Below are 72,089 nucleotides of genomic sequence, written 5' to 3' on the forward strand. Positions count from 1 at the left end.
ACAAAGTTCTTTAGGTAGAATCTCAAACTGATTTGCAACATGAGTTACAAAAGATAAACTTTCTCTTGGGTCAAACAAAGCACAAACATAAAAAGTAAAGACTTTGATCATACGCGTAACAACAGCTGGAGAGTTCTCTTGATCTTAGCGGCTAGTGATTGCATAGAGACACTTTTCCGTTCCGTCATTCAGAAGTGGCTCCTCTAGGTGCACCCCTTTCTAGTGGGACAACTGATGAAGATTGGCTCTATTGCGAGATTTCCACCTGCCTGCTTATTCTTGGGACAATCTTTCATGTAGTACCCCTCTTGGCCACGTTTGAAACAATCCGACTGTCCATCACAACACTTGTCTGCGTGGTTTCTACCACACCTACCACATACAAGAGCGCAACTACCTCCTTGGTCAACCCTACCTAAGATTACCATCAAAGCCTCCTTGACCTTGTCTAGAAGGACAATCCCTCAAACTGTGACAAGACTGACCGCACCCAAAACATCCCTCTTTTCCTGCAAGACACTCGCCGTGATGGTTGTTACCACACTTCGGGAAACTGGGGTAAATCTTGGTTCTTGAAACACTTCCCAGAGATTTCGAGTCTGGTGCTCTACCCTTTTGGTAATACCTATTCTTGGAGGATGGAACACTAGCTGACAAAGAGGCGGGAGCTGAAAACTTCTGTTGACTCTACGAGAGATTTCCACCACCCGATTTCTACTGAGAATAGTCATAGTTCCCTATCCTAGCCTTCTTATTCTCCTTACTCTATTCCCTAAGCTTATCACACTCAACCTGTTGAGCATGATTCATAAGCCTAGAGATGTTCATATCTCCAAGTAAGATAATGTCTCCGAATGAGCAGAAGACGGACGGTCACAGGCACCAGGTCTAAAAGTTCTACTTCAAATCTTTCCTATCACTTTGCCCCTTTCATAATCTCACACTTGCACTCTAGTTGTTTTATTTCTTGCACTCAATAGTCTGTTAAAGGTCTAATTGTGCTCGGATTTTTATTTCATTGTTGCCTAGAACACGATTACAATTTAATTCAGCACCAAAGGGTTGTAATCAAACCATGCAGTTATTTTATCAAAAGTTGTTCTCATTTAGATAATAATCAATAATGCTAAATCATTGTTAATTTTCTAAGTTGATGGGATAGAATTTAGTGTCGATTATTACTAAATATTTCATGTTTAGTTGGTAAAATTCCATTCAAGTGTATTTTGAGTTAAACTGACATGTGTTTGGATTGTGAAAATTGTATGGGTCTTTGTTTAAAGTTTATTTTGAAGATGCTTGAGTCGCATTATCGGGGGTTGCAAGGTCAGATTGTAAAGAACGGAATCAAAATAGGCACGTTGGACGTTTGGCGAGCTTATGCAACTCACTTAACTGCTCGGCGGTTCTCCTAATGTAAGAATTTCACCTTTGACAATATTCATTATGTGTTGGATGATTTGAAAATTTCGACCGTTAAATCAAATAGCAAATTGCACTCAGCAATTCGACGAAAGATTTCTTTTTCGCCATTTTGTCAGAACCATTTCATCATCTGTACATCTCTTTAGTGAATATCCTAACATAATCAACTCGTTACAAATTAGTTTGGTGATGTGACTATACAGCTAGAACCTCTCTATCCTCTTTTCTAAAGTATTGCCTATCTTGTCAATTGTAGTAGTTGCAGAAATGGCTAGGCCAAAAGTCAAAGGGATAAGATCCACCTAAGAACATAAGAACACGTGAATTTTGAGACGAGAAATGCTTTTATGTGAACTTTATGATGTCATGCGTATATGTTTTGAGTAGGGGAAGGTAGTTCCTCCTTGAACAAAACTAAGCATGGTAATGTCATATATAACCTCGATGGTATTATGTCTAGACTATAATATTATAAGTTAATCTACCTTATTCATGATTCTTGTGCAACTATATAAAGTGTTTAAATTTTCTTATGAGTTGAAGTGTGGATTATGCCTAAATGTGCAATTGGAATCTATAGTATGGTTAACCTTGTGATGAAATAATGAACATGCTTAAAAATTGGAGAAGGTAGTTCCTCCAAATGGCAATGAATATGAAGAAGTAAGTATGCGTAAAATGAATTATATAAGTAGTCCTTGTTTGATTATGTTGCCTTGAATGCATGCTAGAATGAAGTTTGTGTTCCTTGTAATTTGGTGCATTGACTTTTATGTGATAACATGTATAAGTGTTGTGAGTTTCTATGGAATTCATTGAGTCTTTGCAAGTGTTTAAATGTTTGAAGTGTCATTCGAGGACGAATGTTTCCAATGTGGGGGATATTGTAACAACCCTCAAAATATAATAAGGTAGATAGAGACTCAAATGTGCCTAAAAAGGTTACCAACATGTTAATAAAGTGTTTTATAGCTTGTATAATGGATTTGAAGTTATTTGGAGGTTAAACGTCCAAGAATGTCAAAGACGTTCGATGGTCTTTAGACATGCTAGTGAGTCCTTAAATGTTTCCCTTATTTTTATGTGTTTTTTGAGCTGAGAAGCAGTGTAGATGTCCCTAGTACCTTAATATACATGTTAAGGGTAAAACCATCTAGGTACGACTCCCCTGGGACCACCCAGGTCCCCTATGGAGGACCCAAACATTGGACAAGAGGCTGCCCAAGGCCGCGATTTTGCCAAGATTTGGATATGCCCTGTGTGATGCGCGCCTAGAATGAACCTCACTGTCCCCAAGTTTATTTGGGGAAGAATTGGGAGGCTTCCCCGCGACGCGCATCCCACTCCCTTATCCGGTTGCATCATTTTTAAATCAATTTTGGCATGTCTAAAAGTCCCAATTAGTGTGGGGGTGTTTTGGTAACTTAGGGGACATTTTAGTAACTTATATAAGGACCTTTTTAAACCCTTTCCCAATAAAAAACCCCAACACGCATTAAGAAATTATATTCCCAAAGTTCTCTTCTCTTCCGAAAACCTCAAAACCTCCATTGAAGACCAAGATCAAGAGCAAGCTATGGAGTTGGATTCTTGGAGATTTCTTCTCATATTTTCATGGAACTTTTAATCTATAAGGTATGGTTATCCTTCATCCATAGATAACCTTTCATCTATGGAGTCCTTTCGACGGTTTTCAAAATATGATTCTAAGTCAAAATCATATCTTCCAATCTACCCATGGGTTCATTCTCAAATTGATTTCAAAAGCATTCTAATGATGAATATATGTTAATTTACTGATTTTATGACAAATTTCTACCAAATTTTATGAAGAACCCATGATCCTCCAAATTTCTCAAATTAGCATATAATGTGGGTCTTGTGATCTTGACTTGATATTTATAGAATTGTAATTAGATTGTATTGAATTGCTTTTTTCTATTATATACTATATCAATTGAATATGAATTTTGGAGGAATAATCAAAGATGATCATTAGCTTAGAGATTTGTAAGTTGACCTATTTCTTATAACTAGCCTAGAATGTACATTGAATTGTGTTGATTGGTAAGGTCCACTTATGGTGGCGGTGTTTACATTCTTGTATATGTTTATGTGTTATAATCATGGCCTTGAAGGGATTAGATGCAATATTAATTGATATGATGATTTCTATGTTAGGAAGTTGAAGGATTTATCCTTGATTATAATATCATGTCAAAGTGAACTGATGTTATCTGATGTTATGTTTATAGTCTTCTACATTACTTGTTTAATCTATGTGCGGAGATGATGTTATATGTATATGTATGATGATCATGTTAGGGTTAGGTGGTCTATCTGATCAGTGGTGAAGAATATCCTTATAGCATGACCCATACCCATATGAATCCTATATGAATGTGTGATAAAAGTATGATAGGAATCTTCTATTCTAATGTTGAATATATTAGAGTCTCGTATAAATGTAATGTGAGTGTGTGTAGTCTATAGTCCTTAATACTCTTTATGAATGTATGACTTGAGACTTAAGTAAAGGTTGTACATGTTTTGTGATCTTTAAAGGGTCGCTTCCTCAATGTTCAGTATTAAGCCATTATGTGATAATGTTGACCAATGTACACACAGACACACTTCATGCATATCTATGAGTAGGATAGATTTATGATGACTAAGAAAAGGATAGTTCTCTTATGCATCATCACCTATTTATATGCATGTAAAGTGTATGATTAACGAAGTTATGAACATGTGTGCCTAAAGGTGATGATGTGAAGGCAGATGTCACATATATGTACACGCACACATGCATGTACGAATGAAGTATGTTAATGGTAGTCTAATGAATAAGTGAATCTAATGAAAGGTATTACTCAATTGTACTCTAAACAAGACTATGATATGAATTTGATATGATTATGTTAAAGGACATTCTCACATAATGTAGGTTTTATGATGAATGTAGGATTCTCATCCTAGATACCTTTAAGCTATATATGTATGAGGGAGTAAGTCCCTAAGGCCTAATCTATATGAATTAATGTACTAAAGGCTTTAATATATTAAAAAGGGAGTTCGAGTCTAGCACTGAGTGAACATGCAAAATGAGAGTGGGAGCTTCACGTTAGTAAGTTCGGCTTCCCACAAAAAGAACCTTCACATTGAGCAAGTCCGGGTTCCCAACATAGATATTGTCTCATGAGATGGAAAACACCACGTTAGAAAGTCAAGGTTTCTAGAAGCAATCTCCATATTCCATAACTACGTGCCCTCGTAGGTTATATCTTGTGGTTTCCACCTAGAATAGATATGTATGAATGGTTGCACCTTCGGCGAATGTTAAACCTCTTTTTTCGGTGTGGGAGTAGAACACCGGATTCCATATAACTCACCTGGTCTATGTCGCTTATGGCTATATCTCTCGAAGGTTAATAAATTCACTAAGATAAGAATATGAATTCTAATGTAAACTCCTTGAGAAGTGTACTTAGTATAGGGAGGACTATGGACCCTACCTATGCATTTCACTAGATGACATCAAGAAAGGATAGAATTGGAGCCTCTTATGAAGTAAAGATTTATGTTGTATGGCTTGTATGAATGCATGTTTATGTGACTTTGCTATGCTAAGATATAAATTATGATTATGCATGTGAGTTACACTTATGGCTTCTAAATGGGTTTACTTCGTATATGTGGGGATATGGGACTCCATGTGTACATTGCACAAGTAAGTTTATGAAGGGTTATGAGGGTAGTTTACCTATGATATGAAATAAGTGATTTATGACTAAGATAGTAGTAAATGAAAGTGTCCTTATGTGATGCTATGAAGTATGTGGCCTTATGTCTAGTTATGAATGAAATTTTTATGACTTGTTAAGTTTGATTATATATAGTCAAGGGTGAATTCTTAGGTACACATGGTGGAAATAGTATTATGGATACTACCAACACATTGCACTAGTGTGACTAAGCGGTTTTCTTAGGTGATGGTTCTTATGTGAATTTTATTTCTATGAGATGTTTATGACTTGTGAATATATGTGCTTGTGTTATGAATCATATTATGGGAGATTATAGTAAGGTGACCTCAAAGTGATACATTGTACTAAATACACTTGAGGGTTACTTTAGGAAAGAAGTAAGATAAAAGAGAGGTAATGTATGGTATGTTTTGAATATGCTTCAAAGTATGATAAATTGCTTTATGTTCTATTATGAGTAGTATCCATGTCTAGATTATGTATGTGAACTATATTGAGCTTATATGTGCCTATATTCATGAAGTTTACTAAAATGTCATGTTGCATGATTTCAAATGAAATGTCCTCTTTAAATGCATGTTTTGGCATGGTTATCATAAATAGTGCATTCTTGTACTAATATCATTCTTCTTCATATATTTACAAAAAGTGTAGGTGGTGATGTCTAGAGGATGTCTCCTAAAGAAAGAGCTTGGATAGATCTCCAAAGTTCAAGTAAAGGGACCCTTTTGATTCAAGGGTTGCCTATGTCAAATGTTTCATTAAGTTGATGTAATAACTTAGATTTATATTTTATGTTGTCAGGGTCGTTTCCCTATTCTATTCTATTGAGATGTGTCTTAAGATGGCAAAGAGACTTAGAGTCTACTTATGTACTTATGCTATTTTATACATATATATATATGAAGTGACGATTCTAGCATATGATATGCTATGAAAAGTTTTGAATTTTCCACTATTTTTATTAGGATTATGCAATGAAAGATGTCTAAGGGCTTGTCTTAGACCTCCGAGAGGTCGACGACACCGTGTGGCGATCTAAGAGTACTCTAACTACTAAGGGGTACTTTGGGTCGTTACAAACTTGGTATCAGAGCATAAGGTTTTTAGGATTTTTATTTAGGTTTCAAAGTCTCGTATTGCAATGTTTAGTAGTCTCGTTCATCAGTGTTGAGTCGTGACACATCTATGAGCGAGAGGATATAGGACGATAGAGTTTCCCTTCTTCACTACTCTCATATCGTGCCATAGAACTTAACCTTTTATGATCTCTCTCTTATGTTTCATTGTCCAGTTGTCTTTTAGATGTGATTGCTTGGAATGGATAATTTCTAAATTCTTGAGGGAGAAAAGGTAAGTTTTGATACTTACCTTGGTTTTATGGTTTGATGGGTATATGTGAAGGTGAATTTAGTATATGTGGATGTGGTGCCATTTATGTCTATAGGTGGCTTATGGCGAATGAAAGATTATGTTGAGCAGTTATAAGGTATGATTATAGCTTGTTAATAGTTGTTATGGTTAAATGGAGTTCCCCATGGAATAATGCCTTATGATTATGTAGGATGGTAGCATTATGATATGGTGTAGTCTTGAACAGTCTTGGAGAATGTGGTAAATAGTGAGAAAGATAAATGTTGTCTTTGTATATGTGAAAAGCTTCATAGTTATCCTTGTGTGGATTTCAAACCCTTTGTCTAGGCTTGCTCCTACGGAGGGTAGATAGTGTGTTGAGTCTTACAAGGTGATTGTGAAGTATGCCAGTTAATGGTAGAAACCTTATGACTAGTATATGATTCCCTCTATGAACCTATTTTTATAGTGGGAAAAAAGGTTTTATTCCATAAGTGGGAAATATGATTACCCTAAGGTGACATAGGGGGATGTATGATATGTAACCCCTTAGATCTTCAAGAGAAAGAGAGAATTGAGGTTGACCTATTTTGAAGTGGTTAGTTGTCTTTTAAGCTTGAATTTGAGTATGGTCAATTGAGGAAGTGCTTAGATTATACCAAGGCATGGTTGGTTGTAAAGTTCCACCCAAAAGTGATGACCCTTGTAGGTTGGTCTTGACTTGCCTTGACCTTGGTGTTTAAGGGAATGATGTGCTTATGCTTATCCCAAGTGAGGGATAATGTGCATAGATGGTAACATTTTTAGGGCCCTTATGTTGTGTTCCCTTGAACATCTCTAGATTTAAAATCACTTGATGTGTTGGTGAGAAGTATGTTCATAAGCTTCGATCCCAAGAGAGGGATGATATGCTTAGTTAATAGGTTGCTAAGATATGATTCCCCTAGAATTGAGAGGAGTTTTTCTTAAATCAGTTTATCCTAAGTGGGGGAGGATGATTTGAGTAGTAAGGTTTTATATATCCCTATATTTTCCTTCTATTCTTACTCAAGCTATAAACCAAAGAGTTCCTAAGTAGCTTGTTCATGATAGGACTCTTGCATTAAAGGATAAGTTTCATGTTCTCTATATGTTATGCATGCTTTAAATGACACTATATTATGTATATTATGAAAGGTCATTATTGCATGAAACTTTTTTTTTATAAATTTGCATGTCTCTCATGTTGTTGTGCCTCCTTATATGGTAAAAGTTCAATATGATTCCATGAGATAGCTTAATGAGAATGCTTGATATCACTTATGATGCGTGGTGTATGGCCCCACAATGAGAAATTGAGTCTCCTTTAAGTGAGATAAGATGATTCTCTTTGAAAAATGGGTTACTTTTGAGATTTAGCAAGTGTTAATATAGACTCACTCTTGAGAAGTGATGGTTGGTCTACCCTATGTTTATTGGTGTGCCTATAAATTGTGATAAATTTTCCTTAATGATTCATGTTTATGATATATAGTGATGTGCTAGAAATAGAAAGTTGTAAACTTACTTCCTAATGTTGTAATGTTCGTGGTCTGACCTACCATGTTGATTTCATTAGGAAGGAACTATAAGCATAATGTTGTTTGGAGAAAATAAATCCTCCATAATATAAAGCATAATGTGGTATGGAGAAAACAAATCCTCCATAATATGAATTTGTCTATGCATTGCTTTTATTTGAACTCTATGATGCCATGTGTATATGTTGTGGCTAGGAGAAGGTAGTTCCTCCTTGAGCAAAGCTAATCATGGTAATGTCATATATGACCTCGATGGTATTGCGTCTAGACTATAAGATTATAAGTTAATCTACCTTATTCATGATTTTTGTGCAACTATATAAAGTGTTTAAATTTTCTCATGAGTTGAAGTGCGGATTTGGCCTAAGTGTGTAATTGGAATCCATAGTATGTTTAACCTCGTCATGAAATGATGAACATGCCAAAAATTGGGGAAGGTAGTTCCTCCAAATGGCAATGAATATGAAGAAGTATGTATGCATTAAACAAATTCTATAAGTAGTACATGTTTGATTATGTTGCCTTGAATGCATGCTAGAATGACGTTTGTGTTCCTTGTAATTTGGTGCATTGACTTTTATGTGATAACATGTATAAGTGTTGTGAGTCTCTATGGAATTCATTGAGTCTTCGAAAGTGTTTAAATGTTTCAAGTGTCATTCGAGGATGAATGTTTCCCAAGTGGGGGAAATTATACAACCCTCAAAATATACTAAGGTAGCTAGAGCCTCACATGTGCCTAAAAAGGTTAATAACATGTTAATAAAGTGTTTTATAGCTCGTAGAATTGATTTGAAGTCATTTTGAGGTCAAACGTTCAAGAACGTCCCGGATGTTCGAAAGTTGGTCTTTAGACGTGCTAGCAAGTCCTTGTATGTTTGCCTTGTTTTATGTGTTGTTTAGAGGTGAGAAGCACTGTGGTTGACCCTATTACCTTAATAAACATGTTAAGGTTCAAAACGTCCGGGTACGACTACTCGGGGACCACCTGAAGGGCCCCCAAGGAGGACCCAAACCTTGGACAAGCGGCTTCCACAGGCCGCGAGCAGGCCATGATTTGGACTGTCCTTGTGCAACGAGGTCCTAGAACGAACCTCATTACTCCAAAAATTATTTGGGGCAGAATTGGGAGGACGCCCCGCGACGCGCAGCACATTCCTAGATCCGGTTGTGTCGTTTTTAAGTTAATTTTAACATGTCTAAAAGTCCCAATTCGTTTGGGGGTGTTTTATTAACTTAGGGGACGTTTTATTAAATGATTTTAGGACCTTTTTAAACCTTCTCCCAAGCCAAAACCCCAACGCTCATAACAAATCAAATTCCCAAAGTTCTCTTCTCTTCCGAAAAAAACCCCAAAACCTCCATTGAAGACTAAGCTGAAGAACAACTTATGGAGTTGGATTGTTAAATCTTTCTTCTCAGTTTTTTTATGGTCTTTGTATGGTGATCCTTAATCTATATATAACTGTTCATCTGTGGAGTCCTTTCAAAGGTTTTGAAAACATGATTCTAACTCAAAAATCCTATCTTTCCATCTAGCCATGGGTTCATTCTCAAGTTGATTTCAAAATCATTCTAATGATGAATGTAAGTTTTTTTAATGATTTTATGATGAATTTCTATCTAATTTTATGAAGAACCCATGATCCTCCTAATTTCTAAAATTAGACTATAATGTGGGTCTTGTGATCTTGACTTGATGTTTATAGAACTGTGATTAGATTGTATTGAATTGCTTATGGCTATTACTTTCTATATCAATTGAATATGAATTGTGGATGAATGATCAAATATGATCATTATCTTAGAGATTTGGTAAGTTGACCTATTTCTTCTAATTAGCCTAGAATGTACATTCAATTGTGTTGATTGGTATGGTCCACATATGGTAGTGGTGTTTACATTCTTTTAAATGTTTATGTGTTATGATCATGTACTTGAAGGCATTAGATGGAATATGAGTTGATATAATGATTTCTATTTTAGGAAGTTGAAGGATTTAGCCTTGATTCTAATATCATGTCTGATTGAATTGATGTTATGTGATGTTATGTGCATAGTATTCTACACTACTTGTTAAATCTAGGTATGGAGATGATATTATATGTATATGTGTGATGATCATGTTAGGGTTAGGTGGTCTATATAGTTAGTGGTGAAGAATATACTTGTAGCATGACCCATACCTATATGAATCCTATATGAATGTGTTATAAAAGTATGATAGGAATCTTCTATTCTAATGTTGAATATGTTAGCATCTTCTATGATGTAATGTGAGTGTGTGTAGTCTATAGTCCTTAATACTCTATATGTGTGTATGACTTGAGACTTGAGTAAAGGTTGTACATGTGTTGTGATCTTTAGAGGGTGGCTTCCTCAATGTTAGGTGTTAAGCCATTATGTGATTATGTTGACCAATGTACAACACACACTTCATTCATATCTATGAGTAGGATATATTTATGATGACTAAGGAATGGATAGTTCTCGTATACATCATTGCCTATTTCTATGCATGTAAAGTATATGATTAATGAAGTTATGAACATGTGTGCCTAAAGGTGTTTATGTGAAGGTAGATCTCACGTATATGTGCACACGCACATGCATTTATGAATAATGTATGTTAATGGTAGTCTAATGAATAAGTGAGTCTCTTGAAAGGTATTACTCAATTGTACTCTAAACAAGACTATGGTATGAATATGATATGATTAAGTGAAAGGAAATTCTCACATAATGTAGGTTCTATGATGAATGTAGAATTCTCATCCTAGATACCTTTGAGCTATATGATACATGAGGGAGTAATTCCCTAAGGCCTAATCTATATGAATCAATGTAATAAAGGCTTTAGCATATTTAAAATGGGAGTTAGAGCCTAGCACCAAGTTAACATGACAAATGAAAGTGGGAGCGTCACGTTAGTAATCCCGGCTTTCCACATAGAGAACCTTCACATTTAGCAAGTCTGGGTTCCCAACATAGATGTTATCTCATGAGATGGAAACCTCCACATTATAAAGTCAAGGTTTCTAGAAGTAATATCAATGTTCCAAAAATACATGCTCACATAGGTTATAGCTTGTGGTTTCCACCTAGAATAGCTATGTTCAAATGGTTTCACCTTCGGAAAGTTTTAACCCTCTCTTTTCAGTGTGGGAGTAGAACACCGGATTCCATGTCGCTCACATGGTCTATGTCTCCCGAATTTTTATAAATTAACTAAGATAAGAATATGAATTCTAATCTAAATTCCTTGAGAAGTGTACTTAGTATAGGGAGGATTATGGACCCTACCTATGCATTGCACTAGATGACTTCAAGAAAGGATAGGATTGGAGCCACTTATGAAGTAAAGACTTATGTTATATGACTTTTATGAATGTATGTTTAAGTGACATTGCTATGTCAATATATGAATTATGATTATGGATGTGAGATACACTAATGATTTTTAAATGGTTTTACTTAGTATATGTGGGGGTATGGGACTCCATGTTTACATTGCACAAGTAAGCTTGTGAAGGGGTTATGAGGGTTGTTTACCTATGATATGAACTAAGTGATTTAGGACTAACGTTGTAGTAAATCAAAGAGTCCTTATGTGATTCTACGAAGTTCATGGTCTTGTGCCTAGTTATGAATGAAAGTGTTTGACTTGTTAAATATTATAATGCCTAGTATAGGATGACTTCTTAGGTACACTTGGTGGCAGTAGCATTATGGGTTGCTACCAACAGATTGCACTAGTGTGACTTAGGGGTTGTCTTAGATAATGGTTCTTATGTGAATTTGATGTCTATGAGATGTTTATGACTTATGACTATATGTTCTTGTGTTATGAATCATATTATGAAAGAGTTGAGGGTGACCTTTAAGTGATACATTGTACTAAGTACACTTGGGGGTTACTTAAGGAAAGAAGTAAGATAAAAGAGAGTTAATGTATCGTATGTATTGAATATGTTTCAAAGTATGATAAATGGTTGTATGTGCTATAATGAGTAGTATCCATGTCTATATTATGTATGTAAACAATATTTAGCTTATATGTTCCTATGTTCATGAAGTTTACTAAAAAGGCATATTGCATGATTTCAAATAAAATGCCCTCTTTAAATGTATGTTTTTGCATGGTTGTCATACTTAGTGCATTCTTGAACTAATACCATTCTTCTTCATATCTTTACACAAATTCTAGGTGGTGATGGATAAAGGATGTATTCTTAAAGAAGAGCTTGGATACATCTCACAAATTCAAGTAAAGGGACCCTTTCTAAATTATTGTCTAACTTTTCATTGAAGTAGTTGTAGAAATGGCTAGGCCAAAAGTCGCAAGGAGAAGATCCACCTAGTAACATCAAAGCACAAAAGTTTTGAGACGAGGAAAAGAGAGAAGAATTAGCAGGAAAGTGAAATTATTCAAAAGCAAGTGAGGGTCAAATGACGAATTCCCGTTGACCCTAATGTTCCCTCATGGGCACAAGGGTTCCTTAATGGCATACATGCATTCAGTGCAGGTCATGAGATAGACCGAACGATTGCAGCTAATATCGCGTTTGAAGCCAAGGCAGTTGAAAATATTGATGAAACTTAGAGTAGTAGCAGTGCAGACACAATTGTCTTATTTCGGGAAAACACTTCAAGTGCTCATACCCTAGTAAATGAAGAAGCTGCATAAAAAGTATCTCCTTTTCACTTATTCCTTTTTGTTTATCTTGCTTAAAATCATGAAATTTTCATTATTTTCATTTGAGGACAAATAGTTTTAATTGTGGCAGGGTGAGGTTCACCTGGTTTTGGTTTTGTTGTGGTGAATGTTTATGTGTTTTGATATATGTTTGGGTTGACTGTTTAAATTGTGTTTTCTAAACTTGCTTTCGCAAATGTTTATGGCTATCTTTTGGGTCCTAATTTTATAATAATTTTGACCCTTCCGAAAACTTTAACTTTTGAAAATATCGCCACCTCTTGTGTAGAAGGTGGTTGTTCTTGTACAAATTTATGTCTCAGTTTCAATCAATAGGGATGACTTAAAAGTTGTTGTTAATGGAACAAAAATGAATGTGCGTCTACAATAATGAGAATGAATGAAGTTCCATAGGTAACATGTGAACTCTTTGCATCTCAATGTGATTAGCAAATTATCGAATTGATTTTTTTGCAACTACCATGGCATTCTAGCGAAAGTGTACTGTCTTGTTTGATTTAAGTGTCACTTCCTTGTGTTGTCAGTTTACGTTGAACCTTGAATGAATAAACTAGAATTTGCCTGGTTAGTCTAATTTATTTTGAAATGTATTCTCTTGACATGATCTTAGGCAATTCTTAAGATTGTGACCCAACCTTAACATAGAACTTTTTTGTGGCCTACTGGTGAGTGTGTGAAACTCTTTTGAACAATCTTTGATCCTTAACTCTTTCTTGAAAAAAACTTGATGAAACCTAAACCTATCGTTATCCACTACCTATAACTATTTTTGAGATGTGATAAAAGTAATAGCCAACATAGGCCAAAAGCCTAAGTTGGGGGTGTGGTGAGAAGGAAAAAAAGAGGTCAAAAAGTGTAAAAGAAGTCACGCAAACCCATGATATTGCAGAGGAATGGAAGCCCTCCATAATAAAAAGAATGAAGATAAAGAAAGAGAAAAGAAACAAAAAGGAAAAGAAAAGAAAAAGTAGTGGAATAAAAGCTCGAAATGTAGAGAAATTGGGTTTAAATGAAATCCACGAAGGGAAATAAATGATGACATACAAGAACTTGATTAAGGATTCAAAAAGGAAGATAGGGATAACTTAAGGAAATCAAATCTCATTGGAGAAAAGTCACTGAGCCCAAATGACCAGACCTTTACACTCAGCCCCATTACAAGCCTTAGGAATCCCTTTTTGGTCTTGAGTGAACCGGACCGAAGGTCAATTAAAAAATAAGGGCAAACCTATGAGTGAAAAATTGCTTTGTGTTCCTCTTTGTGAGTGTGAGCGTTGCATGAGATTCATGATTCTAAGTTGATAAATCTACGTGTGCGAAAATTGAATCATTCTTTGTGTGAGGGCATGTAGATACTTTTGTTGAGATTGAACTTGCATTGGTAGCAAGTATTGTGAGCACAAGAATCTTTCGTAATGGTGTGTCACAACTTGAATCATTGAGTATACAATTGACCTAAGCATGAGTAATTTGAGTCTTGTTGTGTACATTCATGATTTATTCTTGTGTAGAACTATTTAAGACATCCTCTTTGAACGACTAACTTACATTTTAATTGAGGAAAAGAAAAAGTTTAATTTTGGGGTGTTGATGAGTCCTCAAAATTTGACCCATCTATTGCCTTATTTTAATGAATAGTGTCCTGAATTGTGTATTTTATCGGATATCTGATAAACACTTCTAAGTTTCAATTTGAGGATTTGGTAAGGGCATAGATACTTCGGCACAAAATGGAAGCAAGATGGAAGAAAAGAGGTGAAGATGCAAAGTGTGCATTGCCAACAACACTTGGTGATGCGCCATATAGCAGAATTCCACATTTTATTACAACAAATATGCCCTGAATGAAGTGGATCAAAAGGCAACGAAAAGAAGCAGTCGATGCTTCGCCGAATTATTATGTGAAGAGTTATTAAACCCAATATTACATCATGCATGGATATAAAGGCAAGGCACAAACGGCTACGAATCAGAGAAAGGGTGAATCACCGAATCACTCGATGACTCACGACTAAAGACGCCGAATGGATCAACCAACACTCAAAGTGAATCCTATAAATACTAAAATATTTTATTATTAAGAGAGAGATTTTTTAGAGAGAGAAATTTTAGAGTGTGAAACATTAGACACTTAATATTTTATTATTAGAAACTCTTTTCTTAAGTTTTCTCTCTAGTTTTGAGATAGTTTTGAGGAAACTTGAAAAAACAAGTTCTTCTTTCAATCATGGAAATGGGTCTTCTCTATTTACCTTCCTTTTCCATTTTTAAGGTATCCTCTCTTATACCTATTTGATTATTTTGTCATTTTAAGTATATTTGAGTATTCCTTGATATGTAGCTAAAAACCCCATTCTAGAGGTGTGATTTAGCAAATATACATTGATATTATTGTTAGGTCTTGCTTGTTGATAGGCTTATATGCATTTTAATGGTGATTTAAACTAGTAAGTTGTAATTTTATTTATTGGGTTTGTAGTTGCAAATAAAAACAACACATGTGTTTTTTGCTTGCCGGAGAAGGAGGTCGTGAAACCAAGACCACTAGACTGATGGCCTAAGGAATGGGTCAACATGAGGTTCAGCCAAAGAGGGTGATCCCTGGTCCCATATCCAAGTACCCTTTATCGAAAGGTCAGATTGTGGGTAAAGCGTAGGCTGGTTAGTTTAGACGAGTGGGTATCCGAGAGGAGTCCATTTTATATGGGGCAAGTTCTCCGAGAGGGAACTTAATTTAACCTAAATCTTAGCCTAGTCACCATTATCTTGCGAACTTTCTTAACAAAACCATGTACCTAATAGTTTGTGTCAACAAATATAGCGGTCACACCCCCAGAACTCTAGCCCATACTTGTTTTCTCCTTTATTTTTGTTATCATTTTACTACTTATGACAAAACCCCTTCTTGATATTTGACACTTTAGTGTCACAAATTGAATTTTAATTTTGTTTTGTGACTCAAAAATGTCTTGAGCTATCACTATTTAGAATGGAATTCTAAGTTGCTACTACTTTCACTACCACTCCCTAGGGACACGACCCCAACTCTTGGTTTGGTTACTTTACTAGCTTCGATTTGTAGCCACTCAAACTATAGTTTGGTGTCATTGATCAGGAAATATAAAAGATACACATATTGAAACATCAGGGATACACCTATACCGGGTGAAATATCTTCAAGGACAGTATCTTTCGATATGCCTCAAGTTATGAGATGTTCCTAGAAGATTTATTAGTGAAGTACAAGCTTTGGTGAATTTGGTACAGTGTTCTTCAAGAAGTTAATTTTCGCATGATTTACAACAATGATAAGGATAGTTCAGACTTCATTCTTACAAAAAATCAATTACAATAACTTAAGCGTCTTTCGAGAATATTTTCCTTTAACAAAAGATAGAGGTATGTCTTCTTGTTTTTATATTGTTCATCACGACGATTTACATTCTCTTTATATAATTGATAAATAAATAAATGATAATTAATCAAATTGGTTCTTTTTTAAAGTAGTGTATTACTATTAATTTGAGGCATATCCACTTTTTAGTTCATAAAGAAAAGATAAAAAGATTATCCTAACGTCTAGATTGGAACCATATTTTTTGAGTTTTACAACATTGAGATTTTGTGATAAACAATTGGTGTTGGATTACTATAGATACTTTTCAAAGATATAATTAGAAAGAAAAAGAAAATATTGTACTATACTTGAGGCATGATAGCATCTTATTTCATTGAATATATTTATTGGTTCTTTTAATTCATTGGATGACTTCACTTGATTTTTTCATTACCAATAGTAATGTAGAACATTACCAATGATTTTATATAAGTTAATGATTCTTGAATTACTTATGTTCTAAGAATAAAAAAGCTCTTATTATTATAATAACATTTGACAATATTGACGGGATTTGAAATGGTTTGCAATTTTAATATTTGTGCTAGATTTATACTTATGAATTTATGAGAAAAAACATGAATAAAGGTTTTATTTGAGTTTGATAATGTGTTTACAAATGTTGATAGGACAATGAGTATTTAATTGATTGTGATAATTCTTGATGTGGTAGACTTTAATTTAATTTTGTTATGGCGGTGTATAGATTTGTATGTTACATACTCATATGAAAACTTTATGGATATTTGAAAAAGTTAATCCTCTATTGTGAAATGTTATGAAATATTGACGGAATTTTTCACCTAGTCTTCATAGTTCAGTCCGTTTTAGCCTTTCTAAAGTGTTTTAACACTTTCAAATGATTCTGACTACTCTAAATGACTTCTAAACATACAAAAGTCATCCAGAAACGTGAATTTGAATCTTGAATCCATAACTTCAAATTCAAGGATAAATAAGAGCCAAGTCTAGAATGTTCATAGAGTTGTTTCAAGACGTCTTTTGCAAATGTTTTTAACTTAGTTTTAAGACAGGAATATGAAGTTGAGTGAAGAGTACATATAAGAAGAAGAAGTTCATTTCAAGTTTCGTAAGTCTTTTACAAAAATTTTAACTTCGTTTTAAGACTTAAGTTTGAGATCAATTTAAAGTAAAGTTAAGTCATTTTTTCAAAAAAGTATATGGGGACTAAGTATTCCCAAAGAATTATAAAATTATATTCATATTTAAACAGGAAAGGAAACTTAGATTTCCAGAAGAAACATTGAACTATTTTTCACTAAAGAGGAATTTATGATTTCCAAGAGAGCTTTTTAAACTAAGAAGTTGTTTTAAAAAAGCATATGACCTAAGTATATTTTGGGAGTAGTATTGAGAACCGATAAGGGGATGTAAGTTCATATTAACTTAAGCCCCCATAAACCATGTAGTAATCATGGGTTGAGAAAGAATCATACTTTCTAGATGATTCCTTAGTGTTTTTTAGCATAGACTAGTGGATCCACTTAGTGAGTTTAGGTTCTATACCAATTGCAGGGTATATAATGGTCCTTGGCAACGTGAGATAAAGGGTAAAACCATCACTTAGGCTTATAGTGATGGTTGTCCATTAGAGAATCTCCCGCATAAGATCATATATTTTGTATACATCAGTTATTGTATTGTACATACGTTCAAAGTTTGTTATATTCTTTTTTATAGCTAGAGTTTACATCATGTATTTAAACAAAATTTTATTTATGTTTCATCTACATACTTTTTAATGAGTTGAATTTAGTCAGTTTTTATGAGATAAAATGAGTCAGGTAAGTGTTTCTTTTAGAAACTCTATCATGCCAGTGTTTTTTGTCATTCTAACTAACATACTCGTACATTCAATATAGTGATGCCAGTTGGCCTGCATCGTCTAATGATGCAGGCACAGATAACCAAGATAAGTATCTAGCACCTCGTTGATCCAGCTTGAGCACTCTGAGTTTGTTTGTGAGCCTCCTTGCTTTCCGGAGGATTCCTTGTATTTTTATTTTAGTATTTCAGTATCCGGAAGATTCGGTTCTTGTCCCGACATCCATTTTTGTATTAGAGTCTTCATAGATAGACAATTTGGTAGTTCATTAGTCTTTAATATATCAATCTATTTTAAAAACATGAGTTGCAATTTTGGCCAAGTGAATGCTTGATTCTTTTACATTCCAAGTTTTATTATTAAGTTAATTGAATAAGTGCATTTGGTTATTGTAAAAATGCTTAGAGTCTTGTGCTGAGTTATGTAAGTCAGGCCACGGCTCTGCTTGAGGGCACCAATGGTCTTCGAGTGCAAGTCCTGTCCAAGGTGTAGGCTTAGGGCATTACATTAAATTATGTGTAGTCGAAGGTGGATATGATCAATTTATTGACTAATGAAATATTGAAGGGAGTAAGACTTTTGTCATTTGAGAAGATCGACAATGATGTAACCCAACCTATGTGATTAGAGATCCCACGAACTAGGTTCATATGGGTAATAACAAGTCATTACTTGATCAACTAAACACTATAAAAATTTATGTCCCTCCTATGATGTGTGAATATAGTGCAAAAGTATCCAAGGCAAGGTGAGGGTGAGTTAAGCTCTTAACCCAAGTCATATCCCTTATAGGTGGTGTATTTGCTCTGCAGAATACACATGATGATTTGACCTATATGACTGTGAAATACTGCCCCTTCTATGAAATTGTGTCATATTTCTATAGCTCTCATGAATACCAGGACATGTGCATGGACGCTTAGAACAAAACAATGATAAGGAAAAAGATTATGAGAGTACAATGTGATTGAATAAGACGCTGGACTTAAAAAAGAATTATTGTTTAAAAGAAATTCTAAACTTCATCTATAATTTTGTAAGTTTAATCTTGTTTATCTAGGTCTGGTTCATAGTCTCCAGATTTGACGCATTTTACTCATACATGAATACCTAACAAACTTATTTTCTTTTCTATTTCATATTATATTTATGAGATATGTAGGGATTGTTAGAAAAACGTTATTAATATCTCAAAAATACATTATTCTTGAAAACCTTTTTCATAACTGATGCTAATTGAATTGCTTTTAAGGAGAATTTGGCAGTGTCCAAACGTGTCTTTTAGACCAAATTCCTTCTATTATTGATTGTCATTAACACCTATTTATTGGGTGACAATTGGTAGAACCTAATATGAGGTTGTGCTCTTTAGATATATAATGTATCCTTTCTCTACTGATTTAGATAGCAGATAAGAACAAAGAGAGTTTTCTCCATCTCTTTCCAATACCATCTTCTGCTGGATTTTCTTCTAGATTAAATCTCAGTTAGTTTTTGGCTCCTAGTTTTATACTAGAACAGATTGTTGAATTTTTGGGGATACACCCATACCAGGTGTAATATCCTGAAGGAAAATGTCTCTCGACACACCTCAAAATTTGAGAAGTTCCTACAGTACATCATAGTGAAGCATAAGGTATGATGAATTCAGTACAAGTGTTCATGATGAAATTATTTTCCATAAGAATTTACAACAGTTCAGACAATACACAACCCCCATAAACCAAATATGCCACCATGGGTAATGATCATACTTTTTAGATGGTTCCTTATTTCCTTTTAAACATAGCTTAGTTGATCAACTTAGTTGAAGATATTGTATACTCCGGCAAAGTATAGGACAATTCTTTTTCCGGCAGCGTGGGCAAGACGTTGTATCGTCATGTTGCTTATATTGATGGTTATTGATTAGAGAATTACCAAAATAGGAGTAATGAGTTTGTTATTTTATTTTCATATACATTTGAGTTATTATCCAGTGTTTTGAAAGTTTAATTTATATAGCATATTTTGTTGTCAATTTCATTTTGAGTCGAATATTATGAGTTTGGGTTGAGTTTTGTATCCTGAGTTGGAGTTGAGTTGAGTATTCTTGAGTTAAGTTGAGTATTCTTGAGTCAAGGTGAGTATTCTTAAGTCGATTTGAGTATTCTTGATACATATGTAGTTAAGATGAGGTTAGAATGTCTTCCTTCTTCTCAATTTGAGTTCATACTTATGGTGTAGAGTTCCCCTTACATGCTTGTACATTCCATGATCTGACGCCATTTGGTCTGAATCTTTTCATGATGTAGATATAGGTATTCATGGTCATCAACAGACACTTCATTGAGGTCATATGATATTCCAACAAGCTTTGATGAGGTTTTCTTTTTACTCTAGCGCATTTCACCTTTACTATCCAATTAGTAGTTTTCAGATGTCATTGGTCTTGTCCAGATATTGCTCTGTAATAGTAGATGCTTCATGGATAGATAGAGATAAGGAGTTTTCTACAATTTCTTTATTTGAGTTGTTTTATAAACTCCAGGTATATCTTTTGAGTATTGTTCCAAATTTTTACAGTTGAGAGTTTCAGTTTTATGAATTTACACTCAGTTTATGCTTTTGTATGCTTGAGATAGTTTTCCGCTTGTAGTTAGATAGAATAAGAGTTCAGTTGGGACTAGTAATGGTTCTCAAGTTCCAGCCACATATAGGGTGTAAACTCGGGTCGTGAAAAAAATAACTTAAGAAGATTATATTGCAATGATCCTATTGGTTAAAATATTCAGTAACTCGTGTAAGTGAATTTTTGTTAAAGTTGTAGATGCATAGATAAGAGTCTCAATCAGAGATTGTTCTGGCGTATATATTATTAATCATGTATTTAAATATCATAATTCTAACAATTGTAATGAGTAAAACTCTAAGTGGGAGACTGAGGGATTTATACTAGTTGTAATATTATTCGATAAAATACTTATTATATGATAATAATTTTACATAGCTTTAGTTAAAATTTAAATATGTCATGTATTTGTTGATGTATTTTCTTACTTATTATTAGGAAAAAGTACTTGAGTATTTAATTTCGTACATTAATTTACACCGTTTGAATCTAGTATTTTTATTTACAATACTAGTATTTTAATTACAAATATGAAAATCTATTAAAAATAAATATCTACACTTTCTTTGCCTATTTTATTGGCTTGATGGGCTAATTTAACGGGACTCATAATTATTATTATTTTTAAATGACAATCATAATTATATTTACATATGTTCCTTTATTAAATACTAGAGGAAGTTTCATTCATATTACCAATATATTTTTCAAATTATTTTAGTATTCTTTTATTTATTACTTGTTAAGGAATGTGAGAGGTATATCAACTGAGACATGAAGGGAATATGAATGTTCTGAAATACTAAAATATTATTCTTATTTTAGTCTGCACAAGGTTTTTGGGTTTTGATTTCTCTTTTTCCTGTTTCAATCTTGAATTTATAGTCTTCGTCTAGGATTAATAGGACACAAAATTTTTTAAAGTCCTTAAATTTCCTCAGCTCTAAAATTCAATGACAGCTTCCCCTACCAATTGGTATACATGTCCTCACTATATATGATAAGGATTTATGCTATGTTTTTTTTAATGTAGGAAAATATACCATTTTTCTTAGAACAATTTGTATATTTTATTAGTCTATATTATTCCACGTTCTTCTCAACAGTATCGATGGTATAAGAGTCATCACCTTTCATGTCAAGCGGATCAGGAAGACGCGTGGCCACCCAACTCAAAAAGGGGTACCTCAGAAAAAGTTACATACATGAAAGTTACCTAGTGTGTAACAGTCGAGGCTCTCGCACATTAATATCAAGATTTGGGGGGTATGGGAGAGAGGATTTCCAAAATTTTTATATGAAAGTTATTGTTGATATATGATCTTGGGAATGATTAACTTTTGAGTTGAGTTAGGCGCAAATGTCCATTTTCTTTGTTTAATAAAATGTAACTTGAAAATAAAATGTATGGGTTGCTATTTATAAATAGTCAATGTTGAGTTGGCAAAGGGTTTAAACACGACTCCGGTGCAGTTATAGTTGTGGCCAAAAGAGATTAAGAAAAATAAATTTTGAGATAAACACCAGAATGTATGCCTAAGATTTGAATATATGATCTCAAACAGATATTGAACCCCTTTTTCACTACACTATTATCTTCCCTCGCGTCAAGGGGATTTCAAAATTTACTTATTATTAGGAATATTAGGTTTCCTTAATTGCACAATATATTATTTCAACAAAGAGAATCGAATTAACAACATTGGAAATACCTAGTTTTGCCACTTAATAATAGCGCTAACTACTAATGACTACCTATTCTAAATGAAATTGTCTTCTCTAAATAGTAGTAAATTCAATAAAATGTATTGTCAAACTAATTGTTTTCTTCTAAATTAGGGGTGAAACAAATTAAATTGTAATTATAACTGCTAATTACCATTTCTAAAATTAGCGGTGAAGTAAATTCAAAACATAGCATAATGGGTGGAAACAAAAAATGTGATGTACCTAACATATTTTCTTCCAAAGAATTTGATTTCTAAAGAAATGGTTTTTGAAAAGCTATATATAACTGTGTGAAATTGAGAATTTTTGTGGTTCTATTTTTTATCCTTCATTCATCAAAACCTTAAGCTTGTACCTATTTAAAGGATTTGAGACCTTTTTAGGATTGAACTGTTGTAGGATCTACTAAAAAGAACCCTTCAAGGACACAATTCATATTATGTCACGAGTCATTGTTGGTTTTTAATGTTTTGAATGAAAATGAATATTTGTCACTTTAATAAAGAGTTTTGACTTTTCTAACGAGTTTTGACTTTTATGAAAAGTTGCGAATTTTGTGATGGGTTGCAAATTTTATGAAAATTGTCACTTTTTTCATAAGGTTTTGATTATTCTGAATTTTGTAAAATTTTTAGTAGAATGTAACCTTTCCGATAAGGCACAATAAATACTTGTTCGCACTATACTCTGTTGTAGATACATAGAAGGGTTTTCTCTTATTTTTAAATAAATTTCAAGGACTTTCAGGGCTTCTTGTTTTTCTACTAAATCTAGTATTCTTAGAGTACTTCACTATTCTTGATGATTTACTGACACCGCGATTTGAGGTACCAATACACTGATGAGTAATATCATTCTATTTTGAGAGGATACATTATATTAACCTCGGACACCTGAAGGGATGAGTTTTCTTAAGGACACTATACATTCAGTGGAATCGATTTTCTTATTTGAGAACTTCTTTAATTTATTATTTATAATTTGTTTTAGATTCTATTTTCTCTGCGGGATTTAAGTTTCTTGTGTTTGAATCTACTCTTTAAACTAAGTATCTTAGTAATATTTGTTGAACAACATTAACAATTTCACCTCAAAGATGGCTTGAAGCTTTAGGTGTTTATTTCAAGCATGATGCCATTATAGATGACCATTCTGATGCTCATCTTTGATATATTTTTTGTTTATCTTTTTTCCCTTGGGAGCATAATGCTTTTGTAGGTTATGCTGAAAGGTCATACATTTATCTTCATCTAATGCATATTTGGTTTTTTTTTCATTTAGAGTAGACCCAACTTTTGTATTTTCTCCTTTGACTGCTTTTTTCTGTCTCAAATAGTTATTTCATATCCAAAAATGGTTTCCTTTCTAATGAGCACTTCTAACATTTTTTTAATTTTTAGCCAAAAAAGGTGATTTGATCATTATCAATAGAGTAAGAGTTAAATATTAGCCAATGAGGAGGTTAGGAGAGTCGTACGCTTGTTGTATATAATGGGAGTGAATCTAGAACCAATGAAGTTGGTCTTCAACTTTATCCAGTTTCAAAGTATGACTTCGCGAAGGTTTACCATATGCTCCTGTTGATTGCACAAATGTTGATAATGAATAGGGGCTGGCCGGTAGCAAAAAGAGTTACAGGTTTAGGAACACCTAAGAATAGATATTTAGATCTTCCTAAGTATTTTCAGGCTTCGAAATATTGAAAGAAACATGTTTTTTAAGTAAGATTTAAATTAAAAAGTATCTAAAGTCTGAGTATCCTGATATGGACATAAATTAATTCTTTGCATAATTCAGTTTGATGATTTGTTCAAAGCAGTCACCAAACTCAACAGGTTAGCTTTGACAAGGAATTTTGGTATATTGAATGAAGAGATTCATTAGGTTGTATACATGAAAAATTTCAAAAAAACTTACCTCATCTTTTTATTGATCTGATGCAAAATTTGCTTTTTCATTTGGATATTGATTTTGACTCAGATATGAAAGAGAGAACTACATCTTCAAACAACAAAATGCAACCTTTACTATATGATTCTCCTATCAGAGTTAGAGTTTTTAGGAGTTTGGTAATTACTGAAGTTGAGTTTGGTACACTAGAAGCAGATAGTTTTCTTACATTCCTCAAGCATGACTAGATTTTGTGTTTATGTTGATTTTTTCCACATATGTAGCTATTTACTTTTTCTTTACATCAAATGCAACTATACCTATAATATTTCAAACTGATACGCTTATACAAAAGGATACAACAACACTCTTGGAAAAACAAAACTTACTAAAAACTATATCACAAAACATGGTCTCCAGTACACGTAACATTGCTCCTGCATTCCTCAGGTATGATTGCATTTCATTCTAATTTGAATTCTATTTTTATTTTTCTTCATCTTCATCTGGTAGCAACTTTCTTCTCTTCTATATTGAGAAGTTAATAACTACAAGGGAGCTTGATTTGCTCGAGAAGGTTGTGGTGGTATACCTTCCCTTCCTGTTCATGATACATTTCCATCAGCTCGTGGACCAGAGTTAGCACCAAATGGAAGAGCTATGATATTATGTTGTGGTATTGAGAAACACTATATTAAAAAAGAGTCGTAAGTATATAAGAAGTTTGTGGATGTTCCTGAGCCACCAAACCTCAGACATGGAAACTTTGAGAACTACAACATCAAGTAGGCAGAATCACAGTAATGTTCATCTATCAACCTAGATCTTTTTAATTATTCATTTTGTAATGTGATTCCACCTACTTGAGGTTACAATTCTCCAAGTTTCTCAATTTTTAAGGTAGAGTTTCACAAGGCCTCATCATAAATTCAATAAATATTCCATTTGGTGCTAGCTCTTGCCCACGAGCTGATGGAAGTGGATCACGAACAGGATGGGAAGGTATACCACCACCACCTTCTCTAGCAAATCCAACTCAATTGTAATTATTAGCTTCTCTGTCTGAAAGAGAAGAAAGTTGCTACAAGAGGTATAGGAAGAACAATAAAAACTGAATTCAAATTAGAATAAAAGCCAAGCATACATGAGGAATGAAGCAGAAGTGGTAGCTTTTCTAGAGACCATGCTTTATGATATCTTTTTCACCGAGCTCGATTTTTTCCAAGACTGTTGTTGTATCCTTTAATGTAAACTTATTAGTTTTGTTTGTCGTGGTTACAATTACATTCGATGTGAAGCAATACTAGATGGTTACATACATGGATAAGTTTGCCATATAAAGTTAACAAAGTTGAAATTACATGAAATCACTAACAAAAAGAAAACAAAATGACACACGATAAAATGCACTAAATCAAAGAGTAACAGATTCTGAGTAAAATAGAGCAAAAACTGAAAAATAATGCGTAAATTAACATAAACAGAACAATATACACATTTTTTGAGAACAAAATATGGCAATGTTAGGAATCTGTTTTTGAACTGCATTAAATTAAATTTTACTGCCTATGTTTTAAGTAAGACTTAGTCAATTAGTTGTTAGTCATGCTTTCCTATTATTTAGGAGTGTTTAGTGAGTGCTAGATCATGTGTTGTTTTTTTTATTCAAGGCTTTTATATATCTAATCTTAAGCACTAATAAAAATGTTGTTCTTCAATTCAATTCTGTTCTCTTCCGTCTTTATGTTTTAGGTGCAGACTTTGATTTCCCTGTGTTATTTAGCTTAAATATATTTTTAAAACCACCAATTTGTATCAGAGCTTTATTTCTTAAGGGACCTGTGTGTAGGTGCCAATTAGTTTTCATGAATACCATGAGCGGAGAAGCAAGTTTTTCTTCAATGGCACCACCAACTTTTGGTGGAGAAAGTTATCAAATCTGGGAGGTTAGGATGCAGGCATATATGGAATATTTGGATTTGTGGGTGGCTGTAGAAGATGAATACATAATTTCTCCCTTTCCAAACAATTTGACGATGGCGCAAATCAAAAATCACCAGGAAAGGAAAATTAGAAAATCTAAGGCAAAGGCATGTTTATTTGCTGCAGTTTCATCCACTGTCTTCACTCGTATCATATCTCTGATATCAACAAAAGAGGTATGGGATTATCTTAAGGCTGAGTATGAAGGAGATGAGAGAATTATAGGGATGCAAGTGTTGAATTTAGTACGTGAGTTTGAGTTGCAAAAGATGAAGGAAAGTGAAACCATAAAGGAATACACTGACTTCTTAACATTGCCAATCATGTCAGATTGTTGGGTTCCACTTTTAACGATTCAAATATCGTTGAGAAAATCCTTGTAACGGTACCTGGAATATTTAAGGCAACCATTACAACTTTAGAAAATACTAAGGACTTGTCCAGTATTACACTAACAGAACTCTTAAGTTCCTTTCAAGCACAAGAGCTACTACGTGTTATGAGACAAGAAGCAGTTGTTCAAGGATCTTTACCTTCCAAGCATCAAGATGATGGACGATATAAGAAAAAGAAGAATAAGAAATACCAACCAACAGATGGAGAAGGTGCAACACGCAACAAAAAAGACAAAACAGGTAGCCTCAAAGGAAACTACCATCCTTGTAAGCATTGCGGCAAGATCGGACACGCACCTTTCAAGTGTTGGAGAAGGCCTGAAGCTAAGTGCACTAAGTGCAATCAGTTTGGGTATGAATCAATAATATTTAAGAACAAAACTCAGCAGCATGATGAAGATGCTCGAGTTGTAAATGAACAAGAGGAGGATCAACTATTTGTTGCATCATGTTTTTCAAGAAGTGTTTCTAGCGAGTCATGGTTGATTGATAGAGGATGCACAAATCATATGACTCACGATAGAGAACTCTTCAAAGAATTTAAGCCTACTCGAGTTGAAAATGTTTGAATAAGCCATGGTGGTCACATTCGAGTAAAAGGAATGGGAACTATTGTAGTTGAGACACATGTAGGTACAAAAACAATAACAGATGTTCTTTATGTACCACACTTAGACCGAAACATGTTAAGTGTTGGTCAATTGTTAGAAAAAGGTTTCAAACTTTATTTTGAAGATAAATATTGCTTGATCGAGGATCCCTCAGGGCAGGACCTGTATAAAGTCAAAATGGAAGGAAAAAGTTTCTCATTAGATCCATTTGAGAAAGAGAAATGTCGTATTCAGCAAAAGAAAATGTCAATGAGTTATAGCATAAGAGACTTGGGCACTATCATATCAAGGGCTTGTCAAGATGCAAAAGTTGAAGATGGTGGAGAGCTTACCTCATTTGGAAAAAATTTCCGCTGAATGTCATGCCTGCCAATTTGGTAAGCAAAATAGAAAGCCATTTCCAAAATAAACTTGGAGAGCCTCACAGAAGCTACAACTAGTTCACACTGATGTCGCAGGGCCTCAAAGAACTCCATCACTACAAGCTAACATCTTACGTTCTTTTCATTGACAATTTTACAAGAATGTGTTGGATTTTTTTCTTGAAATTTAAGTCAGAAATTGCTGGTGCATTTTGGAAATTCAAGAAATTGGTGGAAAATCAAAGTAATTGCAAGATTCAAGCTTTGAGGTCTGATAATGGGAAGGAATGCACTTCACCGAAATTTCATTCATTCTGTGAGGAAGCCGACATTGTTCATCAGCTATAACACCATACACACCAGAACAAAATGGTGTTAATGAAAGAAGAAATAAATGGATAATAGAGATGGTCAGATGTATGTTGCATGAGAAGGAGTTGCCCAAGATATTTTGGGCAGAGACAGCAAATACTGCAGTTTTATGCAGAATCGACTTCCAACGAAAGCTTTGAAGGATAAAACACCATTTGATGCTTGGTACCGGTTTAAGCCTTCACTAAGTTTTCTTAAAGGGTTTGGTTGTGTCTATTTTTTCATGTTCCTCAAGTTAAACGTGACAAACTTGACAAGAAGGCAATCATAGACATCAAATGTGGGTTACATCGGAGTTTCTAAAGCATACAAGGTCTATCATCCTCAGATATGGAAGATCACAATTACAAGAGATGTTCATTTTAGTGAGAATGAACAGTGGGACTGGAAGAACTCTTTGAAATCAGGAAGACGCTCTAGAAGCAAACATCAGCCCTCTTGAAGAGCAAAAAAACATAACAATGGTAGCAAGAACTAGAAGATGATCATCAAGTCAAGGGGAGGAGATTGTTGTCAGATATCTATCAGAGGTGTAATGTCGCCATATATGAACCTACTGGTCCTGTAGAAGCTTTGAAATACCCAAAATGGAAGAAAGTAATGGAGGAGGAGATCTCCATGATTGAGAAAAATAAAACTTGGGTGCAGGTCAACAAACCTGAAGATAGAAAAGTCATTGTTGTGAGATGGGTCTTCAGAACAAAGTTAAATGCAGATAGTTCCATCAACAAATACAAGGCGAGGCTTGTATTTAAAGGGTACACACAAATTTATGGTATTTATTACTCTGACACTTTTTCTCCTATCGCAAGATTAGACTCAATCAGATTGCTACTCTCAATAGCAGCACAAATAGAATGGAAAGTGTTCCAACTTGATGTCAAATCAGCTTTCTTAAATGGCATACTGGATGAGGAAATATATGTTGAACAACCATCAAGATTTTTGAAAAACGGTGATGAAGACAAAGTCTATCTGCTAAAAAAGGCATTGTATGGCCTAAAGCAAGCACCAAGAGCTTGTTATAGTAGGATAGATAATATTTTTTGTTAATCTTGGGCTTCAAAAAAAGCTTGTCTAAATCGACTCTGTATGTAAAACATAAAAACACTGATATCCTTATTATGTCGCTTTATGTTGATGATCTTCTGGTAACAGGAAGTAATACAAGGCAGGTTGAGGAGTTTATGAAGAAATGATGCAAGTTTTTGAAATGACAGATCTTGGTCATATGACCTATTTTCTTGTAATGGATATCAAGCAAAGCAAAAGTGAAGTGTTCATTTTCCAAAAGAAATACGCAAAGGAAGTTCTGAAGAAATTTCAGATGGAAAAATGCAAGTCGATGAGCAAACTGATGAATCAAAAAGAGAAGCTCTGTAAGTAAGATGGAGCCGACAAAGTTGATGAAGGTTATTATAGAAGCTTGATTGGATGCTTAATGTATCTCACTGCAACAAGGCCTGATATTTTATTTGTTGTAAGTCTCTTATCTCGTTTTATGCACCGTGCAAGTGAAATGCATTTAAGAGCAGCAAAAAGAATATTAAGATACATCAAAGTTACTATTGACTATGGTGTAAAGTTTGAGAAGTGTCCAAGCTTCAAGTTACTTGGATTCTGTGTTAGTGATTGGGCTGGATCCGCAGATGATATGAGAAGTACCTCTGGCCATCGTTTCAACCTAAGTTCATGAATATTCTCATGGTCATCTAAAAAATAGGAAATTGTTGCACAATCAACTACAGAAGCTGAATTCATAGCAGCAACAGGAGCAGTAAACCAAGCCTTGTGTCTTAGAAAGATCATGTATGATTTACATTTAGAACAGGAGGAAAGTACTATAATTCTTGTCGACAACCAGGCAGCTATTGCAATCTCAAACAATTTGGTGTTTCATAAGAAGAACAAGCATTTTAACATCAAGTTCTATTTCCTGAGAGAAGTGCAGCAAAGGGGAGAAGTTACTCTAGTCTACTGCAAGTATGAAAACTAGCTAGCAGGTCTGTTTACTAAGCCTTTACCGATCAGCAAATTCGAGCTTCTTAGACAGAAAGTTGGAGTTTGAAGTCTCTAAAGCAAGGAGGAGTATTAGGAATCTGCTTTTGAACTGCAGTAAATTTTATTTTACTGCCTATGTTTTATGCAAGACTTAGTCAATTAGTTGTTAGTCATACTTTCCTATTATTTAGGAGTTGCTTAGTGAGTGCTAGATCATGTGTTATTTTTGTATTCTAGGATTTTATATATCTAATCTGAAGCATAAATAAAAACGTTGTTCTTCTGCTTCAATTCTGTTTTCTTCCATGTTTATGTTTTAGGTAAAGACTTTGATTTCCCTATGTTATTTAGCTTAAATAGATTTTTAAAACCATCAAGTATAATAATAATAAAAAATTAAAAGTAGACAAAGTAATAAGAAAAAAATCAAATAATAGCATTGCCACATATTTGGTATAAAACTTAAAGTACACTATAAAATAAAACGAATCATAGTATATTAAAATACCAAGAAAAATTATTAAGTCAGTGATGAATGACAAAATAATTAATGGAAAAAGAAATGTGAAAAACCAACCTACTAACAACTATAATCAGTCATACAACAACACAATAAGAATGAAATAACATTTGATATAGAACAAGTAAAATCAAGGTAGCCAGTCTTTATGGAGTTTATAGGTGAAACACCAGGATGATGTGCAAACTCATCAGCAAAAATAATATAAACAAAGTAAAATCGAGATACAAGAGTCACCAAAGAAGAGGAAAACAAGGCATCGAGCCGGATATGGTTCACAAATGGTATTTATGCCAGGGTCTAGTTTCTCAGTGTGATGGTTTGGGGTTGTTGTACAACAAAGCTATGCTACAATTTTGATCTTGCCAGACTGCCTATAAAATAAATAACAGACACGAAAATGGGGAAAGGGGAAGGGACACTGTGGTGGTGTGGGTCTATTTCTAATGAATTTATTAGGGTTTTTGCTGGCATTGGGGTTTCAGATTGGCTCTTTTTCGATGTCTTCACTTTGTCAGAAATACAAAAAGAATTTGAATTTCGGTGATTGCCAAGGTTATCTAGGAATTGATGGGTGTGGTTTTAATGAAGAAGGAGACAAAAGGGAGGAATTGTCTTTATATGGTGGTGTCTGCTTAGTAGAAGCTTGTCGAAGACAATGAAAATGATGGTAGTTTTGTTGGGCTTCAGGTGTTGTTTTGCCAATGGATTTGAATCTTGGTGGTGGTGGTGGCTGAGAGGGAAAAAAGGAAGAGAAAGTTGTTAGGGTATTGTAAATTTTGACACTTTGCACCACAAATGAAATTGTTTTACCACTACTATCTTAATGACTAAGCAAGACTTATATAGAAAATAAATAACTTTTATACAACATAATGGGCTAAAACCATGGGCTTAACACCATGACCCAAAGTGATTGGTTAATAAAATACAACTGTATCAATATATTAGGCTTTGGAAACATGTTTTTCATGTTTTATACTTGTTAATGAGTTGTACTCTGTATCTTTATGAATTATGAAACAAATGTGCCCAACAATTCTCTATCCATTTTTATTTTGTTATTTTAAACTTCATCAAATGATATTTTTTTAAACTTACTTCTGATCAGATTATCTTTTTTTTTCTTTAAGAGAATGTATTAGAAATGCAAATGTCAATATTTGAGGAGGTTGAAAAAAAAATATATAAAGAGCTTTTGATAAGTGATGTTTTTATTAATTACTAGTTTTGACAAACGTGCGTTGCACGTGAATATGAAATCAAATATTATAAAATTTAAATATTAAGTAAACACTTATGAAATGAATGAAAAACTATAACTTCATTTGAATAGTGAATGTAAGGTTTTTTATGATTACTACTTGAAGTTAGTTACTGTTTAAATCTCTTAGTTTCACCTCTTAAATATGTCTCCATCCCTCATACTCATTACTTAAATATTATTGCATTTTTAAAGTCCATACTTTTGATATAATATAATATAATATAAATAAACTAGTAAATGACCTGCGCTTCGCGTGGTGGTAAATTGCCTTATGCTAATATCATTCAATGGTATTTGTTTCATCCAAAAAAATGTTTGTTTTGTTTTATAGAAAAATTAAGAGTCTTAAAACAATTTTCAGAAGTTCCCCAATTGAAATACTGAAATTCGAATTCACATAAAGGGTCTTAAAACTTTAGAAAGATAATCATCTACAAGATAGACTAGTATCCAACTTGTTCGTTTGTGCCAAGCAACTGAACATGATCAAATGTGAATGTGTTTTTACTAAACCTGGCTAAATTGTGTGCCTACAATTATCTCAAACATTATAAAGAAAATTAATCAATAAGCTTAGTATATTAAATCATGAAGGTTAAACTACATGAGCTCTTTGAATGATGCTGGATCCATATTGTATTATATGTTGGCATGCTATACTTCCTTCATTTTGAAACCTGCCATGAGCAGTGAGTAATGTTTAGTTTCCAAATGAATATTTGACGGATAATGCAACATTATTTTTGTAATTTCCTTTGGATGTTCCAAACAAATTGAGTCATTTTCATTATTTTTTTGTTAGTTTGAACGAAAAAAATGTTATTTCTATCTCAAAAAGAATGTAGTAATGTGCTAAGAACAAACTTGTATTTGATTTTGTAGCAGATAACTACCACTTGAGAGAACCACAATAGGACATTATGATATCCTAAGTATCTCTTTCACAACATAGGTACAGAGGAAATTGGGTTCATATCTGCCTATCTATTTGATTCCCCCAGTAAAAAAAAAATCTTTAAGTTACCATTTTTCGTTGAAGTTAGGATTGTCATCTAAACCCAATTGAGGCCAGTTAAAAGACAATCTTTTCATCTTAGTAAACATGTACAACGGTAAATTGTGAGGTGTTTTTGAAACCTGAAATATTGAATTGTTCAAGGAGATATTACAACCATACCTTTTTTTTTTGCTTTCGCCTCTTCCATAGCTCCTAGATAACTACACAGGGAAATGCTTGATATAACGGCTTCAATGTAGATTTACAGGGTGCTTCCACTACTTTTGAAATACCTATTGTAAGCAAATACCATATGTAAGACCTGCACCCAAGGAAAAGTACTACCATACCTTGTTAGTAAATTGATTCTTTAGAAAAGATACTGCATAGTTTCCACTGTTGGTCAATTACAACACTAAGACCTTGAGGGCATCGTATATCCAAGTCTTGTAAGAATCTCATCCAACAAAAGGAAGTTCGCAATGTCACACTCTCCATGAGAAGAAAGATATTTTTATTGGCAACCATAGCACTCTAACACACATCGTTATGGCGGTTTGGAACACTGCCGATTTCGACCTCTTGCAAGCAACCATCGGTCACAAATGATAATAATCATACATTATCATAGGCACTTCGAATTCCTTTGGAGATTCTCAATGCAACATGCGCTGAAATCAGCCTAGCTACTTACTATTCACTAAACTTAAAATAAAAAATGAGATAGTTGAATCTGGTATTCCTTAGGATTGCCAACTAAATAAGTTTGTATAAAAGCAAAGTAGAAAGATGCATGAGCAATAGACACACTCCACATCAAAATTTTAAAGTTAATTTAACAAACTAAGAGCCAAGAATATAACCCCTCATTGTTCCAGACATATGGACACCATATAGAGAATACTGATATGAACTGAATAGTAAGTTTCCATCAATCTAATGTGAAACTGCTGAATCAGTCACCAATAGAAGTGAGAGTCATTCAACTTCATTCATGATAAATGTTTGAGAAATTTCACTACAGAAAGTACATAATTCACAAATTATACTAAAACAGAAATATTAGTTGTGCATGATTTGTGATCTCTGCCGTGAAGATGTTATAAAAAAATTTCTCAAAAAGGGCTTATAAGTAACAATTATCTCACCAAAGGAAAAATATTAATATAAACAACTTTTTAGGAAATAGTACTAAATCAAAGAATTACAACTGAAAATTTATGTGAGATTGAAACATTATGTCCTTGACTCCTTGCCCTGACAGGATGGATAAAAATAGAGATTCTTTTAAGGTTTTTTTATTCTGTAATGAGACAATAGAACACTGTTTTTGTCTATCTTCCTTTTAGAGAATCACCTATTTTGTTGATATAAGTTTCTGTGAAAAATTGTGGAGACTTTCATTTCCGTTGAGTCTCAAACATTCAAATTTAATAAAACAAAGATGATAATGGACTTCATGTCGGTCAGTATACATTAAAAATAAATTAGATTTGGTCACTCAAATTATATTCAAACTGAGTGAGTCATAGAACATAATCTATTAAGGGGTGAGATCAGAATTAAGTTGTACCTAGTTATTTCCACTCAAATGTAGTGCATCATGAAAGGGATATATTATAGATTATTTAACTGCTAATACGAAATCCTTAAGTTACATTTCAGGACATAAAAAATTAATTGAATCTCGAAAAGATACGCATTAACAGAAATACGTTAATTTTATTGCGACAATGAACCTAAATTTAATCAGATTTCAAATCAGGAGGAAATCTGACAGTGCACTTATTATTTCTTGTATCACATTTAAACAAAGAGATTCTACTTTACACATCACTATATACCTTTTTATACATAATTATATACCATTTTTTTCTCAACAGATGAACATTTAAGACAACAATTTTCTTGACATATACATAGACACACACACACAAAAATGAGAAAAAAATGCCAATAGAAAAGAAAAAAATAAACAAAATATATGAAAATTAGGATAAAATGTCGAATTAATTTAATTATGAATTAGAGATGAGTCCGCAAATTATATTAATATAGGGACTTATTTTAATGCAAATAGTGTCCTCAATTGTGTATTTTATCACGATATCTAATAAAAACTTCTAAATTTTAGGTATTTGAGGATTTTGGAGGAGCATGGACACTTAGGTGCAAAACGGAAGAAAAACAGAAGAAAAGAGTTGAAGATGCAAAGTGCGCATCGCCAAGCATACTTGGTGATACGCTGTACAGAAAAATTCAACCTTCTATTACAGCAAGTGAGCCCTGAAGGAAGTGATTCAAAAGGCGACGAAAAGTAGCAGTCGGTGTTTTGCCGAATAGTTACGTGAAGCAGAGTTATTCCGTCCAACATTACACCATGCATGGATATAAAGGCAAGGCACAAACAGCGACGAATCAGAGAAAGGACGGATCACCAAATAACTCACGATTCACGACAAAAGATGCCAAATGCATTTTCCAACACAAAATCTGAAGCATATAAATACTAAAATACTAATTATTTTTAGAAGCCGAAACATTAATATAATTTGTCACTCTTTAGAACTCTAGTTTTATATTTTTCTCTCATGTTTGGAGAGGGTTTTGAGGAAACATGAAAAAAAGTAGTTCTTCTTCATATCTTCTTTTGCTATTTTTAAGGTTTAATCTCTTATACCCACTTGATTCCTTTATCACTATAAGTATATTTGATTATTGCTTGATGTGTGGCTAAAATCCCCCATTCTTGGGGTGTGATTTAGCAAATATGTGTTGATATTATTGTTATGTCTTGCTTGTTAATAGGATTAGATGCATTTTAATGGTGATTTCACCTAGTGATTGTGGTTTAATTTGATAGGTTTGTAGTTTCAAATACAAACTCATGCATATTTTTTCGTCTTGCCCGAGAGAAAGGTCACGAAATCAAGACCACTAGACTTGTGGCCTAAAGAGTGGGTCGACATAAGGTTCAGCCCGAGAGGATAAGCCCTAGTCCCATATCCAAGCACCCTCTGTCGAAAGGTCAGGGTGATGTAAGACATAGGATGGTTAGTTTATACGAGTGGGTGTTCAAGAGGAACCCATTGATATGGATTTAGTTGCCCGAGAGGAATTTTACTTCACCTAAAGCTTAGCCTAGTCGACATTGTCTTGCAAATTTTTATGTCAAAAGAATGTACCCATTTGTTTTTGTCAACATAAATTGTAGTCACACTCCAAGAAGTCTCTCCCGTACTTTTTTTCTCCTTTATTTTTGCTATTTTACTAATTCTGACAAAAACCCTTCTTGTATATGACACTTTAGTTTCACAAATTAAACTTGTTTTGTCTTAATACTCGAAAATTCCTTAAATTTCACAAATTAAACTTGTTTTGTCTTAGTACTCGAAAATTCCTTAAATTATTACTATTTAGAACGAAATTCTAAGTAGCAACAAATTTCACTACCACTCCCTTGGAACTCAAATCCAACCCTTGGTTAGGTTACTTTACTAGTTTCAATTCATAACCACTAAAACTGTTGGTTAGGTCGTTGATCACAAAATATAAATGATACACATATTGAAGCATCAAAATGGCGACGTTGTCGGGCAGTGATGTTACGTGGAAATATAGTTACTTATAGTTTTTAGTTCTTTGTAGTGTATTTTCCACTAATTTAACATTTAGTTTTGTTTTGTTTATTTCCTAAAATTCTTAGGAAGTATGAGTGTGAATGCTAGCAACGGAACTCAGGTAGGCGATTAGGACAACGTTGGCAGTCTGAATGATTTCTAGGAGCCCAACATCAATGACCCACATCTCCTGGGAGGTGTCGGGGCCATCCTCTTACCTTCAGCATAGGGAAACACAATATTCCACATCACTAGTACTATATTATAACTTTTGCAACTTAAGGGACTTTTTAGTGGATTAAATCAGGAGGACCCACATGAGCACCTACGAAACTTTGTGGATGTGTGTGGACCATTCTCATTCGAAAACCTCTCCCAGGTATTAGTTCGATTGAGACTATTCCTTTTCTCGCTGACGGGCAAAGCATGGCAACTCAATAACTTCATGGGAGGAACTGGTTACAACTTTCAATATACGATTCTTTCCCCCTTCGAAGATGATGACTATTCAAGATAGTATCCAAGGCTTCAAGCGTTTGAATGGATTCCTGTTGCATGAAACTTGGCTTCGATTTTAAAGATTGGTACTTCAATGCCCAATGCATGTCCTTCCTAAAAATGTCCTCTTCCAATACTTTTATCAGAGCCTAGACTCAATTAACAAAGGGGTGGCTCACCAACTCTCACCGCGAGGACTAATGCAGCAACCATATGCAGTGGTAGCCCAACTTCTAGATGGCATGACAATCATCAACAGGCATGGTACACTCACGAGGACCAAGTTTCTCCATTCACCTTTCAATTATCCAAATAAAAGATTGAAAAAGACAATAAAGTGGTCTAAAATATGGTCAAGATCATGACACAACTTGATATTCTATCAAAGAATGTCGTGGGAGCAGGCACCCCTAGCGTCAAAGCTGTGGGAGTTGGGAGTACAAATCCTGTTGATATAAAAGTTGGAAGCTTTATACACTGAAGAGGTAAACTTCTTAGCAAACTAAGGTGGTGGTTACCAATCGAATTACCCAAGGCAGGGTGGTAACAACGGTTGGGCTAGAGAGGAAGGTTGGAACGATAGAGACCGAGAATGGAGAGATCGAAACCTAACTTGGAAATATGGGGAGAAGGATAGGTATGCACCTCCCTATAAGCGACAAACTCCAAAGGATTCAGAAGGTGGTAGACCTGAGGATATGCTCTGTTGTATCCTTAACAAAGTTGAAGGATCACACAAAATGCAATAAGGTATGAAAGAAGATGTATCCATCCTATGTCACACTAGCACCTCCCATTCAATCTCATTCAAGCAATTAGAGACCTAGATGTGCCACATATCATATCGTCTCAACCCAAGTCAGAAAGGTGGTTTGCATAGTTACACTATGGCTAACCCCAAGAGTTAAACCTGAAGACTGACTTGCGTTATGCCACGACGTTAGCTAAGGTGCTTGGGAGGCAACCCAAAACTATTTACTTGCTTTCTTTTTGATATCTTGATAAAATAAGTGTGCGTAAGTTGCACAAGTTCAGGAAGGTAAGGTGCTTGGAGAGATTCAAAGAGGCGGCGAACATATCCTTTTGGTGGAACGCCGATTCGGCTTAACTAATCATTTCCCGGTGTTTGACTCTATGAACCCAACACATTGATTCTGAAAAACTCGGTGGATTGATAATTTTTATCGGCAATTCGCCAAACTAGTGGACGATCTCGACAAAGACCGCGGATGAAACTTTCACAAAAGACTAGAATCTTGTCAATTTTGGCGACAAAATAGACACTCGGCATTTCTTTGAGCCATTAAGAGAGATAACCTAATAAATCCTAATGAAAAGAAGATGGACGGTCACAGGCACCAGGTCTAAAAGTCCCTTCAAACCTTTCATTTCACTTTGCCCCTTTCGCAAATTTGCACTTGAAATCAAGTTGTTCTTTTTCTTGCACTCTATAGTATTCTAAGTGTCAAATTATGCTCGGATTTGGATTGCTTTGCTGTCGAGCACACGATTATGGTTTAATTCATCACCAAAGGCTAGTAATCGAACCTTGCAGTCTTTTATCAAAAGTTGTACTCATTTAAATAATAATTAATAATGTCAAATCTTTGTTAAGGTTTTGAGTTGATGGGATATCATTTCCTATCGATTATTACTTAATATTTCATGCATAATTAGTAAAATTCCATTCAACTATTTTGAGTTAAACTAATGTGTGTTGGGATTGGGGAAACGTTATGGGTATTTGTTAAAAGTTGATGTTGAAAAGACTTGAGTCGCATTATCGGGGGTTGCTGGATGAAATTTAAAAGAATGTAGTCAAAATAGGCTTGTCGGCGCGTTTGGCAAGTTGAATGGACCTCACCGAACTTCTCGGCAGTTCTCCTAATGCCATCATTTCACCTTTGACTGAATTCCTTATGTGTTGGTTTATTTGAGACTTTCGGCAATCAAATCGAATTGCAAATTTCACTCGTCGATTCGCCAAAAGATATCTTATTCGCCCTTTTATCTGCACCCTTTCATCATCTGTACTTCTCTTTAATGAAGACCCTAACATAATCAACTCGTTACGAATTAGTTTGGTGATGTGACTCCACAGTTAGAACCTCTGTAGCCCCCTTTCTAGATTATTGCCTATCTTGTCAATTGAAGTAGTTGCAGAAATGGATAGGCCAAAAGTCGCAGGGATAAAGGATCAACCTACGAACATCTGTGCACGAGAGTTTTGAGACGAGTAAAATAGAGCAAAACTAGCCAGACAGTGAAATTATACAATGGTAGCAAGGGCCAAACGACGAATTCCCATCGACCCTAATGTGCCTTTATGGGCACGAGTGTTCATTAATGTCATACATGCATTCAGGGTGGGTCATGAGATATACAGGAGGTTTGCAGCTAGTATTCTTGCTGATGCCAGGGTAGATGAAAACAGTGGTGAAATTCAGAGTAGCAACATTCCAGGCGCAATTGTCTTATCTCGGGAAGACACTTCAGGTGCTCATACCCCGATAGATGAAGAAGTTGCATAAACATGATCTCCTTTTCACTTGTTTCTTTTTGTTTATTTGCTTCAAATCTTAGATATTTTCATTATTTTCATTTGAGGACAAATAGTTTTAATTGTGGTCGGGTGAGGTTCACTTGGTTTTGGTTTTGTTGTGGTGAATATTTATGTGTTTTGATATATGTTTAGGTTTAATAATTGAATTGTGTTTTCTAAAATTTCTTTCGCAAATGTTTGAAAATATCGCCACCTTTTGTGCTGAAAGTGGTTGTTCATGTACAAATATGAGTCTCGATTTCAAATATAACGATGACTTGAAAAGCATTCTCAATCGAACAAAATTGAATGTGTGGCTACAATGAGAATGAATGAAGTTTCATAGGCAATATGTGAACTCTTTGCATCTTGTTATGATTATCCAATTATCGAATTGATTCTTTTGCAAGGACCATTGCACACTAGCGAATGTGTATTGTCTTGTTTGATTTATGTGTCACTGCCTTGTGTGATGAGCTTACCTTTAACCTTGCATGAATAAATCTAGAATTTGTTGGGTTAGTCTAATTTATTTAGAAATTTATCGTCTTGACATGATCTTAGGAAATTATTAAGAGTGTGACCAAAGATTGACATATACCTCTTTTGTGGCCTACCCATGAGTGTGTGAACCTCTTTTGAACACCCTTTGAGACTTACCTCTTCCTTAAAAAACAATGATGAAACCTAAACCTTGTGTTATCCACTACCTATAACCCTTTTTGAGATGTGATTTAAGTAAATAGCCAACATAGGACAAAAGCCTAAGTTTACGGTGTGGTGAGAAGGGAAAAACAAGTCAAAAAGTGCAAAAGAAGTCCCCCAAACCCATGGTATTGCAGAGAAATGGAATACCTCCATACAAAAAAATGAAAAGAACAGAAAGTAAGAGAAAAGTAATGAAAAAGGGAAAAAATTAGTGAAATAAAAGCTCGAAATGTAAAGAAATCCATGAAGGTAGATAAATGATGACCTAGAAGCATTTGACTAAGGATTCAGAAAGGAAGATAGGGGATAGCTTAAGGAAATCACATCACATTGTAGAAAACTCATTGAGTCCAAATGACCATACCTTTACACTCAGCCGATTACAAGATCCTGAGTGAACCGAACTGAAGGTCAATTAGAAAATAAGGGCAAATTCATGGGTGACAACATGCATTGTATTCCTCTTTGCCATTTCTATATACTTTTGAAAAAAAGAGAGGTAGGGCTAGGAGCTCAATATTGGAAGAGCGCCCCCTCTTTTCTTCGGGAAATCGTGAGTGTGAGCGTTGCATCTGATTCGTGATCCTAAGTTGTTAAATCTATGTGTGTGAAAATTTATTCATTCTTTGTGTGAGGGCATGTAGATACTTTTGTTGATCTTGAACTTGCATTAGTAGAAAGTATTTTGAGCTCAAGAATCTTTGGTAATGGTGTGTCATAACTTAAATCTTTGAGTATACAATTGGCCTATGCATGAGTAATTTAAGTCTTGTTGTGTACATTCATGATTGAGTCTTGTATGTCATTATTTGAGATATCCTATTTGAACGGCCAAACTTACATTTTACTCGAGGACATGCAAAAGTTTAAGTTTGGGGTATTGATGTGTCCTCAAAGTGGACTCAACTAGGGCCTTATTTTAAGTCAAATAGTTTCCTCAATTGTGTATTTTATCTCGATATTTGATAAAAACTTCTAAGTTTCAGGTATTTGAGAATTTTGTAGAGCATGGACACTTAGGAGCAAAACAGAAGAAAAGAGCTGAAGATGCAAAGTACGCATCGCCAAACACACTTGGCGATGCATTGTATAGTAGAGTTCTACATTCTATTACAATAAATAAGCCTGAAGAAAGTAGATCAAAAGGAAATTAAAAGAAGCAGTCGGTGCTTCCCTGAATTATTACGCAAAGCAGAATAATTCAACCCAAAATTACAACATGCATATATATAAAGACAAGGCAAAAACAATGACAAATCAAAGAAAGGGCGGATCGCTGAATAACTTGGTGATTCACGACTAAAGACGCCGAATGGATCCACCAGAACTAAATCTGAAGCTTATAAATACTAAACTCTTTTATCATTTAGAGAAAGATTTTTTAGAGTGAGAAATTTTACAATGTGAAACATTAATAACTTAATATTTTTCTATTAGAAACTTTTTTCTTAACTTTTCTCTCATTTTTTCAGAAGGTTTTGAGAAAGCTTCAAAAAAGAAGTTTTTCTTCCAATCTTGGAAATTAGTCTTCTCCATTTACCTTCCTTTGCCATTTTTAAGGTTTAATTTCTTATACCCTTTTGATTTCACTATCAATTTAAGTGTATTTGATTATTGCTTGATGTATGGCTAAAAAAAACCCATTCTTGGGGTGTGATTTAGAAAATATATGTTAAGATTACTTTTAGGTCTTACTTGTTGATAGGATTAGATGCATATTAATAGTGATTTCACCTAGTGTTTGTGGTTTAATTTAATGGGTTTCTAGTTGTAAATAAAAAACAACACATGTTTTTTCAGTTCGCCCAAGCGGGAGGTCGATAAACCACAACCACATAATGTCCTAAAGAGTGGGTCGATATGAGGTTCAGCCGGAGAGGGTGAGCCCTAGTCCCATATCCAAGCACCCTCTATCAAAAGTTCAGGTTGTGGGGTTAGGTGCAGGCTGGTTAGTTTAGACGAGTGGGCGTCCAAGAGGAGCCATTTGGTACAGGGTAAATTGCCCGAGAGGGAACTTACTTTCACCTAAAACTTAGCCTAGTCACCATTGTCTTGCGAATTTTCTTATGAAAAGCATGTGCCTAATAGTTAGTGTCAACATACATTGCGGTGACACCCCAAGAACTCTCTCCCATACTTGTTTTCTCCTTTTTTTTTTTTTGCTATTTTACTACTTGTGACAAAACCCCTTCTTCATATTTAAAACTTTGGTGTCACAAATTGAATTTAAATTTTGCTTTAATACTCAAAAATGTCTTGAGATATCACTATGTAGAACAGAGTTCTAAGAAGCTACTACTTTCACAACCACTCCCTTGGGACACGACCCCAACCCTTGGTTTGGTTACTTTAGTAGCTTCAATTCGTAGACAACCAAATTATAGATTAGTGTCATTGATCACAAAATATAAAAGATACACATATTGAAGCTTCAGGGATACACCTATTCTGGGTGAAATATCCTGAAGGACAGTGTCTTTCGTCACGCCTCAAGCTATGAGAAGTTCCTAGAAGAGTTATTGGTGAAGTACAAGCTTTGGTGAATTTTGTACAGTGTTCGTCAAGAAGGTATTTTTCGTAATGATTTACAACAATGTTAAGAATAGTTCAAACTTCATTCATACAGAAAATCAATTACAATTATTTGAGCATCTATTATAAATATTTTCCGGTAACAAAAGCTAAAGGTATGTGTTCTGGTTTTTGTTTTGCTCATCACGGTGATTTATTTTCTCTACAAATAATTGACAAATCATTAAATAATAATTAATCAAATTTGTCCTTATTTAACGTAGTGTATTACTGTTAAATAATTTGATGTATATCCTCTTGTCAGTTCAAAAAGAGAAGAGAAAGAGATTAGCTAACATCTAGATTGGAACCAATTTTTTGGGTGTTACAATATTGAGATTTTGTGATAAACAATTGGTTATGGATTATGAGAGACAATTTTTAAAGAGATAATTAGAAAGAATTAGAAATTTTTGTACTAGACTTGAGACTTGATAGCATCTTATGAATTCATTTTGTTGGATTCATTTATCTAATTGGATGACTTTTCTTAATTTTTTAATTACCAATAATAATGTAGAACATTATATGAGGAAAAGTATAAAAGTTTACAAAGGTATGTAATGATACTTTCTGTATATATTTTAATGATTATTATTTGTGTGAGGTGAAATCAATCAGCATGCTCGTTATGTGAAGATGATTCGGAGAAATGATAATCCCCTTGAGTATATATATAAATGTGACTAAGTGGTTGATGTAAATTGTTGTGGTTATTTGTCAAGTGAATTTTATGGATAAATGTTAAAGTGAATGATTGGGTATTAGATAATTTTGGTGCTACTTAGAATTTTGTGCTAACTAACGTTGTTTTGTGTTCTAGAGAAAAAATTGTAAGATGAAGAATGATTATATATGGTAGTGAATCTTGAATTACTTAAGTTATAAGAATGTTAAGTCTCTTCTTATTATACTCACATTTGAAAATATTGACGTGATTTGAAATGCTTAATGATTATAATAATTATGCTAGATTTATGCTTATGAATTTATGAGAAAAAAAATTGAAAACAGATTTAATTTGAGTTTGATAATGTGTTTACAAATGTTGATAGGACAATGATTATTTTATTGATTGAGACAATTTATGATTTGTTAGACTTTAATTTAATTTTGTTATGTCGGTGTATATATTTGTATGTTACATACTAATTTGAAAATTTTATGTATATTGAAAAAGTTAATCCTCTATTATGAAATATTTAAAAAGTGTAGGGGTATCTTGTTAAGGTTGTGTTACATGATCGTAAGAAAATAAAAACAAGATCCAAATTTTTATTTGTATGTTATAAATGTTGTATATATATATATTTGTGGTAATCAATTGTGATTCGATTGAATGCAATGTTTGACTTGGAAAAATGAAAATGGTATTGTTTAGAGTCTTAAAATGAAAATAGTTTTTGTGTTATTGTTGTTTGAAACAATATTGCTTCTTAAGGTATCATTTTTGAAAGTAGATCTAATAGAAAAATTCTTTAAATAAACTGTGGCATTTTCTGGACAACTGTCACTACAGACTTTCTATTGAAACATACATGTCAACCGTTGCTATAAAAGACACTATGGAAACAGTTTGTTTTACTAACAAAAATATTTTTTGGTCCCCGCAAATTTTAAGTCTTAAAAAACTTTATTCCCTAACTTATATGGTAGACCTGCATTTTTTTTTCATTTTGGTGAAATAAAGTCTCTAAATAGACAACAATTCTTTAGCCCTAGAATTTCAAAACTCGGTTACTACTTCTTTTTCGACGGTGAACGATCTCCGGTGAAGAAAAATTTTTTCTTCACCGGCACTAGTCTTCCCATAGTAGTCTTCTTCTCCGGTGTGAAGTATTCATGTGTAGTTGTATTCTTCTCCAACAATAGCCTTTTTCCACATTAAATTTCTCCATGTAAAGGTATACTCTTTTTAAGGTGATCTCTAAGCTCTCATTGTCTCTAATTTCTTATGCATGTAGTATTTTCAAAAATCAGAAACTCAATTTAAGGGCTTCTAAAAAAATCATAAAAAAACTAACAATTGGATTTGCTTGAAATCTGTATTATTTGTTCTAGTTTAGGTCTGTGTGATACCTAGATGTAGGTTTGAGTTTGTATCTCAAATTTGGTGAAGATTTTAAAGATCAGAAAAAAATCATTGTGAAGCTGGGTTTTATTTGTATGAAACAAATTCTGATTTTTCGTTGATTTCTCCCAAACTTTTTAGTATTTTGAGTTTTGTCTCTCTATCATGTCAAGTTAAATTTACTGTTAATTTACTGTTGGTCGAATGTTTTGAAGTTATTGTTCCGAACATTGATATTCATATCATTATTGATTAAACACATGAATGTTGCCAAAGATTACTGCTATAGCTACTGTCATAGATTATATGATAAGTTGAACAAAATAGTCTTGTTAAAAGTTAAAAGTCATAAATAGTGTTATTTCTTTATCATATAGCAATTTGCAGTGAGCCTACAATAATTTCAGTTGAGCCTACAAACCAAAAAAATAATCAATACATTCCAAATGAGTTTTTTTTTTTTAAACCTGCATATGCCTAGAATGCTTAAAGATTATATTTATAAAATCATAAACATAGAATATGGATGTAATTAGCTGTCAATACAACAAAAAATTGAGGTGTACACTCCAAAATCCATTCAAAATAATTTCTTTGTCAAAGAACGTTGCCTAGTGAAGAAAACAAAAGTTACCATTTTTAAGTTCCTCTACTTTGTATGTTGTAGCTGCAAGATTCCACAAATTGGGTATAAAAATTATTTATAGAATTGAAATAGAAATAATTTTTAAGATTGTATGCTGAAATACAACCTTAATATCATGAAAATTAATTTCTTCTAGTTACTTCTTTTCTCTATATTAAAGTATTGGAAAATATTCATGTTCCTAGTCTTCCATGTTTTGTATATCATGTATATGGCTGAAACTTTGCCCATTAAATTGCCTCCTACTAATCCATTGTATATTCTTGCTCACTCCCTTGAATGTCCTTCACTCCAATGACTTTGCCTTTCATGTTTTTTATTAATAAACTTATTTGCCTAACATCTTGTGAACCTTTCATATTGTTCCTTTTATATGAGTTATTTTATCTTTAGACGTTATGTATTTGTATTCTCCAGTACATCTCATGATAGTATGATAGATAAACATACACTTCTGTTAAACCACTGCTATAAGATTAATATTTGGATTTAGACTTTCAGTTGTATTATTATATATTATCACGTACTAATGATTATTTGTAGTTGAAGCACTGTCAGTTTTTAACTTTAAAAAAAATACAAGTAAAAGCCTTTTGGTTTAAGTTATTTGAATATTTGGATTTAGTTTTTCACTTGTATTATTATCCAACCTTGCAAAAGATGTAATTTATAAGATTTTGGTGATTATGTTTTAGTATATATGGATTCTTCCAGACTTTAACTTGTTAAATCTTATATATACACAGTTTGGAATAGTTATGAGTGAACAAGAGCATTCAATAAGAAATAAAAGAAAAAAACAAGGCATGCCAAGCCTTGATCATTGTCATTCTCAGCAAATAAAAAACGACGATTATTGAAAACAAATTAAATAGTTCAAGCTATAAAGACAAAGAAAGAGAATCTGCTAAAATTATTAGAGAAGTATCCTGTACCACCCCAATTTGAAGAATATGAAAAATCGATAGAGGAGCAGCCACTAGAAGAGCAACATGTAGAGAATTAGGTGCAAATGAATTCTACCACTCTTCCACAAATGAACAATCTGATGAAAAAGGTAACACATTGCTTAGAAACTTATTGAATTCATTTATGACTTCTAATTTTTTGGCTAATTTTCTTATAGCTGAAGGTCTTTCTCAGATTTTATTTATGATCAAATATAATATGATTTCGACTTTGAAACTAAAAAAAGTAAGGTCTTCTTTTTGATTTTAGCTTCATTTGATATAAACTTGTCAAACTATTCCATGTCCATTAAATATTGTCAATTAGTTTTCTCCAAGTATATTAGAATTGAATTTGTTGACAACATGAACTACATCCATCAATCGTTTCTCTAGTTACTGGATGGCTATTATAGCATTCAATTTATCTTACACTGGTATAAGTGTGTTCAAGTTTTAAGTTTTGGCATTAGAAAATAGAAGGCACTGACCTCATCTAGTATATTATGTAGAACGTTTTAGACTTCGATTAACATTACTGATTCATTTATTCTCAGAAAATATGTTAAACAAATACTGAAAATCAGAAATAGCTGATGAACCCACACACTGTTGGCAGAAAGAGTTTTCATTCATTCTCTAATAAATTGGTGTGTTCTCTTATTTATTACTCAGTTGTAACCTATTATTGAAGTTATTTCTTATATTTATTTTTATGTGACTAGGAAAAATATGAGGAAACTGTTATTGGGAAAAATACAACAACATTGATAGTAGAATGGAATTATAATTATAACAAACACTGTGTCGTGGCAAGCTACTACCTTGAAAACGATTTTTGATCAACTCTGGTGCAAATCGTTTTAGTCGGTCGCTCCCCAAGGTTCCACAGTTATTCTCAAACACGTGCACTCGTGGCTGAATGTTTGGAGGTAGCCCAAAACCAATTGCTAAAAAATATTCTAAGAATAAGATAAGAAGAAAAGAGGGAAATGTTTTTCTCTTCTTTTTGTTTGTGTTAGTAGTGGTGTATTATGTTCCCCCAAAGCCTCTTCTTAGATAGGATTGCAAGAGAGGAAGTTGAAAAATAGGAGAGTTTAATTTTCAGAAACGTATTGTCAAGGTTAATGGCATTAAATGCAATTACATCACTTTAGTTTTTGGAACGGATGTATCATTCATCCCTTTTGTAACATAATATTTTATATACTTTGCATTACTCTTTATAATATTGTAAAATTAATATAACAATCCCCCACTAATGCAAAGATAAAGAGTAAGAACAAATTTTGGGAAAAAGGAGGAACATGTACTTAAGTGTCAATATCTTTTGATTTGAATTAACACATAGTGACATGGGGCAACAACTCAATATCCATAAAGTCAAGTACTCTTGAACTGAATGAATATAAATTGAGACCCCCATAACGCATACTATATCCTTAAATTTTAAGCAACCTCCGTGATACAAATAAAGTGTTTTTATGGTCATGCACATACACCTTGGATCTTATGAGTGCTCTAGAAAGACGACCCAAGTCTTTCATAAAAGGCGACCACACCTTTACACTCACGTAGGTGACTCCATCAAGTCTATCTCAAATAACCACCTTACGGCTATAGAATCATTAAGAGCAAAATAAATTCAACCTTATAAAGCACTGCCATACGCCATAGGGATATAAAATGTGGTCTATATTGAGGCCTTATGGATTCACCACATTACTTCATTCAATGGGCTTTATCCCCATCCCCCTCCACATTTCAAGGATTATTTTCCTTGTCGAGCCATTGGTCATAGGATCCACCAAATTCCTTTCGGACCTTACATATTCCAAGGAAATAACACCCAGTTCCAACAATTGTTCAACCGCACCATGTCTGATGCGAATATGTATATTTTTTCCATTGTACACTCTATTTTTGGCAATTCCAATTGTTGTCTCTGAGTCACAATGAAGAGAGACTGGTGAGGCTTGTCTTCCCCACAATGGCATATCCGCCAGAAGATTTCTCAACCACTCAAAACATTATTCAAGGATAATGTCTTTCTAGAAATTAATTTAAGTAAACTTTTCCTTTACCTATGACTACAACAGTAGTGGAGTTACACATATATGCACACTCTCCATCACTGGACTCCTCAAAGTCATGAATAACTCTTTGTTGGAACAGAAATGCCTTGAAGCACCTGTGTCTAGTACCTAGTTACTCTTATTAGCCACCATATTTGCCTTAACGACTATAGAAGCAATCACTTCATTACAATCAACAAGATTAGCTTGGACATCACTTTGTCCTTACTGCTTTGAGTCCTGCCCTTTTCTTTGATAGCACCTGGCAGCCCTGTGACCAGCTTTTCCACAAACAAAACAACAACTCTTAAATTTTTGAATTTGACTCTCCGACTTGTTGAATTAATTCTTATTCTTCATAAGTTCCTTTTATGAGACTTTCTTCTGTTTGCTTTTGAACCTGTCTTTCACAAAAATACCATAAGTTCAACAATATTAGCTTTAGAAGAATTAAGAGAAAGTTCTTCCATCTTATCTTTGAGACGGTTCGCCTCTTCAGTCCTCATGTAACTAATAAGTTCTCGGAGGGTTAAATTCTTTTTCTTATGTTTTAATTGATTTTTATAATCACTGCAAGATGGTGGAAATTTTTCAAGCTGAACATTAGCTTCAAATATCTCACACATTTTCATGTCCTCGTTGAGAACATCAACAATCAAGTTCACATATTCATGAACTTATTCCATTATTTGCTTATTATCCATTGACCAACATCATATTTTTTCATTCTAGCATCATCAACACCATATTTCTTTTCCATACTATCTCATATTTATTTGGCAGATTTATTGTCATATATATATATATATATATATATATAAAATCTTAGGTCCGCATACGTGGCGCCGCCACAAACAAGAATTCCTTTTTAAATTTATTTACTTCCAAAACTAGTCTTTCCCTTTCATGAAAATTTGTGGCATTTATGAAGAGTTACGACTTTAATGAAGAGTTGTGACTTTTATGAAATGTTGTGCTTTTATAAAGGTGAACTTGGTATGTTTCCTTATATTACTTCTCTTGTCTTCCCTCCTACATGTCGACATTTGTTCTACTCGAATGGATCCCTTTGGATGTGGTTTCATTATGTAAGCACAAAACAAAATACACATTTACTGATTAAAGACTTTTGAACAAACTAAAATTAACTAAATCATAATACATGTATTTTTGGCACAAGATAAACTTCATATTTCTCGTATTCAACTACAAAGAAGTATTTTATGATAATAATGAGATGAAACCACGACCACTTGAAAATCTTACATGACAATCATTCATCATTTATAAAAGAAAATCTTAGGTCCGTCTATGTGGCGCCACCACAAACAAGAATTTCCTTTTAAATTATTTACTTCCAAAACTAGCCTTCTCCTCTCATGAAAAGTTGTGACTTTTATGAAGGGTTGTGACTTTAATGAAGAGTTGTGACTTTTATGAAAAGTTGTGGCTTTTATGAAGAATTACGACTTTTATGATGATTTGTGACTTTTATTAAAAAAAATTGCAACTTTAATGAATAGTTATAACTTTTATGAAAGATTGTGACCTTTCCTAAGTGTTGCAACTTTTCCAAATAGTTTTGACCGTTTCGAAGAGTTGCAACTTTTTCAAATAGTTGTAACCTTTCCGATAAGACATAATAAATATTTATTCGTGTTGTCCATTGGTGTATATAAATAGAGGTTTTTCGTCTCATTTAAAACAATGATAATTATAAACCTCATATTTTTCTTCTTCTTCACTACTAAATATTTATTCATGTTGAGTGACTCGCTGACATCATTGCTTATGTTACAGATATTGGTATGTAATTTTACAATTATTAATTTATGCTTATATTATTAAGAATAAATGATAATATAGTGTTTTATTTTTGATTACTAATAGGTTTAAAATAATATATTATAAAATTTGTGGCGACTATGGAAGTTTCAAACTTTTTCAAAGACTTGTGACCTTTTCGATAAGACACAATAAGCATCGCACTACCTTTGTTGTTTATAAATAAGCATTTATTCTATTATTATAGAACCTGATATATTTTTTACAATTATTAATTTATGCTTATGTTATTAATTTCTATTTTTGAGTACATATTTTAATCTTTCTTGTTTATATTTATGCTTTTGTTCATTATGTTGAAATATCTTAATCAAGAGTTTTATGTAATCATTAGACTATTGGTGTCATGTAGATTATAATTCATTAACTTTTAAATAAATGACTTTAATGTTTTCAATGGCTAAAAGACAAAGGGCAATCGATTAGTGACATTTAAAAAATAAAGGAATGTAATGGGATGGTAGGTACTGTACCTAACCTTAATCAAAAGTTTGCTTTCAAATGGTTAATTAGAGTCAATGAATTACTCCTCGAAGTAGGATGAATCCATAATAATGAAATATTAAGTGAATTATTATATCCTTATGGATATTAGATTAAAGTCGCAAACAATAAAGTTTTAACCATATTGATCGAAACATAAACAACAAAATATGCCTTTTGGATATCAAATTAGTGTCACCGACTACGAATGATTTTGAATAAGAAACTTGCCAAGACATAATTTAATCCAAATTATTTGAGAGAAATACGTTATTTCGTTGAACTCCAAGAGATGTCCTTTTAAATATTAATTAACTTATCAAGTACATAACTAATTATATAATATGTATAATATTTATATTTTATATGTAGAGGTACTTAATAGGAGAAAAACTATCGCAATTGATGAATAAAATTTTTGTACCAATTTTTTAAAATACAAATATAGTTTATACAATGAAACAATTATATATATTTTCTAAAAACTTTGGTGATGAGTAACTACAATAAAATGATAAATTAATAACAAAATACATAAAAAGTTAGAATCAAATCTTTTTGGTTTTAAGATTAAACAAAATTCATTTCATCTTTGGATAAAACATTCTTGACAATTTATTGTAGGGTTGTAGCCACTCAAAAACACTTATATTATCAAATATTCGTAAATACATTATTGACGTAGTTCACCACTGCACGAAGCTCAGTAAATTTACCTAGTTTAAAAATAAATCAAATAAAGGGATGGTCATATGATTTAGCAAATTTCCTCTAACAATTTTGTTATTCTTTTCAAACTTATTTTTAACAACATGATCAACAATTATAACATTGTTAGAATCAGTAGTGGTGTTAGAACCATTCAAAGAAGGTTCTTTAAATAAAACATAATCAATTTCTAATCGTTCAAAGAAAATTAAAAGTTTTTGTGACCATCGTTTAAAATTATTTCTATCCAAAGGCTCAAGTTTTAACAAATCATTAAAAGTTTTGTTCAAAGAAATAGTCATTATCAATATGGTATGTTAGAAAATCTCCTTCAAATCGCTGAAAAATTAATACAATATTGATATTAGAATGGAATTATAAAATAGTAAATAACTTATCACAAACACTGTGTCGTGGAAAGCCATTGCCTTGAAAGCGGTTTCGGTTCGATTCTAGTACAAACCGTTATAGCCAGTAACTCCCTAAGGTTCCACAGTTACACTCATACACGTGCACTAGTGGCTGAAAGTTTGGAGGTAGCCCAAAATGAATTGCCCAAAAAATATTCTACGAATAAGATAAGAAGAAAAGAGGGAAATGTTTTTTTTCTTTTTTTTTGTTTGTGTTGGTAGTGGTGTATTATGTTCCCCAAACGCCTCTTCTTATATAGGATTCCAAGAGAGGGAGTTGAAAAATAAGAGAGTTTAATTTCCAGAAACGTATTGTCAAGGTTAATGCCATTAAAGACCATTACATCAGTTTGGTTTTTGACGGATTTATCTTTCATCCCTTTTGTAGCATAATATTTTATATACTTTGCATTACACTTAATTAATATTGTAAAATTAATATTGCAATTGTATCATCTAAGGAGATCTCAGTGGTCACGAGAACAAGGAAACTCGAGTGTTTGTACAAGGCCTCGAATGAAAATACAGCTAGTAAAATTATATGCGCCATCTATTTACAACTTTTTTTTGAGATCAATTATTAGTTTTATTTTTTTTGAGCCAGTATTTGTTCTAAATTCACTTTGTGCTTCGTGCGACCTTTTTTTCAGCTAGTTATTTTAGTTATTTTATGATGGTTCTGTTGGCCTTTTGGTAAGCTAGTATTTTCTAGGATTTATCTGATTAGATGTAAGTTATTTATCTAGTGAAAAGTTTTTCCCATTACTGTTTCATCCTCCTATATCGAGCTTTTCCATAGTTTTAATTTTATCTATTCATTTTCTGTATTGGCTAGTACTGGTATCATTGTATTGTTAGGACCGAAATAAGCAGGTGTAAACGCGGAAGCTAGCAATGCAAACCTCGAAAGACCACGAGTAAGAAGACAACGAGAAATATATCAAAAGACACAAAAATTTAACGTGGTTCGGTCAATCGACCTACGTCCACGAAGGAGATGAGCAATCCACTATAAATATGAGAGTACAAAATACAGAGAGAAACAACCTCAACCAATTCACTCGGAATACATGAGAGGTTCATACAAGTGATAACTTATCAAACTTGTGATCCATAAATTCTCCCCCTAACCAAAACTCTCGAAGCCCTTAAAACTACATTGTGAATGCTGATTAAGTTAGAAGGAACATTCCTCTATTTATAGAGTCCTAAACTTTTTCCTACAAGAAAAGGATTAGTCAATTTCAAAACCTTTTCCTAAAAGGAAAACCTATTTATGGTAAGAAATTTAGGGCAAATAAAACCCAACATGTATGATTTGTAATTCTTTGCCTTTATTATTATCGATATTATTATATGATTTGTGATGATGTTACATTGGTAAAAAATGAACGAACATATGCCGTATTTGTTCATCATCACATAATCTTTTTTTTGATAATCAAAATAACAATAATCTTGTCACTGCTCAAAATACCAATAACCCACATTATTGAATTGATTAAACTGACGGATATACTGTTAGATTCACCTATTGTCGAAATGTAGCAGACTTTTTATCCGAACTCTCTGCCTCCTCAATTTTTTTGTTTTATGTCATTTGAAGATTCTTGAATTTATTTGAATTATAAATAGCAAGTAGTAATGTTTATGTATGAAGGGCATTGAACTACTAAGATTGTGAAGAAAGATTGCTAAATTATTTTGTATTTTCATTGTAGGTGATGCAATCGAAGAAGAGTATGAAAGTTATACTGAGGAACTGACCTAGATGTTGACTGGTTTGATATTGATTAACTTTAATGTTCTACAATTCTTTTAGTTTTGAAGACTGAAAACTCATGTGTAATGTTTCACTACACCCTTTTTGAATCGTGAAAACATTGTTCTATATTTCGTTGTTATCGATTTTACCTAGATTTAGATCTTGTACCGTAACTTTGATATTGAACCTATTTGTGTATTTTATATTCTATAAAATTGTTCCAACAACTCTATAAATTATATTTGACAGCAGGGGAGTAGAAACTGTTGCAAAAGACTAATAATAATTTTTGCAAAAGACTAATAATAACTGAATTGTTGCTATAGGCAAATAGTTCTTGCAAAAGCCTAATGATAACTGCAGCAATAGCAATGGAGTAAAAGTCATAGTAGTTTATAATTGTTGCATTACCATATGAAAACCGTCGCAATTAACGTAAATGGTTGTTGAATTGGAGAAAAAGCTTATCTATAACACATATATAACTGTCGCATAAAATATTATTGTCACGGTTCATAATTGTCTCAGTAGTGCTTTATTCGTTTGCAATAATATAAGGCAAAAAACGTTGCTATAGGGATCTCTAAACCTCCAGTTATAAGAACAGTCGGAAATAACCGTAGCAAGAGTGTTATTGCTACGCGATCTGTTCTAGCAGTTGCCTAAACCGTGGAAATAGAGCTACTGCAACAAAATAGAAGCCTAATGCAACGGTAAATGAACTGCGTTTGTAGACAAAATTCCTAGTAGTGACAGTTACTTCATTGAGGTCATATGAAATTCCAGCCATCTTTGGTGAGTTTTTTTATACTCCAGAGGACTTCACCTTTATTTTCCAATTAGTAGTTTTGAGATGTCATGAGTCTTGTTCAGATATCCTTTTGTAATAGATGTTTCATAGATAGACAAAGATGAGGAGTTTTTTTACAATTTCTTAATATGAGTTGTTTTATAAACTCTATATCTTTTGAGTATTATTCCAAATTTTTAAAGTTGACTATTTGAGTTTAATTAATTTACATTCAGTTTTATGCTTTTGTATGCTTGAGTTAGTCTTTCGCTTGTAATAGCTAGGATGAGGGTTCACATGGGACAATTAATGGTTCTCAAGTGCCGGCAACGTCCAGGGTGTAAACTCGGGTCATAAAATGTAACTTGAGAAGATCATTTTGCAAAGAGTATTGGTGAAAATATTCAATAAACCGTGTAAGTGAATTTTTGTTAAAGTTGTAGAGGCATAGCTAAGAGTCTCAAAAGGAGATTGTTCAGGCGTATATATTATTAATCATCTATTTAAATATCTTAATTTAACAATTGTCATGATTAAAAGTCTTAGCGGGAGACTGTAGGGATTTATACTAGTAGTAATATGATTAGATATAATATTTATTTTACTTTAACTTTAGTAAAAATTTGTATGCGTCATGTATTTGTTGATGTATTTTCTTACTTAGTAGGAAAAAGTACTAGAATATTGAATTTAGTACATTAATTTACACAGTTGAAATATGTTCTTTTTATTTATAACACTAATACGTTTATTACAAATATGAAAATCCATTTAAAATATACGCCTACACTTTTCTATGCCTATTTTGTTGGCTTGGTGGGTTGATATAACGGGACTCATAATTTTTTTCAAAAAATGACAATCATAGTTATATTTAGATATGTTATTTTATTAAATACTACGTAAATTGCCCGCGATTCACGCGTGGTGAAGTACATTAACAATCTACTTCTAAAGATTTGATAATGTTAGTGTTTTCGAGAGGGTACAACCTTATGATAAATTTTCAATAATATTCTACCCAAAGAAGATATGAAATTTTTTTTAATCGTAAAACAAAAAAGATTTGATTTTAAGTATTTATGTGTTTTGTTATTAATCCTTCATTTTGAAGTAGTTGTTATTACCAAGGCCTTTCAAAAAGACATGTTATTATGTCATTTTCTATATTTTTATTTTTGAAAATGGGTACAGACTTTTTATTAATCAACTGGGAGGGTTTTTCGCCTTACCAAGGTCTCTACATACGGAATCTAAATATTATACATTTTATATAATGAGTTCCGTACTTGATAAGTTTATTAAAATATGAAAACACATCTCTTGGATTTCAATGATATAACGTATGTCGCTCCCATAATTTGGATTAAATGATATCTTGGCAAGTCCCTTATTCAAAATCATACACAATTGATGACACTAATTTGATAGACAAAAGACATATTTTGTTGTACATGTTTCGATCAATATGGTAAAAGTTTTATCTTTGAGACTTTTAATCTAATGTTTATAAGTAGATAATTATTTCTTTAATATTTGATTAATATATATTCATCTTACTTTGAGGGGTAATTCATTGACTATAACCCAACATTTGATCCCCAAACATTTGTTTATGTTTGAGTATAGTACATACCATCCAACTACATTTCTTTATTTTTTGGATGTCACTAATTGATTGAATGTCTCGATAAGATAGTAAGTTGAATAAATAAAACTCCAAGGTAGTGTGGAACCATCATAACTTTTGAACACTCAAAGTCCCTTCTTTTACATCCCATGGATATTTTAACTACTGAAAACTCTATAAATATTAAAGTCATTTATTTTACAAGTTCAATAATTCTGTACATGACACCAATAGTCTAATCAGTACATTAAACTCTTGATTAACATATATTTACTTCAACATAATGATAAAAAGCATAAACATAAACAATAAAGTTTTCAACAAGTACTTAAAAGTAAAAACTAATTAAATAAGCATAACTTAATGACGGTAAAAAACATAACAGGATCTTTAATAATAAAATGAAACATAAAGGAAAAGTCGAGCCCACTGAATGCACATTGTCCCCATAAGAAAATTATTTCATTTTAGTAACCAAGGTTTAATGGAATAAATCCTCTCAGGACAGAACAATTCTATTCACCAATGTATTGATAAAAAACAATGGTGTCAATGAGACACTTAATAGGAACGAAGTGCACAAATATTTAATTTTGCGGAAAAAGAAGAAGAAGAAGTTCAGAATTTTCGTTGTATTAAAATGAGACAAAATACCTCAATTTATAGAAAATAAAGGGAAGCGTGAATAAATGTTTATCGTACCTTATCAGAAAGGTCACAACTCTTTGGACAAGTCACAATCTTTCATAATAGTCACAATTTTTTTTTAAAAAAAGTTGCAACTCTTCAATAAAATTGCAACTCTTTATAAGTCCCAACTCTTACTAAAAGTTGTAATTCTTCATAAAAGTCACAACTTTTTGTAAAAGTTGTAAATTTTCATAAAAGTCGTAACTTTTCAATAAAGGGAAGACCAATTTTGAAAATAAATAAGCTAAAAGGGAATTCTGGTTTGTCGTGGCGGCACATAGGTGGCCTAGAGTTCTCTTTTATATAAATATACAGCTAGAGGAAGTGTCATTCATTTCCCCAAGGTCTCGTCATAAATTCAATAAATCTTCCATTTTGTACTAGCTCTTGCCCACGAGTTGATGGAAGTGGGTCACGAACAGGAAGGGAAGGTATACCACCACCACCTTCTCTTGAAAATCCAACTCAATTGTACTTATTAGCTTCTCCATCTGGAAGAGAAGAAAGTTTCTACAAGACGAAGAGGAATAACAATAAAAACATAATTTAAATTAGAACAAAATCAAAGCATGCCAGAGGAATGAAGGAGCACTGTTAGCTTTTTATGGAGACTATGCTTTATGATATCTATTACTGTTGTTGTATCCTTTGATGTAAACTTATTACTTTTGTTTGTGATGGGTACAATTACATTCAATGTGAAGCAATACTAGATGGGTTTCCCATATAAAGTTAAAAAAGTTAAAATTACATGAAAGAACTAACAAAACAAAAACAAAATGTCCATAATAAAATGCACTAAACCAAATTGTAACAGATTCTGAATAAAATAGAGCAAAAACTGAAAAAATGAGTAAATTAACATAGTTGAAACAATGAGCATATTTTTTGAGAATAAAATATGGCAATATAGTAATAATAAAATTTTAAAACTAGACAAAGTAATAAGAAAAAATCAATTAATAGCATTGCCACATATTAGTTAGAAAACTTTTGTACAAAGTTAAATAAAACGAATCATAGTTGGTTCAAAATACTACGAAAAATTCTTAAGTCAGTGGTGAATGAAGAAATAATTAATGGAAAAAGAAAATGTGCAAAACCAACCTACTAACAACAGTAACCAGTCGTACGACAACACAATTAGAATGAAATAACATTTGATATCGAACAAGTAAAATCAAGGTACCTAGCCTTTATGAAGTTTATTGGAGAAAAACCAGGCTGATGTGCAAACTTATCAGCAAAAATAATATAAACAAAGTAAAATAGAGACACAAGAGTCACCAAAGAAGAGGGAACCATGACAGTGAGACGGATATGGTTCACCGATGACATTTGCGCCACCTAGTTTCTCAGTGTGATGTTGTGGGGTTGTTGTACAACAAAGCTATGCTACAGTATTGATCTTGCTGGACAGCCTATAAAATAAACAAAATACATGAAAATAGGGAAAGGGGAAAGGAGACTGTGGTGGTGTTGGTCTATTTCTAATGAATTTATTATGTTCTTTTTGATGGCTTTGGGTTTTCTTTGATGGGTGTGGTTTTGATGGAGAAGGAGCCAAAAGGGAAAAATTGACTGCTTAGTAGAAGCTTGTAGAAGACTATAAAAATGGAGGTGGTTTGGTTGGGGTTCTGGTGTTGTTTGGACGGTGCATTTGAATCTTGGTGGTGGTGGTGGTGGTGGCTAAGAGGTAAAAAAGGAAGAGAAACCTTATAGGGTTTTGTAAATTTTTGACCCTTTGCACCACAAATGAAAATTATTCTACCACTACTGTTTTAATGACTAAAGAAGACTTATAAGAAAATAAATAACTTTATACAATATAATTGGCTAAAACCATGGGCTTAAGACCATGACTCAAAATCATTGGTTAATAAAATAAAATTGCATCAATATATTAGGCTCTAGGAACATGTTTTGCATGTTTTATCCTTGTTAATGTGTTGTACGCTGTATCTTTATAAATTATCAAAAAAAATGTGCCCAACCTGGCTCTTTCCATTTTTAATTTGTTTATATTAAACTTCATCAAATGATTTTCTTTTAACTTACTGGTGATCAGATTATGTTTTTTTCTCTCTAAAAGAATGTATTAGAAATACAAATGTCAAACTTTGAGGAGCTTGAAAAAAAATATATAAAGAGGTTAAGATAACTGATGTTTTCAATAATTTCTAGTTTTGACGAATGTGTGTTGCACTTGAACATAAAATCATATATTATAAAAATTAAATATTAAGTAAACAATTATAAAATGAATGAAAAATTATAACTTACCATGAATAGTGTATATAAGGTTTCTTATGATTAATACTTAAAGTTAGTTACTCTTAAAATTTCTCAGTTACACCTCTTAAATATGATTTTTCCTCCATTCCTCATAGTAATTACATAAACTTTATTGTATTTTTGGAGTTCATACTTTTCATACAATATAATATACTACAAATAACACCATGTGTAAGACCTGCACCCAAGGAAAAATATTCCTAGACCTTATCAGCATATTGAATCTTTAGAACAAGATACTGCATGGTTTCCATTGTTGGTTGATTACAACATCAATACCTTGAGGGAATTTTATACTCAAGTCTTTTTAGAATATCATACAACGAAAGGAAGTTCGCAATACCACACTCTTCATGAGAAGAAAGATATCTTGATAGGAAACCATAACACTCTAACACACGTTGTTATGGCTCTTTGTAACACTGCCGATCGACACCTCTTTCATGTAACCATCGGTCACAAATGGAAATAATCGTATGCTATTGTAGGCACTTCGAATTTCTTTTGAGTTTCTCAATGCGACATGCGCTCAAATCCTCCTAGCAACTTACTAGTCTACTTAACTTAAAATAAAAAATGAGATAGGTGAATCAGCTATTCCTTAGGATTGCCAACTAAATATGTTTGCATAAAAGAGAAGTAGAAAGATGCATAAGCAATTGGCACACTCCAAATCAAAATTTTAAAGTTAGTTTAACAAAGTAAGAGCCAATAATATAACCCCTCTTCCTTCCAAGACATGTGGACACCAGATAGAGAATACTGAATCAGTCACAAATAGAAGTGAGTCATTCAACTTCGTTCATGATAAAAGTTTGAGAAATTTCAGTATATAAAGTACATAATTCATAACTTATACTAAAATAAAAATATCATTTATGCATGATTTTTGATCTCTGGCATGAAGATGTTATAAAAAATTTTTGTCAAAAGGAGCTTATAATTAAACATTATCTGGTCAAAGGAAAACTTTTAATATAGAAATTTCTTGATGATATAACGCATCAATAAATAAAGTATAATATTTAATGGAAGAGGAGTCTTTAAAGTTTACAACGGCTCAATCCATTGAGAGAAGAAATCAGAGTCTTCTATTTCTCTCTTTTAGATGCCATAACAAGATCTTTAAACTCCAGCAAGAATACAAGATAAATATCCATCTCAGTAAGGGATTATAAACAACTGTTTACGGAAAGAGTACAAAATAAAAGAATCATACCTGAAAATTTATGTGAGATTGAAATATTATGTCCATGACTCCTTGCGCAGATAGGAGGGATAAAATAGAGATTTTTTTGTGGTATTAGCGCACATATTAGTGCTTGTGCAATTTTTATACAAACAGATTCTACTTTATACATCACTGTATATCTTTTTATACATAATTATATACTTTTTTTTCCAAAATATGAACAGTTAAGACAACAATTTTCTTGGCGAATTCAACTTCTTCATACACACAAAAATAAGAATAAAAAGATGTCAATAGCAAAGAACAAATTAAACAGAATATACGAAATTGAGGATAAAATGTAGAATTACTTTTATTATGAATTGTTGATGAGTCCTCAAATTGGACTCATCTACAAACTTATTTTAATGCAAATAGTATATTAAATTATGTAATTTTATATCGATATCTGATATAAATTTTGTTTTAATAATCCAAAGTGTCTTAAACTATAACCATTTAGACTGAAATTCTAAGTAGTTACAACTATCACAACCACTCACTTAGAACACGACTCCAACCCTTGGTTGGATTACTTTACTAGCTTTGATTTGTAGACACCCAAAGTGTAGGTTAGAGTTGTTGATCACGAAATATAAACTATACACATATTGAAGCTTCAAAATGGCATCGTTGCCGGGCACTCGTGTCACGTGAAAATGTAGTTACTGGTAGTTTTTAGTTCTTTGTAGTGTACTTTCCACTAATGTTACACTTAGTTTTGTTTTATTTATTTCTTAAAATTCCTAGGAAGTATGAGTGTTAACTGTAGTAATGGAAGTCAGTTAGGTCATCAGGACAAAATTGGCAATCTTAATGATGTCCAAGAGCCCAACATCAATGACTCACATCTCATGGGAGGTGTTGGGGCCATACTCTTACCTCCAGCATAGGGAAATACAGTATTCCACATAACTAGTACTATTTTGTACCTTTTTCAACTTAAGGGACTTTTTAGTGGATTAGATCATGAGGATCCACATGAGCATCTATGTAATTTTGTGGATGTGTGTGAACCATTCTAGTTCAAAAACATCTCTAGGTTTTAGTTCAACTAAGATTATTTCCTTTCTCGGTAATGAGCGAAGCTTACAAGTGGTTAGCTGAGTTGCCATGCGACTAAATCACTTCATAGGAGGAACTGGTTACAATTTTCAATGTAGGATTCTCCCTCCTCCCCTCTTCGAAGATGATGACCATTCGGGATAGTATCAAAGGCTTTAAGCGTTTGACTAGAGAATCTTTGCGCGAAACTTGGCTCTTACTTAAAAGGTTGGTACTTCAATGCCCAATGCATGGTCTTCCCGAAAACGTACTCATGCAATACTTTTATTGAAGCCTAGACTCAGTAAACAAAGGGGTGGCTGACCAAATCTAACCAAGAGGACTAATGCAGCAACATGGTCTTCCTGAAAACGTACTCATGCAATACTTTTATCGAAGCCTAGACTCAGTAAACAAAGGGGTGGCTGACCAAATCTAACCAAGAGGACTAATGCAGCAGCCATACGCAGTGGTAGTCAAATTTCTCGATGACATGAAAACCATCAATAGGACATGGTACACCCCCGAGGACCAAGTTTCTCCTGTAACCTTTCAATTATCCTAATAGCAGATCAAAAAATACTATAAAGGGACTAAAATATGGCAAAGATAATGACCCAACTTGATATTATGTCAAAGAATGTCATAGGAGCAGGAACCCCTAGCGTAAAAGCTGTGGGAGTTAGGAGTACAAATCCTGATCACATAAAGTTTGAAGCTTTATATAATGAAAAGTTAAACTTCTTAGCAAACGTAGGTGGTGGTTACCTATCTAACTACCCAAGGCAGGGTGGTAACCAAGGTTGGGCTAGAGAGGCAGGATAGAAGGATATAGACTGTGAATAGAGAGACCGAAATCTGAGTTGGAAGGATGGGGAGAAGGATAGGTATGTGCCTCCCCATGAGTGACAAAAGCCCAAGGATTCAAAAGGTGGTAGATATGAGGATATGCTTTCGCGTATCGTCAACAATATTCAAGGATTAGAGAAAATGATAAAAGATATGAAAGACGATGTATCCACCCTATCTCTGACTGTCACCTCTTATTCAGTCTTAATCAAGCAATTAGAGACCCAGATGGGGCACATATTATCTCATCTCAACCCGAGACAGCAAGAGGGTTTGCCTAGTTACATTATGGATAACCCCAAGAGTGAAACATGAAGACTGAGTTGTGTCGTGCCACGACTTTAACTAAGGTGCTTTTGGGAGGCAACCCAAAACCATTTGCTTGCTTTGTTTTTGATATCTTTCTTAAATAAGTGTGTGTAGGTTGCACAAGTTCAGGAAGGAAAAGTACTTGGAAAGATGCAAAGTGATGGCGAACATGTCCTTTTGGCGGAACACCAATAGGTTTGAATGAATTGCTTATGTGTTGGTTGATTTGAAATTTTTGCGGCCAAATCAAATTGCAAATTGCACTGAGCGATTTGCCAAAAGATTTCTTGTTAGCCCTTTTGTCTGCACCCTTTCATCAATTGTACATCTCTTTAATGAAGACCCTAACATAATCAACTTGTTACGCATTAGTTTGGTGATGTGACTCTACATTTAGAACCTCCCTAGACCCCTTTCAAGATTATTACCTAACTTTCCAATTGAAATAGTTGTAGAAATGGCTAGGACAAAAGTCGCAGGGATAAATGATCCACCTAGGCGCATCAGAGAGACGAGTTAAAGAGATTAGTACTAGCCAGACAGTGAAATTATACAAATAAAGGAAGGGCCAAACAATGAATTCCTGTCGACCGAAATGTGTCATCATGGGCACGAGAGATCATTATTGCCATACACGCATTTAGGAAAGGTCATGAGATAGAAAGGACGATTGTAGCTAATATCACTATTTAGGCCAGAGCAGCTGAACAAGGTGGTGAAACTCAGAGTAGCAACACTGAAGGTGTAATTATCTTATTTTACAAAGACACTTCAGGTGCTCATACCCCGACAGATACAGAAGCTGCATAAACAGGATCTCCTTTTCACTTGTTCCTATTTGTTTATATTTCTTAAAATCTTTGATAGTTTATTATTTTAATTTGAGGACAAATATATTTAACTATTGTAGGGTGAGGTTCACCTAGTTTTGGTTCTGTTGTGGTGAATATTTTTGTGTTCCGATATATGTTTGGGTTGTTTGTTTAAATTGTGTTTTCTAAAATTGCTTTTGCAAATGTGTTAGATTATGGCTATCTTATGGGTTCTAATTTCATAATAATTTTGACCCTTCTGAAAAATTTTCACTTTGAAAATATCACCACCTATTGTTGCTAAAAGTGGTTTTTCTTGTACAAATTTGAGTCTCAGTTTCAATCAATACCGATGACTTGAAATGTGCTCTAATTGAAAAAACATAAATGTGCAACTACAACGAGAATGAATGAAGTTACATTGGCAATATGTGAACTCTTTGCATGTCGTTGTGTTAAGCATATTATAGAATTTATTCTTTTGCAAGGATTTTTTTGATTTAAGTATCACTGTCTTGTGTGATAAACTTACCTTTCACCTTAAACGAATAAACCTAGAATTGGCCCGGTTAGTCGAATAGATTTAGAAAGGTATCCTTTTGACATGATCTTGGGCAATTCTTAAAAGTGTTACTCAACCTTGACATATACCTCTTTTGTTGCCTACCCATGAGTGTGTTAAACTCTTTTGAACACCCTTTGAGCCTTACCTATTCCTTGAAAAACCTTTATGAAACTTAAACCTTGCGTTATCCACTACCTATAACGCTTTTGAGATGTGATATAAGTAAATAGACAACATAGGCCAAAAGCATTAGTTTGGAATGTGGTGAGAAGAGAAAGAAGAAGTCAAGAAGTGCAAAAGAAGATTTGCAAACCCATGGTATTATGGAGAAAAAGAAGCCCCCCCATACAAAAAAAAAAAGAACAAAAACAAAGAGAAAAGAAAAGAAAAGAAAAGTAGTTAAATTAAAGCTCAAAATGTAAAGAAATTGGGTTTTAAAGAAATCCAGAAGAGAAATAAATGATGACCTAGAAACACTTGACTAAGGATTTAGAAAGGAAGATTGGGGATATCTCAAGGAAATCACATGAGATCTCATTGGATAAAAGTCACTGATCCCAAATGACCATACCTTTACACCCAACCCCATTACAAGCTTTAGAAAGACTTTTTTGATCTTGAGTGAACCAAACCGAAGGTCAATTAGGAAATAAGGGAAAACATAAGAGTGAAAACATTTGTTACATTCCTATTTGTGAGTGTGAGCATTTCATTAGATTCCTGATCCTAAGTTGATAAATCTATATGTGTGAAAATGGAATCATTCTTTGTGTGAGGGCATGTAGATACTTTTTTTGATCTTGAACTTGCATTAGTAGCAAGTATTATAAGCTCAATAATATTTGATAATGGTGTATCACAACTTGAATATTTGAGTAAACAATTGGCCTATGCATGAGTAATTTGAGTCCTTTTGTGTTCATTCATGATTGAGTCTTGTGTAGCACTATTTGCGATATCCTATTTGAACAACTTATGTTTTACTTGAGGAAAAGTAAAAATTAAAGTTTGAGGTGTTAATGAATCCTTAAATTGGACTCATCTAGGGCCTTATTTTAATGCAAATAGTGTCCTAAATTGTGTATTTTATCTTGATATCTGCTAAAAACTTCTAAGTTTCACGTATTTAAGGATTTGGTAGGATAATGGACACTTAGGTGTTAAACGCAAGAAAATAGCTAAATATGCAAAGTGCGCATCGCTAAGCACAGTTTGCGATGCGCCGTATAGCAGAAATTCTGCATATAGTTTTGGTAAATAAGCCCTGAATGAAGTGGATCAAAAGGAGACAAAAAGAAGTAGTCAACACTTCACCAAATTATTACGTGTGAAGTAGAGTCATTCCACCCAACATTACAACATGCATGTATATAAAGTCAAGGCACAAATGGCGAAGAATAAGATAAAGGGTGGATCATCGAATCACTCGACGAGTCATGACTAAAGACGCTGAATGGATCCACCACACTAAATTTGACGCCTATAAATACTAAACTCTTTTATTATTTATAGAGATAAATTTTATATTCCAAAACTTTAGACACTTAATATTTTATTTTTAGAAACTTTGTTCTTAAGTTTTCTTTCAAGTTTGGAGAGGGTTTTGAGAAGCTTGAAGAAAGAAGTTCTTCTTCAAATCTTGGAAATGGGTCTTCTTTATTTACCTTCCTTTGCCAGTTTTAAGATTTAATAATTTTTTCCCATTTGAGTCCTTTATCATGTTAAGTATATTTTATTATTGCTTGATATGTGGCGAACAACCCCCATTCTTGGGGTGTGCTTAGCAAATATATGTTGATATTATTGTTAGGTCTTTCTTGTTGATAGGACGACATGCATTTTAATGGTGATTTCACCTGGTGTTTGTGGTTTAATTTAATGGGTTTATAGTTGCAAATAAAGAACCACACCTATGTTTTCAGCTTACTCGAGAGGGAACTCGCGAAACAAAGACCACTAGACTGATAGCCTAAGGAGTTGGTCGACATGAGGTTCATCCCGAGAGGGTAATCCCTAGTACCATATCCAAGCACGATCTATTAAAGGTCAATCAATGGGTAAGGCGTAGGCTGGTTAGTTTAGACGAGTGGGTGTTCGAGAGGATCCTATATTATATGGGGTAAGTTGCCCAAGAGGGAACTTACTTTCTCCTAAAGCTTAGCGTAGTTATCATTGTCTTGTGAATTTTCTTATTAAAAACATGTACCCATTAGTTTGTGTCAACATATATTGTGGTCACACCCCAAGAACTCTCTCCCATGTTTTCTCTTTTATTTTGGCTATTTTACTACTTGTGACAAAACCCCTTCTTTATTTTTGACAGTTTAGTGTCACAAATTGAATTTGATTTTTTTAAATACTCTAAAATGTCTTGAGCTATCACTAATTAGAACGGAATTCTAAGTAGCTACTACAAATCCCTTGGGACATGACCGCAACTCTTGGTTTCGTTACTTTACTAGCTTTGATTAGTAGACACTCAAATTGTAGGTTAGTGTCGTTGATCACGAAATATAAAAGATACACATATTGAAGCATCAGCGATACACCTGTCCACACGCCTCAAGCTATGAGAAGTTACTAGAAGAGTTATTGGTGAAGTACAAACTTTGGTTAATTCTGTACAGTGTTCGTGAAGAAGGTATTTTTCGAATGATTTACAACAACGTTAAGGATAGTTCAGATTTCACTCTTACAAAAAATCAATTACAATAATTTAAGCATCTTTTGAAAATATTTCCTTTAACAAAATATAAAGGTATGTGTTCTGGTTTTTATATTGCTCATCACTGCGATTTACTTTCTCTTCAGATAATTGACAAATCATTAAATAAAAATTAATCAAATTGGTCCTTATTTAAAGTAGTGTATTACTGTTAAATAATTTGAGGCATATCCTCTTGTCAGTTCAAAAAGAAAAAAGAAAGAGATTAGCCTAACATGTAGATTGGAACCAATTTTTTGAGTTTACAATATTGAGATTTTGTGATAAACAATTTGTTTTCGATTACTAGAGATACTTTTCAAAGAGATAATTAGAAAGAACTAGAAAATATTGTACTAGACTTGAGACTTGATAGAATCTTATTTCATTGAATATATTTATTGGGTTCTTTTATTTAATTGGATGAGTTTGCTTAATTCTTTTATTACCAATAATAACGTAGAACATTATTTGAGGAAAAGTATAAAAGATTTTGAAGGTATGTAACGATGCTATGTGTATATATTTTTAATGATTATTACTTGTTTGAGGTGAAATCAATCAACATGCTCGTTATGTGAAGAAGATTAAGCGAAATGATAATCATGTTAAGTAAATATAAATATGACTAAGTGGATGATGTAAATTGTTGTGTTCATTTCTCAAGTGAATTCTATGGATAATATGTGAAAGTGAATGATTGGGTATTAGATAATTTTGGAGTTACTAAGCAATTTTGTCTTAACTAACCTTATTTTGTGTTCTAGAGCAAAAATTGTAAAATGAAGAATGATTTTATAAATGTTATTGATTCTTGAATTACTTAAGTTCTAAGAATGAAAAAACTCTTCTTATTATACGCACATTTGAAAATATTGACGTGACTTTAAATGGTTAATGATTTTAATATTTGTGCTAGATTTATGGTTATGAATATATGAGAAAAAAATTGAATAAAGGTTTTATTTGAGTTTGATAATGTGTTTACAAATGTTAATAGGACATTGACTATTTGATGGATTATGATAATTCTTTATCTGTTAGACTTTCATTTTATTTTATTATGTCGGTTTATATATTTGTATGTTGCATACTAATTTGAAATTTTATGGATATTGAAAAAGTTAATCCTCTATTATGAAATGTTATGAAATATTGATGGCATTTTTCGCCCAGTCTTCGTAGTTCAGTCCGTTTAAGCCTTTCTAAAGTGTTTTAACACTTCTTAATGACTCTAACTACTCTAATTGACTTCTAAACATATAAGAGTTCTCCAGAAATACGTAATTGAATCTTGAATCCATAACTTCAAATTCAAGGATAGTTAAGAGTCAAGTCTAAAATGTTCTTAGAGCCGTTTCAAGACGTCTTTTTCAAGTGCTTTTAAGTTTGTTTTAAGACATAAAAATAAAGTTGAGAGAATAGTAAAGATTAGAAGAAGAATTTCATTTCATGTTTCATAAATCCTTTACAAACGTTTTAACTTCGTTTAAGACATAAGTTTGAGTTCAGTTTAAAGTAACGTTAAGTATTTTCATCAAAGAAGTATATGGAGACTATGTATTCTCAATGAAGTATAGAAATTATTTTCACATTTAAACAGGAAAGGAAACTAAGATTTCCAAAAGATACATTGAGCTAGTTTTTCAGTAAAGCGGAAACTATGATTTCCAAGAGAACTTTTTAAGCTAAGTTTGAGCAATTATCTCAAACACGAGAAGAAACTGTTTTAAATAAACATATGAGCTATGTATATTTTGGGAGTAACATTGAGAACCAATAAAGGTATGCGAGTTCATATTAACTAAAGCCCCCATAAACAATGTAGCCATCATGGGCATAGAAAGACTCATACTTTTTAGATGATTCCATAGTGGTTTTTAGCATTGACTAGTGGATCCACCTAGTGAAAAGATGAAAATGTATAAAATGGTCCTTGGAAACGCGATTTAAAGCGTTATACCATCACTTAGTCTTATTGTGATGGTTGTCAATTAGAGAATCTCCCACAAAAGTTATTATATTTTCATATTCATTAGTTATTGTATCGTACATACATTCAGAGTTATGTTTCATTCTTTTTTATACATAGAATTGGCATCATGTATTTAAACATGTTTTTCTTTATATTTCATCTACTTTAAACTGCCTTGTAATGAAATGAATTTAGTCAGCTTTTACGAGATGAAAAGAGTCAAGTAAGTGTTTTTTTTCAGAACTCTATCATGCCAATGTTTTTTACCGTTCTAACTCACATACTCATACTTTCAATATAGTGATGCCAAATGTATTGCATCATGTTATGATGAAGATGCAGGTAACCAAGATCAGTATCCAGCGCCTCGTTGATCCAGCTTGAACACTCAGAAATTTTTGGTGAGCCTCCTTGCTTTCTAGAGGAATCCTTTTATTTTTCTTTTATTATTTCGGTATTATTATGATTGGATTCTTGTCCCAACATACCTTTTTATACTAGAGGCTTCATAGATAGACATTCTAGTAGTTCATTAGTATTTTCAATATCATTCTATGTTAAAGACTTGAGTTGCAATTTTGGCCAAGTGACTGTTTGATTCTTTAACATTCTCGGTTTTTTTTATTAAGTTAATTGAGTAAGTTCATTTGATAATTGTAAAAATTCTTAGAGTCTTCTAACGAGTTATGTAATTTAGGCCAAGGGTCCTCTCAAGGCCAGCAATGGTCTTTGAGTGTCAGTCCCGCTCAAGGTGTAGGCTTAGGGCATTACAATAAATTATGTGTAGTTGAAGGTGAATTTGATCAATTCACTGACTAATGAAACATTGACGGGAGTAAGACTTTTGTAATTTGAAAAGATCAACAAATATGGTAACCCAACCTATGTGATTAGAGATCCCATGAACTAGGTTCATAAGAGTAATAACAAGTCATTACTTAATCAAGTAAACACTATAAATTTATGTCCCTCCTATGATGTGTGAATATATTGCAACAATCTGCAAGGAAAAGTGAGGCTGAATTAAGCTCTTAATCCAAGTCATATCTCTTAGAGGTGGTGTATTTTCACTGTAGAATACACATGATTATTGGACCTATATGAGTGTCAAATGGTGCCGCTTCTATGAAATTGTATCATATTTCTAGAGTACTCATGAATACCTGAACATGTGAATGACCACTTAGCGCAAAACCATGATAACAACAAAGATTGCGAGATTACATTGTGATAGAATAAGACACTGGACTTAAAAAAGAATTATTGGTTCATAGAAGTTCTAAACTTCACCTATAATTTTGTAAGTTTAATCTTGTTTTATCTAGGTCTGGTTCATAGTCTACGGACACCAGATTTGACACATTTTACTCATATATGAATACCCAACAAACTTCTTTTCCATTACATTTCATATTATATTTCTGAGATATGTAGGGATTATCAGAAAAACAACACTAGTATCTTGAAAACTTTTTTCATAACTGAGGCTAATTGGATTGCCTTTGAAAATTTGCCAGTTGTCAAATGTATGTTTTTGACCAAATTCCTTCTATTATTGATTGTCATTAACCTCTATTTATTGTCTGACAGTTATAGAACCTAATTTCAGGTTGTGCGCTTTAGCTATATAATGTATCCTTCCACTATTGATTTAGACAGCGTATAAGAACAAAGAGAGTTTCCTCCATCTCTTTCTAACACCATGTTGTGCTGGGTTTTCTTCTGGATGAAATATTTTTTAGTTTTTGGCTCCTAGTTTTATAATAGAAGAGCTTGTTGAATCATAGGGGATACACCCATACTGGGTAAAATATCCTTAAGGAAAGTGTCTCTCAACGCACCTCAAGATTTGAGAAGTTCCTAGATAAGTTCATTATGAAGAAGAAGGTTTTATGAATTCAATACAAGTGTTCATGATGGAAGTATTTTCCATAAGAATTTACAACAGTTCAAACAACACACAACCCCCATAAACATAATATGCCAACATGGGTAATGGTAAGACCTTTTAGATGATTCCCTATTCCGTTTTAAAAATATCTTAGTGGATCCACTTAGTTGAAGATGTCGTATACTCCGTCAATGTAAAGGGCAATTCTGGTAGCGTGGGCTAGACGTTGTATCATCACGTTGTTCATATTGATGGTTGTCGGTTAGAGAATCACCAAAATAGGAGTAATGAGTTTATTATTGTATTTTCATATACATTTGAGTTATTATCCAGTGTTCTAAAAGTTTCATGTATATAGCATCTTTTGTTGTTGATTTCATTTTGAGTTTGAGTTGAGTATCTTGAGCTTGATTTGTGTATCGTGAGTTGAGTTTGAGTATCTTGAGTTGAGTTTAAAATCATGAGTTGAGTTGAAAATCGTGTGTTGAGTTGACTATTCTCGAGTAAAGTTGAATATTCTTAAGTCATGTTGAGTATTGTTAAGTCGAGTTGAGTATTCTTGAGACATATTTAGTTGAGATGAGGTTAGAATGTCTTTCTAATTCTAAATTTGAGTTCATACTTATGGTGTAGAGTTCCCCTTGCATGCTCGTACATTCCATGTACTGACGCCATTTGGTCTGCTTCTTTTCATGATGCATATAAAGGTATTCATGGTCATCAAAAGGAACTTTATTGAGGTCATTTGAAATTCCAGCCAGCTTTGGTGAGTTTTTATACTTCGGAGGACATCACCTTTACTATCCAATTAGTACTTTTGAGATGTCCTGGGTCTTGTCCAGATATCATTCTGTAATAGTAGATGCTTCATAGATAGACACAGATGGGGAGTTTTATACTATTTCGTTATTTGAGTTGTTTTATAAACTCTAAGGATATCTTTTGAGTATTTGTCACGACCGGAATCTAGACCCCAGACGAGACCGGCATCGTTGACCTCTCAGAGGTCGCAGACAAGCCTACATACGTCATTCTTACTTCATCTAGGTTAATTTTAGCGGAAGATTTGAACTTTTTATTTTCTTATTTCATGATAAACATTTTGAACTTAATATCATAGGCGTTCAAAAATCAACCATCTAAAATAGAAGTAATCAAATGAAAGAAACAAATTCATAATTGCATTAGAAGTATTTTTGCCAAAACGGCACCAATACAAATTCTGAAATAAAAGTGGAAAGAAACACTAGTAGAACATGCTCCACTAGCTAAAGTCTACATCTAAGGTAGATAATAATAGTAGACAGCCTCGAAAGCATGAGGGCTTACCAAGTCCGGATGAAAGCTCCACGTCCAGATAGCTGCAACATCGTATTGTAAAATCTAACGTCCACCTATGCCTGCACCTAAAAGTTTATATATTTATGGAATTATTACGCACTTGTACTAAGTATGGGTATATGCAAGCACACACCAAGGACATGCGTGAGAAAGAATAGCTCTTTCCTAACAACATGATTTATGGAAAGTCAAGTCAGTGGACTTGCCAAATTTTGATTAGGGAAGTCAATGGACCTTCCAAATTTGGATTTGGAAAGTCATGTAATGAGTGTA

The 72,089-nt window shown here is 33.1% G+C and overlaps 1 protein-coding gene across 1 annotated transcript; it reads left to right on the forward strand.

The window, feature by feature from the left end:
* Positions 1-26,167: 26,167 nt before the first annotated feature.
* Positions 26,168-27,240, forward strand: LOC107022100. Its single transcript, XM_015222808.1, has 2 exons — positions 26,168-26,505; positions 26,607-27,240. Exons 1-2 carry the CDS (start codon positions 26,168-26,170, stop codon positions 27,238-27,240), a joined length of 972 nt encoding a protein of 323 aa, XP_015078294.1.
* The last annotated feature ends 44,849 nt before the right edge of the window (positions 27,241-72,089 follow it).

The sequence above is a fragment of the Solanum pennellii genome, chromosome 6 (assembly GCF_001406875.1).
Source record: "Solanum pennellii chromosome 6, SPENNV200".
NCBI classification, from domain to species: Eukaryota; Viridiplantae; Streptophyta; class Magnoliopsida; order Solanales; family Solanaceae; genus Solanum; species Solanum pennellii.

Bases quoted from the DNA above. Each gene is read 5' to 3' on its own strand.
- LOC107022100 (XM_015222808.1), top strand. From the start codon at position 26,168: ATGAGCGGAGAAGCAAGTTTTTCTTCAATGGCACCACCAACTTTTGGT. The intron at 26,506-26,606 runs GCAAGTGTTGAA...CAATCATGTCAG, and splicing joins GATGAGAGAATTATAGGGAT to ATTGTTGGGTTCCACTTTTA.